The sequence below is a fragment of the Cetorhinus maximus genome, unplaced genomic scaffold (genome assembly GCF_964194155.1).
Source record: "Cetorhinus maximus unplaced genomic scaffold, sCetMax3.hap1.1 HAP1_SCAFFOLD_1780, whole genome shotgun sequence".
Lineage (NCBI taxonomy): Eukaryota > Metazoa > Chordata > Chondrichthyes > Lamniformes > Cetorhinidae > Cetorhinus > Cetorhinus maximus.
Window position 1 is genome coordinate 1 of NW_027597720.1, and position 68546 is coordinate 68546.

The 68546-nt window shown below is 55.0% G+C and overlaps 1 protein-coding gene and 1 non-coding gene across 2 annotated transcripts; one reads left to right on the forward strand and one right to left on the reverse strand.

Annotated features, from left to right (window-relative positions):
* Nucleotides 1-5312: 5312 nt before the first annotated feature.
* On the forward strand, nt 5313-25435 carry LOC144676646 (CREB-regulated transcription coactivator 2-like; the record flags this gene model as incomplete). Its single annotated transcript, XM_078537018.1, has 13 exons — nt 5313-5384; nt 6271-6374; nt 8148-8150; nt 8366-8401; nt 9029-9111; nt 9240-9289; nt 10881-11006; nt 15791-16038; nt 16907-17343; nt 17791-18312; nt 23059-23145; nt 24192-24402; nt 24668-25435. Coding segments are annotated over 13 exons (2176 nt in total), but the record flags the coding sequence as incomplete, so codon positions are not given.
* Nucleotides 25436-39945: 14510 nt separating this feature from the next.
* LOC144676647 (U1 spliceosomal RNA) lies at nt 39946-40109 on the reverse strand. Its single transcript, XR_013575388.1, has one exon. It is a non-coding gene; the product is annotated as a U1 spliceosomal RNA (small nuclear RNA).
* Between the last annotated feature and the right edge of the window lie 28437 nt (nt 40110-68546).

The window sequence follows — 68546 nt, forward strand, 5'->3', positions numbered from 1 at the left end:
GTGGGCGTGTGTGTCTCTCTCTCTGTCTCTCTCTCTCTCTCTCTCTGTGGGCGTGTGTGTCTCTCTCTCTCTCCGTGGGCGTGTGTCTCTCTCTCTCTCTCTGTGGGCATGTGTGTCTCTCTCTCTCTCTCTCTGTGGGCGTGTGTGTGTGTCTCTCTCTCTCTCTCTCTGTGGGCGTGTGTGTGTCTCTCTCTCTCTCTGTGGGCATGTGTGTCTCTCTCTCTCTCTGTGGGTGTGTGTGTGTGTCTCTCTCTCTCTCTTTCTCTGTGGGTGTGTGTGTGTGTCTCTCTCTCTCTCTTTCTCTGTGGGTGTGTGTGTGTCTCTCTCTCTCTCTCTGTGGGCGTGTGTCTCTCTCTCTCTGTGGGCGTGTGTCTCTCTCTCTCTGTGGGCGTGTGTGTCTCTCTCTCTCTCTCTCCGTGGGCATGTGTGTCTCTCTCTCTCTCTCTCTGTGGGTGTGTGTGTGTCTCTCTCTCTCTCTCTCTCTCTCTCTCTCTCTCTGTGGGCATGTGTGTCTCTCTCTCTCTCTCTCTCTGTGGGCGTGTGTGTCTCTCTCTCTCTCTCTCTCTGTGGGCGTGTGTGTCTCTCTCTCTCTCTCTCTCTCTCTGTGGGCGTGTGTGTCTCTCTCTCTCTCTCTCTCTCTGTGGGCGTGTGTCTCTCTCTCTCTCTCTGTGGGCGTGTGTGTCTCTCTCTCTCTCTCTCTCTCTGTGGGCGTGTGTGTCTCTCTCTCTCTCTCTCTCTGTGGGCGTGTGTGTCTCTCTCTCCCTCTCGCTCTCTCTCTGTGGGCGTGTGTGTCTCTCTCTCTGTCTCTCTCTCTCTCTCTCTCTGTGGGCGTGTGTGTCTCTCTCTCTCTCTCTCTGTGGGTGTGTGTGTGTCTCTCTCTCTCTCTCTCTCTCTCTGTGGGCGTGTGTGTCTCTCTCTCTCTCTGTGGGCGTGTGTGTCTCTCTCTCTCTCTCTCTCTGTGGGCGTGTGTGTCTCTCTCTCTCTCTCTCTCTCTCTCTGTGGGCGTGTGTGTCTATCTCTCTCTCTCTGTGGGCGTGTGTGTCTCTCTCTCTCTCTGTGGGCGTGTGTCTCTCTCTCTCCCTCCTCTGTGCCCCCCTTCACCATCCCCCGGCTCACCATCCCCCCCCTCACCATCCCCCCCCTCACCATCCCCCCCCCTCACCATCCCCCCCCTCACCATCCCCCCCCCTCACCATCCCCCCCCTCACCATCCCCCCTCTCACCGTCCCCCACTTCACCGTCTCCCCCCCTTACCGTCCCCCCCCTCACCATCCACCCCTCTTCACCGTCCCCCCCGTCACCGTCTCCCCCCCTCACCGTCCCCCCCCCTCACTGTTCCCCCCTCACCGTCCACCCCCCTTCACCGTCCCCCCCTCACCGTCTCCCCCCTCCTCACCGTCCCCCCTTCTCTCCCCCACCCCTCACCGTCCCCCCCCTCACCGTCCCACCCCTCACCGTCCCCCCCTCACCGTCCCCCACCCACCGTTCCCCCCTCAACGTCTCCCCTCCCCCTACCTCATCGTCCCCCCCTCACCCTACCTCACCGTCCCACCCCTCACCGTCCCCCCCCTCTCCCCCTCCCTCACCGTCTCCCCGTCACCCCTCACCGTCCACCCCTCTCACTGCCCCCCCATCACCGTCTCCCCCTCTCCCCCCCCCCCTCACCGTCTCCCCACCCCTCACCGTCCATCCCTCTTACCGTCCCCCCCTCACCGTCCCGTCCCCCCCACCTTCTACACCCCACTTACCGTCCCCCACAAACCCCCCGCCCCCCTTCCCCCAGCGCCCTCTCATGTGCTCTAACTCACGGTCCATCTTTCAAGCGTATTGGAGCCGGAGCGCAGGGGGAGACTGTGAGATGGAGCACGGGGAGAGACTGTGAGATGGAGCGCGGGGAGAGACTGTGAGATGGAGCGCGGGGGGAGAGACTGTGAGATGGAGCGCGGGGAGAGACTGTGAGATGGAGCGCAGGGAGAGACTGTGAGATGCAGCGCGGGGAGAGACTGTGAGATGGAGCGCGGGGAGAGACTGTGAGATGGAGCGCGGGGGGAGACTGAGCCGCAGGGCGGGGGGAGAGACTGTGAGATGCAGCGCGGGGAGAAACTGTGAGATGGAGCGCGGGGAGAGACTGTGAGATGGAGCGCGGGGGGAGAGACTGTGAGATGGAGCGCGGGGAGAGACTGTAAGATGGAGCGCGGGGAGAAACTGAGATGGAGCGCGGGGAGAGACTGAGATGGAGCGTGGGGGGAGAATGTGAGATGGAGCGCGGGTGAGGGAGAGACTGTGAGATGGAGCGCCTGGGGGAGACTGTGAGATGGAGCGTGGGGGGGAGACTGAGAGATGGAGCGCGGCGGGGAGAGACTGTGAGATGGAGCGCGGGGAGAGACTGTGAGATGGAGCACGGGGAGAGACTGAGATGGAGCACGGGGGGAGACTGTGAGATGGAGCGCGGGGGGAGACTGTGAGATGGAGCGCGGGGGGAGACTGTGAGATGGAGCGCGGGGGGAGACTGTGAGTTGGAGCGCGGGGGGAGACTGTGAGATGGAGCGTGGGGAGAGACTGTGAGATGGAGCCCGGGGGAGAGACTGTGAGATGGAGCGCGGGGAGAGACTGTGAGATGGAGCGTGGGGGGGAGAGACTGTGAGATGGAGCGCGGGGGGAGACTGTGAGATGGAGCGCGGGGGGGGGGTGAGAGACTGTGAGATGGAGCGCGGTGAGGGGAGAGTCTGTGAGATGGAGCGCGAGGAGAGAGACTGTGAGATGGAGCGTGGGGAGAGACTGTGAGATGGAGCGCGGGGGGGGAGAGACTGTGAGATGGAGCGCGAGAGACTGTAAGATGGAGCACGGGGTAGAGACTGTGAGATGGAGCGCGGGGAGAGACTGTGAGATGGAGTGCGGGGAGAGATTGTGAGATGCAGCTGGGGGAGAGACTGTGAGATGGAGCGCGGGGAGAGACTGTGAGATGGAGCGCGGGGAGAGACTGTGAGATGGAGCGCGGGGAGAGACTGTGAGATGGAGCGCGGGGAGAGACTGTGAGATGGAGCGCGGGGAGAGACTGTGAGATGGAGCGCGGGGGTGGAGAGACTGTGAGATGGAGCGCGGGGAGAGACTGTGAGATGGAGCGCGGGGAGAGACTGTGAGATGGAGCGCGGGGGGAGAGACTGTGAGATGGAGCGGGGGGAGAGACTGTGAGATGGAGCGGGGGGAGAGACTGTGAGATGGAGCGCAGGGAGAGACTGTGAGATGGAGCGCAGGGAGAGACTGTGAGATGGAGCGCGGGGGGGAGAATGTGAGATGGAGCAGGGGGAGAGACTGTGAGATGGAGCGGGGGGAGAGACTGTGAGATGGTGCGCGGGGGGGAGAATGTGAGATGGAGCGGGGGGAGAGACTGTGAGATGGAGCGGGGGGAGAGACTGTGAGATGGAGCGTGGGGGGAGAGACTGTGAGATGGAGCGCGGGGGGAGAGACTGTGAGATGGTGCGCGGGGGGGAGAATGTGAGATGGTGCGCGGGGGGGAGAATGTGAGATGGAGCGGGGGGAGAGACTGTGAGATGGAGCGGGGGGAGAGACTGTGAGATGGAGCGGGGGGAGAGACTGTGAGATGGAGCGGGGGGAGAGACTGTGAGATGGAGCGCGGGGAGAGACTGTGAGATGGAGCGCGGGGAGAGACTGTGAGATGGAGCGCGGGGAGAGACTGTGAGATGGAGCGCGGGGAGAGACTGTGAGATGGAGCGGGGGGAGAGATTGTGAGATGGAGCGGGGGGAGAGACTGTGAGATGGAGCGCGGGGAGAGACTGTGAGATGGAGCGCGGGGAGAGATTGTGAGATGCAGCTGGGGGAGAGACTGTGAGATGGAGCGCGGGGAGAGACTGTGAGATGGAGCGCGGGGAGAGACTGTGAGATGGAGCGCGGGGAGAGACTGTGAGATGGAGCGCGGGGAGAGACTGTGAGATGGAGCGCGGGGGGGAGAATGTGAGATGGAGCGGGGGGAGAGACTGTGAGATGGAGCGGGGGGAGAGACTGTGAGATGGAGCGTGGGGGGAGAGACTGTGAGATGGAGCGCGGGGGGAGAGACTGTGAGATGGTGCGCGGGGGGGAGAATGTGAGATGGTGCGCGGGGGGGAGAATGTGAGATGGAGCGGGGGGAGAGACTGTGAGATGGAGCGGGGGGAGAGACTGTGAGATGGAGCGGGGGGAGAGACTCTGAGATGGAGCGGGGGGAGAGACTGTGAGATGGAGCGCGGGGAGAGACTGTGAGATGGAGCGCGGGGAGAGACTGTGAGATGGAGCGGGGGGAGAGATTGTGAGATGGAGCGGGGGGAGACTGTGAGATGGAGCGGGGGGGAGAATGTGAGATGGAGCGGGGGGAGAGACTGTGAGATGGAGCGGGGGGAGAGACTGTGAGATGGAGCGCGGGGAGAGACTGTGAGATGGAGCGCGGGGGGAGAATGTGAGATGGAGCGGGGGGAGAGACTGTGAGATGGAGCGGGGGGAGAGACTGTGAGATGGAGCGCGGGGGGAGAGACTGTGAGATGGAGCGCGGGGAGAGACTGTGAGATGGAGCGGGGGGAGAGACTGTGAGATGGAGCGCGGGGAGAGACTGTGAGATGGAGCGGGGGGAGAGACTGTGAGATGGAGCGCGGGGAGAGACTGTGAGATGGAGCGCGGGGGGAGAGACTGTGAGATGGAGCGGGGGGAGAGACTGTGAGATGGAGCGCGGGGAGAGACTGTGAGATGGAGCGGGGGGAGAGACTGTGAGATGGTGCGCGGGGGGGAGAATGTGAGATGGAGCGGGGGGAGAGACTGTGAGATGGAGCGCGGGGGGAGACTGTGAGATGGAGCGCGGGGGGAGAGACTGTGAGATGGAGCGCGGGGAGAGACTGTGAGATGGAGCGCAGGGAGAGACTGTGAGATGGAGCGCAGGGAGAGACTGTGAGATGGAGCGCGGGGGGAGAATGTGAGATGGAGCGGGGGGAGAATGTGAGATGGAGCGTGGGGAGAGACTGTGAGATGGAGCGGGGGGAGAGACTGTGAGATGGAGCGCGGGGAGAGACTGTGAGATGGAGCGCGGGGAGAGACTGTGAGATGGAGCGTCCACGTGCGCTGTGTCTGCCCCACACTGTCGCGCTCTCGCTCTCTGTTTCTCCTGGTTTGCCCTGATCTGTGCCCAGAACACCTGACTGTCCTGTGCTGTCACTTCTCTTTCCTTTCTTAGGAACATTCAGAGGCTCGCTCCTCTTCATAGGCCTCTTGCTCCCTCCTGTTTCAGTGATGTCTTTAATGTGGTTTATTTCTTTTCCCTCCACGTAAAGGAACGCCCCACCTTGGTGCAACTTCCCAATGGAGAAAGGACATCGATTTGGATTAAGCTCGACCCTGAACAGGTGAACTGTTTGTCCTCACACCTTGTCCTGCTCTGCAGCCCCTCAGCACAGAGGTTACATTCCCAGGCAAGACTCTGAATGTACTGTTCCAGGGCTGTTTGTCCTCCAGCCTGGATTATGGCTGGGGTGGGTGATGGAGTGAGACCTATCCACGACCAAGTGCCTGAGAGGAGGATGACTCCCCAGAGCCAAGCTGACTTGAGCCCTTATTTCATGGTGACTGCATTGTGAGCTGCACTGGGTTTAGTGTGAGCACAGCCTCTGTCCTTCTTGGTTATTGCTAGCTATTGGATCTTATATCCTCGCAAGTGAGCACAGCCTCTGTCCTTCTTGGTTATTGCTAGCTATTGGATCTTATATCCTCGCAAGTTACAGTTGAAAATTCTGGCTATCAACAGCAGATCGGTCAGCTTATTGTTTTAGGTGGAGCCCAGTTCTCAGTCAGGGTCTCACCGCAATACTCGGGACGTGAGGGGTATTTGTACGAATATACTTATCTCTCTCTCTCTCTCCTTTTCTCTCCTTCTAGATTCGTCTGTGCCACTTATTCTCTTTCACCTTCTTTCTCTCTGTCTCGCTCTTCCCACCCCATCCCCAGCCCCCGCTTCTTACCTCCCCTGTCCTTCTGGGCACACACCTCCCACAACCTTGCTCATTCTACTCCACCCACGTCACCCCCCCACTTTCTGACCGACACTCTCCCCCTCCGTCGCCCAGCCTGCGCCTCTCTGTTGCCCGGCCCCCCACCCTGCCCTTCCCCAGTCTCCCACGTCACTCTCTTTCGTACATACTGATAGGCCCGGTACCAGCATTTTCAATGCTTCTTTTCCCTTCTGACATTGCGTGAGGGATGCATTTGGCTTTCTGACTTTTATTCGTTTTGCAGAACCAACTCTGACTCTGCCCTGCACACGAGCGTCAATAATCCGAATGCAGCCAGTTCGTTTGCCAGCCCAGGCAAGGCTGTGCTGAGCCAGACCAAGAGAAGCGGTGAGTGTTAGCAGCCAGCAGCAAGGGCTGGCCTTAAACTGAAGCTCTCCAACTACAAGTGGATGTCTATTAAAACCAAACTGCGGAATGGCGTAAAGATTAGAAAGAACTGCTCTTTGCCTGACTCCCTGTTCGGACTTTCACGGAGACTGAACTGCCTGAGAGAGAGAGAGAGAGTCGATCGCACAGTGACACAGGATCACTGGATGGTGCAGTGGGTTGAACACAGTCACTCCTGAGTTCTCAAAGCTCATTTCTCAAAACTGCTGCTCTGAAGTAAAGTCACATGAGAGACAGGAACTTTTCTGCAGCCAAGCTCAGAACTTCGATCCAATTATAAAGGCCTGTTCATTCAGTGAGGTGTTCCAATCTCCCTACATCGCATTAACCGTCTGTCAGTGTTCCAGGCTGTTTGCCTCTGCTCCAACTGGAGCCTGTTCTTTATCTGAAGACATCAAACACTCCCAGGACAGGTACAGCACGGGGTTAGATACAGAGTAAAGCTCCCTCTACACTGTCCGCATCAAACACTCCAGGACAGGTACAGCACGGGGTTAGATAGAGAGTAAAGCTCCCTCTACACTGTCCCCATCAAACACTCCCAGGGCAGGTACAGCACGGGGTTAGATACAGAGTAAAGCTCCCTTTACACTGTCCCCATCAAACACTCCCAGGACAGGTACAGCACGGGGTTAGATACAGAGTAAAGCTCCCTCTACACTGTCCCCATCAAACACTCCCAGGGCAGGTACAGCACGGGGGTTAGATACAGAGTAAAGCTCCCTCTACACTGTCCCCATCAAACACTCCCAGGACAGGTACAGCACGGAGTTAGATACAGAGTAAAGCTCCCTCTACACTGTCCCCATCAAACACTCCCAGGACAGGTACAGCACGGGGTTAGATACAGAGTAAAGCTCCCTCTACCCTGTCCACATCAAACACTCCCAGGACAGGTACAGCACGGGGTTAGATACAGAGTAAAGCTCCCTCTACACTGTCCGCATCAAACACTCCCAGGACAGGTACAGCACGGGGTTAGATACAGAGTAAAGCTCCCTCTACACTGTCCCCATCAAACACTCCCAGGGCAGGTACAGCACGGGGTTAGATACAGAGTAAAGCTCCCTTTACACTGTCCCCATCAAACACTCCCAGGACAGGTACAGCACGGGGTTAGATACAGAGTAAAGCTCCCTCTACACTGTCCCCATCAAACACTCCCAGGGCAGGTACAGCACAGGGTTAGATACAGAGTAAAGCTCCCTCTACACTGTCCCCATCAAACACTCCCAGGACAGGTACAGCACGGGGTTAGATACAGAGTAAAGCTCCCTCTACACTGTCCCCATCAAACACTCCCAGGACAGGTACAGCACGGGGTTAGATACAGAGTAAAGCTCCCTCTACCCTGTCCACATCAAACACTCCCAGGGCAGGTACAGCACGGGGTTAGATACAGAGTAAAGCTCCCTCTACACTGTCCCCATCAAACACTCCCAGGACAGGTACAGCACGGGGAGGTTGTATTGGTATATTCTGCTTATTACACAGGCATTACTCCTCTGCACTGTAAGGTAGGAAGGTTCCTGGTGAATAAATGTTGAGTAAGGTGCTTGTGTCATTATTACTCAGTGTGAGGCTTGGTTACCATCGTTACACCAGAATCACTGTGGTGTGAAAGGCTAGTCTACTTGATCCCTTTTGTAAAGTAACTGGAGGGGAGGTGAGAATTCCTTTTACCATAGGATCTGGAATGCGCTACCTGAACAGCTGGTGACAGTAGATCAATAGTAATTTTCAAAAGAAAATGAAAATAAAGCTGAAACTGAGAAATTCACAGGGCTATCGGCAAAGAGCAGAGGATTGGGGCTAATTGAATAGATGTTTCAAAGTGACAGCACAGACATGAAGTGCCGACTGTCCTCTTCCTATGCGAAAAGACGCGATGATTCCGGATCATTCTAACTTTCTCTTTCTTTTGTCGGCAGCTTTAGTGGATGGTGAGCTGGCCGGCCTGGGAAAAGGTGAGTGTGTCTATAAGTCTTGACCCAGTGTAGACCTGAAATCCTTAACTTGTCCCCTCTCCTGACTGGGGACGTATTGGGAGGTGTCAACTGACGTATGTGAGTCAGAAGCTCTGAGTGTGACTTGCTCCGTTACAGGGTGAGGGTCCGAGTTTGACTCGGTCTGTGTAGAGTCTGTGGGGAGTGAGGTTCTGTAGACGGTTGCTGTAAAGGTAGTGGTGAATGCCTTCAGAATAAAGAGGGAGGTAGATTGTACTCCTTTGTCTCTCAGCTTTTCTGTGTGCCTATAACCCGATCTCCCTGATATCGCAGAGCAGTGGGTATGACTTGTGCTCGTGTAGGTTAGGGGCAGGTAAGTGCAGACTGTGTGATATGAGTAGAAGACAGCCCCTACATACTGGGACCTGTGGTACAGTAGCTTCCCATTCTAGATCTATAAGGCTGTTTGTACAAGGACACAAATGTCAGGAGCAGGAATAGACCAGGGTGGTTAGTGCCCAGGCTAGCGCAGAGGCGGTGGTGCACCCGCGCCCTCGTGCAGGGCAAGTGGACGCACTCTAGAGGATGGATTCACTCATGTTCTCTGTCTCCTGAACTTCCGTGACTCTTTTCTGCTTTGTTTCCCAGGTTTCCTATTCTCTGTCCCGCCACAGGATAATCTCCAAGATGATGACAAACCACTGCCCAAAGCCCTGTGGGATACAAGGAAGGTGAGGCACCACTGATGTCTATGTTGACTGTACCAACGCACTGCCTGTAATGTAGGGCTGAACTTCAACCCTTTCAGACTGAGACTGGATTAAACGCATGCAAACTGATCTAAATCTGTTATCCACAGGTACAGAGTGTGACATCACGGCCCAAATCCTGTGAGGTGCCTGGCATCAAGTAAGTCTCCATTTCAGAGAACCCTGCACTTCAAAATGTCGAACATTGCAGAGTTTTGGGTCAGACCTGATTGACTCAGGTGTAACCACAGTGAGCCATAGCCTGTGCCCAATCCATTCATTCTTTGCCCTGGGAGTGTTTGATGGGGACAGTGTAGAGGGAGCTTTACTCTGTATCTAACCCCGTGCTGTACCTGTCCTGGGAGTGTTTGATGGGGACAGTGTAGAGCGAGCTTTACTCTGTATCTAACCCCGTGCTGTACCTGTCCTGGGAGTGTTTGATGGGGACAGTGTAGAGGGAGCTTTACTCCATGTCTAACCCCGTGCTGTACCTGTCCTGGGAGTGTTTGATGGGGACAGTGTAGAGGGAGCTTTACTCTGTATCTAACCCCGTGCTGTACCTGCCCTGGGAGTGTTTGAAGGGAACAGTGTAGAGGGAGCTTTACTCTGTATCTAACCCCGTGCTGTACCTGTCCTGGGAGTGTTTGACAGGGAGAGTGTAGAGGGAGCTTTACTCTTTATCTACCCCGTGCTGTACCTGTCCTGGGAGTGAATGATGGGAACAGTGTAGAGGGAGATTTACTCTGTATCTAACCCCGTGCTGTACCTGTCCTGGGAGTGTTTGATGGGGACAGTGTAGAGGGAGCTTTACTCTGTATCTAAGCCCATGCTGTACCTGTCCTGGGCGTGTTTGATGGGGACAGTGTAGAGGGAGCTTTACTCTCTATCTAACCCCATGCTGTACCTGTCCTGGGAGTGTTTGATGGGGACAGTGTAGAGGGAGCTTTACTCTGTATCTAACCCCGTGCTGTACCTGTCTTGGGAGTGTTTGTTTGGGAATGTGAATGCGGCGATGTAGAATTTGCTGGAGAAAATGCAGGAACATTGCGCTTTGAGCGTTATCTATCCAGTGTCTTGGTGCTGACTGTCTCTGACCCCATTGCAAGGTGTCCGACTGATAACCAAATAGTTCAGTCTCGTGACAGTCTTGCTGGACTTATCCCACAACCCAGCCAGTTACCCTTTCCTTTTTGCTGTGATTGCCTGTGACTGGGATTCAGGTCCTGGGCCAGTTAGTGGGAGTCAGGATGTTGTTAGTGGTGCTTCCTGCTGAGCTGGCCTGTTTCAGTGAGTTTATTTCCCTCACCTCACCGTCCACCGCCCTCTCCTGTAGGTGCTGACCCTAGTCCAGCTTACTCTCCTCCCAGTACTGAGCCCAGCCGGGCAGGGAGAAGGTGCTCGATCTCAGCCAGAGCCAATACCTTCCCAGCACAGCCTCCCTGGAGAATCCTGACCCACTTTCCCTTCATCACTCAGCTCCGCAGCGGGACATCTGTCTTTCCTGTTCCGCCTGGGTGATGCATTTACCCCCCCCCGCTTAACAACCAACCTCCATGGCCCCCAACCCCGCCCTGCTCGAGTTTGCACCCTGGCCAGTTCACAGCCTCTTGGAGGGTTTTCGGAGGGTTGGGGAGGGGGCGGGGGGAATAAGGGATGGGAGCATGTCACCTCTCCCTAGCCCATGAGGGGTTTTGGATAGAGGGAATGCAGTGTCCAGGAGAAGCTGACACTCTGTATGTCTCCCCCTGCAGCAAAGCCCACCCGCTGTTCTCTGAGTATGGAGCAGCACTGCCTTCGGAAGGCATGGAGGAGTCCATGACCTGGTCACCACCCGCCCAGCAAAAGGAGGACCTGTGGAGGCGAGCGACCAGGAAGGGGCAAGTCGACTGAGCTAACTGAGACACACGAGAAACTGCTGGTCCCATCCCTTCCTTTGCAGCTCCCCCATCCCCGCCCCCTCGCTTGGGGGGTAATGGCGCATCTGATTCAGGACAGACCCCCACCCACAACACCCCCATCCCCGCCCCCTCGCTTGTGGGGTAATGGCGCATCTGATTCAGGACAGACCCCCACCCACAACACCCCCATCCCCGCCCCCTCGCTTGTGGGGTAATGGCGCATCTGATACAGGACAGACCCCCACCCACAACGCCCCCATCCCCGCCCCCTCGCTTGGGGGGTAATGGTGCATCTGATACAGGACAGACCCCCACCCACAACGCCCCCATCCCCACCCCCTCGCTTGTGGGATAATGGCGCATCTGATACAGGACAGACCCCCACCCACAACGCCCCCCTACCCACAACGCTCCATTCCTGCTCCTGGCTCGGGGGGTAATGGTGCACCTGATATAGGACAGACCCCCACCCACAACCTCCCCACACAGCCCCACCTGCTGATTCGGGGGTAACTGTACGGCCGGTGTAGGACAGGTTCCTCCCACCCCCTATTATTATTATTATTAACGTGTCCACGGACAGTCTATACATGGCCCAGCCAGAACCGGACACATTTTTGCGCCTTGTTGTTGAATTCGGCAAGATCTGCGACAGTGCAGGGTTCCTCTAGCGATAGGCATTGCAGGAGATGTTGCATAGCCTGTGGCTCAGTTCCACATTGACAAGCTGTCGGGCTGGTTGTATATCCCCATTTGCTTAGTGACACCTTTGAACGACCTACACCAGTCCTCAGTCTGTTAAGGCACTTCCAGGTTGCCCAGTTGCAGTTAGCTCCTGGGGGAAGGCTCTCATCCGGTAGAATTTCCATCGCTGGGGGTTGTTCGAACCTGGCGAGCCGGTCTTTCCACAAGGCGATGCGGGCTTCAGCTGGGGTTCCTGATTCACCCTGATTCAGGGGTATCTGTACGGCCGGTGTAGGACAGGTTACCCCTCACCCCCTGATTCAGGGGTATCTGTACGGCCGGTGTAGGACAGGTTACCCCTCACCCCCTGATTCAGGGGTAACTGTATGGCCGGTGTAGGACAGGTTCCCTCAGCCCCTGATTCAGGGGTATCTGTACGGCCGGTGTAGGACAGGTTCCCTCACCCCCTGATTCAGGGGTATCTGTACGGCCGGTGTAGGACAGGTTACTCCTCACCCCCTGATTCAGGGGTATCTGTACGGCCGGTGTAGGACAGGTTACCCCTCACCCCCTGATTCAGGGGTATCTGTACGGCCGGTGTAGGACAGGTTGCCCCCTCACCCCCTGATTCAGGGGTAACTGTACGGCCGGTGTAGGACAGGTTACCCCCTCACCCCCTGATTCAGGGGTAACTGTACGGCCGGTGTAGGACAGGTTACCCCTCAGCCCCCTGATTCAGGGGTATCTGTACGGCCGGTGTAGGACAGGTTGCCCCCCCACCCCCGATTATTCAGAGGGTGCTTTTCATCACTTCCCCAACCCAGGGACCCAGAGGCCAGTTGTCCCTCCCGACACCCAGGGGCCCCGAGGTCAGTTGTCCCTCCCGGACACCCAGGGGCCCCGAGGTCAGTTGTCCCTCCCTCGCTGCTGCCATTAGAGATTAGTGAACTCAGAGGGCTGGCACTTTAGCTGATTCCATCGAACTGGATGGATAATGCATCGACTCACTGAGCCACAACTCTCTGTAGTGCTCTCAAATGCTGGCTTTTCAATGTTTTTGTGTGTTCTCTTCAAATGGAGGACTGTGATGATGTGAGGGAGGGTCCTGTGGGGCAGGACAGTGACTGGGAAAGGAGAAAATGCGGAACATAAGAAATATAGGCAAGAGGAGACTATCCAGCCCCTCAATCCTTCTCCACTTTTAATACAGTCATGGCCAATCTTCAACCTCAAATCCACTTTCCCATCATATCCCCACATTCCTTGAATCCCGGAGTATCCAAACATCTGTCAATCACATACTCGCTGACTGAGCACCCACAGCCTGCGGGGTAGAGAGCTCCAACACTCTGAGTAAAGAAACTTCTCCTCATCTCAGTCTGAAATGGCTGCCCCCTCATCCTGAGACTGCCCCCCACCCCAGATCTAGACTCCAGTCACGGATGACTCAGCCTCTCCAAATCAACCCTGTCAAGCCCTTCTTAGAATTTTATACATTTCAATGAGATCATCTCTCATTCTTCTAAACTCCAGAGAACATTGGCCCAATTTACTCAATCTCTCTGGTCGGATAATCCTCTCACCTCAGGGAACCCTGGAACCAGTAGCAAGGAGAGCTGACATTCTGTGCCAGTGAGGGTAGCAATGTATGCCACAGTCCAGGGAAAGGGCCTGAATTTCAACACGACAGGGGAGGGCAGTGTGTTGGGCTGGGGATGTGTGTTAAACGTCTAGTGGCCAAATGGTGTGGGAGGAAACCAGACACCATTGACTTACAGAACACACAACATTACAGATGTCTACCTCCCCCCCCCCTCCCCGAACCACCACCCAGTGCCCCAGAGTTCACTCTATCTAATCAGTCAATGACCTCCACCGCCAAACCCTTAACCTTAATCATAAAATAAAGGTCCAATCCATGTGCTGAAGCTGAAGCCAAAAGGAGAGACTGGTACAGAGAGGCCCTGACCCCCTGGTGACCTAGACACAGGCAGGGTTGCGGAAGGGATGAGTATATTAACGGTCAGACTGTGGGCTCTGTGCCCTGACAAGGAGCTCGGCATGTTAACCACTTCCGGAGAAGGGAGGGAGGAGATAGCAGGAATCTCCAAACTCAAGCCCACGGTCGGAGTCGAGCGATGGATGGACGTGGGCTTTATAGAGTGCAGTTGTTGACAGAGGATTCATTTAGGTTGCAGTGGGGGCACAAGGCAGAAAGATACAGAGTCTCTGAAAGATTATAAAAAAAAATTCATCCTTCTGCCCAGGGTAAATGAGCACCTTGAGATTGATGCACCACAGCACTCTCACCTCTTGTACTGGGTTCAAGTTTCCCTCCAGAGACTCGAACCTGACAATCCAGGCTGACAATACCAGTGCAGTAACAAAAGGGTGCGGCACTGTCAGAGGGTCAGTACTGAGGGGGCGCCGAACTGTCGGAGGGTCAGTACTGAGGGAGCGCCGCACTGTTGTAGAGTCAGTAATGAGGGAGTGTTGCACTGTTGGAGGGTCAGTACTGAGGGAGGGCCGCACAGTTGGAGGGTCAGTACTAAGGGAGCGCCGCACTGTTGTAGAGTCAGTACTGAGGGAGTGCCGCACTTTCGGAGGGTCAGTACTGAGGGAGGGCCGCACTGTTGGAGAGTCAGTAATGAGGGAGTGTTGCACTATTGGAGAGTCAATACTTAGGGAGTGTCGCACTGTCGGAGGGTCAGTGCTGAGGGAGTGCCGCACTTTCGGAGGGTCAGTACTGAGGGAGGGCCGCACTGTTGGAGGGTCAGTACTGAGGGAGGGCCGCACAGTTGGAGGGTCAGTACTAAGGGAGCGCCGCACTGTCGGAGGGTCAGTACTGAGGGAGGGCCGCACTATTGGAGGGTCAGTACTAAGGGAGCGCCGCACTGTCGGAGAGTCAGTACTGAGAGAGGGCCGCACTGTCGGAGAGTCAGTACTGAGGGAGTGCCGCACTGTCGGAGGGTCAGTACTGAGGGAGCGCCGCACTGTCGGAGGGTCAGTGCTGAGGGAGCGCCGCACTGTCGGAGGGTCAGTACTGAGGGAACGCCGCACAGTTGGAGGGTCAGTACTAAAGGAGGGCTGCACTGTCGGAGGGTCAGTGCTGAGGGAGCGCCGCACTGTTGGAGGGTCAGTACTGAGGGAGGGCCGCACTGTTGGAGGGCCAGTGCTGTGGGAGCGCCGCACTGTCGGAGGGTCAGTACCGAGGGAGCGCCGCACTGTCGGAGGGTCAGTACTGAGGGAGCGCCGCACTGTCGGAGGGTCAGTACCGAGGGAGCGCCGCACTGTCGGAGGGTCAGTACTGAGGGAGTGCCACACTGTCGGACGGTCAGTGCTGAGGGAGCGCCGCACTGTCGGAGGGTCAGTACTGAGGGAGGGCCACACTGTCGGAGGGTCAGTGCTGAGGGAGCGCCGCACTGTCGGAGGGTCAGTGCTGATGGAGGGCTGCATGGTCGGAAGTGCTTTCTTTCGAATGAGTTGTTAAGCCGAGGCCACATCTGTCCCCTCAGGTGGATGGAAATAATCCTAAGGTGATTATTGGAAGAATTGCAGTGGAGAGGGCTCCCGATATCCTGGGGCCAAAGTTTCTCACAGAATCACAGCGCAGAAGAGGCCCTTCGGCCCATCGAGTCTGCACCGACACATGAGAAACAGCTGACCTACCTACCTAATCCCATTTACCAGCACTTGGCCCATAGCCTTGAATGTGATCCCTGAATGAACATTGTGAAACGATTAATGGTCATTACTTCATTGCTGTTTGTTGGAGCTTTCTGTGCACAAATTAGCTGCTGCGTTTCCTACATTACAACAGTGACTGCACTTCAAAGCCACTTCACTGCCTGTAAGCTGCTTCGGGACGTCCTGACAAGCCTTTCTTTCCTCTAAACAAAGGGATTAGACTCCTCCCTACCCCTTCCAAAACACGGCAAGGATAGCAGACTGGGAGATTGTATGGTCTGCTGCTGTAATAACCTGAATTGTTAAGTGAGAATCTGATTGTGGCAGAATGCAGTAGAATCTGCCATGGGCATGGTGACTGGCTGACATTAACCGAGATCATTCCTTTGCAGCATCTTCCCGTCACCTGACCAAACGAGCAGCATGTCTCACGTTCCCAGTGCACTGAACACGGGTGGATCTCTCCCGGACCTCACGAATCTCCACTTCCCATCTCCGCTCCCCACGCCACTCGATCCCGAGGAGTCTGTCTTCTCCAGCATCAGCGGAGGCAACAGTACAGGCAACCTCACCACAACCATGACCCACCTGGGAATTGGAGGCTCCCTGGGGATGACATCCGGCTATGAATCAGCGGTGGGTAAGTTGCTGCTTGTTCTCTAGCCTCTGTTTGCCAGGCGAGTTGGGGTCGGAATTATAAAACCCTAATGGCACGGCCGGGGGGCCATTCAGGCCTTCATGTCTGTGCTGTCTCTGGAAGAGCTGTCCAGCTCGTGCCACTCCCACTGCTCTTTCCCCTTAGCCCTGGAAATGCTTTTGCTTTTTAAATGTTTGTCCAGATCCCTTTTGAAAGTTACTCTTGAATCTGCTTCCACTGCCCTTTCAGACAGCGCCTTCCAGATCAGCACAGCTGCCCCCCTCCCCCCCCCCACCCCGGTTTGATTTGTTTGCCAGTATCTTCAATCCGTATCCCTCTGGTTACCGACCCTCCTGCCAGTAGAAGCTGTTCCTTCTTAGTTACTCTGTCTGAATCCTCTATTAAATCCCCTCTTCACCTCGGCTCCAAGGAGAACAATCTCCAGGCTCTCCATATTAACTGATGTCCTTCGTCCCCGGAACCATTCTAGTAAATCTGCCCTGCACTCTGTCTGAGTCCTTGACATCCTTCCTAAAGTGCAGTGCCCGGAATCAAACACAACATGCACCTGGGGAGCAGGAGCTGCAATCGACCTCAGTACCTTTGGTCTGGTGGGGTGGGAGGGGTGAGCGTGGATATAGGTGAAGATTTCCGCTCCTGGTTACCATCTGCAGTGTTTGTGTGGATATTGAAGGCTAGTCTGTGATTTTCTCCCCTTGGTCAAATGGCCTGCAGTTATAACACACTTGGAGCTGGCACTGGTGCCCAGCAAGAGACGGGCTGGCACAAAATCGTTTTGTCTGATGACCAAGGGAAAGTGTTACATAGCTTCGCTTTGTTAATACAAGCATGTCTTCTCTCTTCTTCAAAGGGCTGTCCTCTTCATTGCAAGGATCCCTGAGTAACATGTCCCTGCAGTCCTCGCTCAGCAACCCTTCGCTGCAGTCATCATTGAGCACCCAGTCCCTCAGCAACTCCTCTCTGCAGTCCTCACTCAGCAACCCCTCCCTCCAATCCTCACTCAGCAGTTCCTCCCTTCGCACGTCGCTTAGCAACCCGTCGTTACAGTCATCGCCTAGCAACCCTTCACTGCAGCCTTCCGTGAACAGCGCCTCGAAACAGTCTCCGCTGAGCGCCTCGTCGCTGCACTCCTCGCTGAGCAGCTCACTGCCGCCTGGCTCCATCTGCACGTCCCCTCGGAGGAGGGTCCCGCTCAATCCACTCATCCTGTCCAGCAGCGACTCCAGGAGGCCTCACAGCAAGCAGTTCTCTCCCACAATGTCTCCCACCCTCTCCTCGATCACACAGGTAAGAGGCAGGGGCATAGGGGTAGCCCCACGGGCAAGGGAAAGGGAGCCCCAGGGAGAGGGGCTGGGAATTGGACAGGCTTACCTGGCGCCTTGTGAAGCATCGGGCTGTTAATTGTAGCTCCTGTGATGCTGTGAAATGTCAGGCGGATATCGGACTTCAGGCAAAACGAGGCCTTGTCAAAGCTTTGAGACGTTTAGGGTTTCTGCAGGTTAGGGGTAGAGATGGTGGCAGAGGGAGCAGGATCCAGAATGTGGGGAGGGTTGCCTGAAACCTATGTAACTGGTGAGTGATGAAGCATGTCACAGGAGGGTCAGAGAGCTAGACAGGCTCTTGGGGGCAGGAAATAAGGATGTGAATTCTGAGGCAGCTTCGGTGTGGCTCACCTGACCTGTAACTGAATGAGAATGTGCTCAAGGAATCTAACTGCCTATTCTATATCCGCAGGGTATTCCTTTAGACACCAGTAATCTTTCAATGGACCAGCGATTGCCCCCATACCCCTTCTGTCAGCAGCAATCCCAACCACAGCAAGCTTACCCACAGTCCCAGCAACAAGGTTACCAACAATCCCAACAGCAAGCTTACCAGCAATCCCAGCAGCAGGCCTTCCAGCAGTCTCAACAATCCCAGCAGCAAGGCTACCAGCAGTCCCAGCAGCAAGGCTACCAGCAGTCCCAGCAGCAAGGCTACCAGCAATCCCAGCAGCAAGGTTACCAGCAGTCTCAACAATCCCAGCAGCAAGGCTACCAGCAGTCTCAACAATCCCAGCAGCAAGGCTACCAGCAGTCCCAGCAGCAAGGCTACCGACAGTCCCAGCAGCAAGGTTACCAGCAGTCCCAGCCCTCCCAGCAGCAAGGCTACCATCACCAGCAGCAAGGCTACCAGCAGCCTCAGAAAAATACCCACCCCCAGCAGCAGCAGCAGCCATCATCACCCTGTGTGCAATCAGACACCAACCCTCTCAGTGTGAGTATTACTGTTGGTGCATTGATGATGGGACTGGGGTAACATATTCACATGGATAGACAATTGGTTAGTGAATAAGGAACAAAGAGTAAGGATAAAGAGGGAAGTTTCAAGCTGGGAGGCTGTGACTAGTGGAGTGCCGCTAGGGCCTCAGCTATTTACAAATTATATAATCATTAGACCAGGCTTGACCAACCTTTTCATGTGGGTGGGGGTCACATTTCACATTTTTTCTCAAACAAGGGGCTGATAAGCAAATTTCAGAAAGATCAAGTTTGGAACAACGTTAAAGGTGAATTTTTTTAAAACGCAGGTATGAAAAGAAACAACTTGCTGAACAAACAGAACGATGAGTAATAAATCAAGATGAGTATTAGAGTGTGATAGGGTGAGTGTGTGTGTGACTGGCTTACTCCCAGTCTCAGGGTGTTCCCTCACCCCCACCCACTGTGAGAGTGGGTGAGAGTACATGTTGCTGTGTCAGGGTGAGGGTGAATGAGAACCCTGATACTGGGAGTGACCCAGACTTAGGTACACATTTTAACCCCTCACACACAATCTGCCCTCACACCCCCTTTCCCTCGCCCCTTCAACCTGTCTCTCTGTCCTCCCTCACCCCCACTCTCTCCCCACCTCATCCCCACTCCCTCCCCACCTCATCCTCTCTCTCTGCCCCCCACCCTCTCTCTCTGCCCCCCGCCCTCTCTCTCTGCCCCCCGCCCTCTCTCTCTGCCCCCCGCCCTCTCTCTCTGCCCCCCACCCTCTCTCTCTGCCCCCCACCCTCTCTCTCTGCCCCTCACCCTCTCTCTCTGCCCCCCACCTTCTCTCTCTGCCCCTCACCCTCTCTCTCTGCCCCTCACCCTCTCTCTCTGCCTCCCAGCCTCTCTCTCTGCCCCCCACCCTCTCTCTCTGCCCCTCACCCTCTCTCTCTGCCCCCCGCCCTCTCTCTCTGCCCCCCGCCCTCTCTCTCTGCCCCCCGCCCTCTCTCTCTGCCCCCCGCCCTCTCTCTCTGCCCCCCGCCCTCTCTCTCTGCCCCCCGCCCTCTCTCTCTGCCCCCCGCCCTCTCTCTCTGCCCCCCGCCCTCTCTCTCTGCCCCCCGCCCTCTCTCTCTGCCCCCCGCCCTCTCTGCCCCCCGCCCTCTCTGCCCCCCGCCCTCTCTCTCTGCCCCCCGCCCTCTCTCTCTGCCCCCCGCCCTCTCTCTCTGCCCCCCGCCCTCTCTGCCCCCCGCCCTCTCTCTCTGCCCCCCGCCCTCTCTCTCTGCCCCCCGCCCTCTCTCTCTGCCCCCCACCCTCTCTCTCTGCCCCCCGCCCTCTCTCTCTGCCCCCCGCCCTCTCTCTCTGCCCCCCGCCCTCTCTCTCTGCCCCCCGCCCTCTCTCTCTGCCCCCCGCCCTCTCTCTCTGCCCCCCGCCCTCTCTGCCCCCCGCCCTCTCTCTCTGCCCCCCGCCCTCTCTCTCTGCCCCCCGCCCTCTCTCTCTGCCCCCCGCCCTCTCTCTCTGCCCCCCGCCCTCTCTCTCTGCCCCCCGCCCTCTCTCTCTGCCCCCCGCCCTCTCTCTCTGCCCCCCGCCCTCTCTCTCTGCCCCCCGCCCTCTCTCTCTGCCCCCCGCCCTCTCTCTCTGCCCCCCGCCCTCTCTCTCTGCCCCCCGCCCTCTCTCTCTGCCCCCCGCCCTCTCTCTCTGCCCCCCGCCCTCTCTCTCTGCCCCCCGCCCTCTCTCTCTGCCCCCCGCCCTCTCTCTCTGCCCCCCGCCCTCTCTCTCTGCCCCCCGCCCTCTCTCTCTGCCCCCCGCCCTCTCTCTCTGCCCCCCGCCCTCTCTCTCTGCCCCCCGCCCTCTCTCTATCCCATTCACCTTCTCTGTCTACTCCCCTCACCCTCTCTCCCTGCTCCCGTTCGCCCTCTCCCCCTGCCCCCGTTCGCCCTCTCCCCCTGCCCCCGTTCGCCCTCTCCCCCTGCCCCCGTTCGCCCTCTCCCCCTGCCCCCGTTTGCCCTCTCCCCCTGCCCCCGTTCGCCCTCTCCCCCGCCCCCGTTCGCCCTCTCCCCCTGCCCCCGTTCGCCCTCTCCCCCGCCCCCGTTCGCCCTCTCCCCCTGCCCCCATTCTCCCTCTCTCTCTCTCTCTCTTTCCCCCCATCCCCGCCTCGCCCTCTCTCTCTCTCTCTCTCTTAGACTTAATGACATAGTTCTAAAGAGAGTGCAGGAACAGAGGGACCTGGGGGTTCCTGTGTATAGATCTTTGAAGGTGGCAGGACATAGTGAGAGGTTAATTAGCAAGTATATGGGATCTTGAGCTTCATAAATAGCGGCATTGAATACCAAAGCAGGGAAGTTATGTTGAACCTGTATAAAGCTCTGGTTAGGCCCCAGTTAGAGTTCTGCATCCAGTTCTGGTCACTTCGCTTTGGGAAGGATGTGAGGCTCCTGGAGAGGGTGCAGAGGAGATTTACCAGAATGATCCCAGAGATGGGACATGTTAGCTGGAAGGTTAGGTTGGACAAATTGGATCAAAGGAGGTTGAGGGGAGATTTGATAGAGGTGAACAAGATTATGACAGGTTTAGATAAGGTAGACAAAGAGAAACTGTTCCCATTAGCTGATTAGGGAGCATAGATTGAAGGCTTTGGGTAAGAGATGCGGGGGATGTAAGAATATTTTTACGTGGTGATGATCATGGCTTTGGGGGTAGCATAGTAACATGGATAGTGGATTGGTTAGCTAACAGGAAACAGACATAAGAGGCATAAGTGGGCCGTTTTTGGGTTGGCAAGAAGTGACGATTGGAATGCCACAGGGATTAATGCTGCAACCTCAACTATTTACAATTTATGACTTGGGTGAAGGGGCTGAATGTGTGGGAGCTAAATTTGCTGATGATGCTAAATTAGGTAGGAGAGTAAGTTGTGAAGAGGACCTAAGGAGTCTACAAAGGGAAACAGGTTAAGTGAATGGGCAGAAATTTGGCAGATGGAGTGTATAATGTGGGAAAGGGTGAACTTGTCCATTTTGACAGGAAGAATAGAAAAACAGTATACTATTTAACTGGAGAGAGATTGCAGAACTCAGTGGTGCAGAGGGACCTGGGTGTCATGGTGCATGAATCGCAAAAAGTTGGTATGCAGATTAGGAAGGCAAATGGAATGTTGTTATTTATTGAAAAGAGAATTGAATAAGAGAGTAGGAATGTTTTGCTACGGTTGTACAGGGTATTGGTGAGACCACATCTGGGGTACCGTGTACAGTTTTGGTCGTCTCATTTAAGAAAGGATATAAATTCGTTAGAGGCAGTTCACAGAAGGTTCGCTTGACTGATATCAGGGATTGTTGGGGGCAGGGAGGGGGACTTATCTTATGAGGAAAGGTTGGACAGGCTGGGCCTGTGTCCACTGGAGTTTAGAAGAATGAGAGGTGATCTTATTGAAGCATATAAGATCCTGAGGGGACTTGACAGGGTGAATACTGAGAGGATGTTTCTCCTTGTGGGAGAGACCAGAACTAGGGGATACAGTTTAAAAATAAGGGGTCTCCCATTTAAGACAGAGATGAGGAGAAATTTTTTTCCCGAGGTTTGTGAGTCTTTGGAGGCAGGGTCGTTGGATATCTTTACGGCAGAGGTAGCTAAATTCTTGACTAACAAGGGAGTCAAAGGGCATCAGGATAGGTGGGGAAGTGGAGTTGAGGCCACATTCAGATCAGCCATGATCTTATGAAATGAGAGCTTGAGGGGCCGAATGGCCTTCTCCTGCTGATCCATATGTTCATATCTAGAACTCCCCGCCTGCGAGGGCGATGGGAGCGGAGACGATCAATGATTTGAAAAAGGAAATTAAATGGACACTGGAGGGAAATAAACTTGCAGAGCTGTGGGGGTCAAGTGGGAGAATGGGACTGGACGGATTGCTCTCCAGAGAGCTGGCATGGACTAGATGGGCTGATTGGCTCTCTTCTGTGGCGTAATGACTGGCTTTTGGTGAGACCACACCTGGCATAGTGTGCACAGTTTTGGTCTTCACATCTAAGGAAGGATATACTTGCACTGGAGGCGGTATAGCCAAGATTCACTAAACTGGCCCCTGGAATGAGGGGACTGTCCAATGATGAGAGGCTGAGTAAATGGAGTCTATATTCTTTTAGAGTTTAGAAGAATGAGAGGTGATCTTATTGAAACCTACAAGATTCTGAAGGGGTTTGTCAGGGTAGATACCGAATGTGTGTTTCCACTAGTCGGGGAATCTAGAACACAGAGGCACAGTCTCAGGCCAAGGGGCCTATTATTTTGGACTGAGGTGAGGAGATATTTCTTCAGGGAGTTGGATTCTTTGGAATTCCCTTGCCCAGGAGGTTGTGGACGTGCTGTTGATGAGCATATTCAAGACCCAGGTTGATAAAGTTTTGGCCTCTGAGGAAATCAAGGTGCCTGGAGAAGGGGCAGGGAAATGGAGTCAGTGGTGATCAGCCACAATCATATTGACTGGTGGAGCAGGCTTGAGAGGCGCTAAGGTGTAGACCTCACTGCTCAGACTTGCTTGGAGATTGGACTCTGGAGAGAGCAATTCAGGAAGATCCAGAACTTCAGGGCATGGTGCGGGGGCTGTGAGGTGTAAGAGTTACACGGGAGAGAGAAATATCCTGGTCTAAATGTGAGAAGCATGCAGACCAGACCCTGAACGAGAGGTTGGGATGGTTCTGAGCATTGAGCTTTGTGTCCTAGCTGTGAGCTTCCACAGTGCTAACACTCGACACACATTATTACCCCACAGCAAACCTCACTACTCAAAAACCTGTTTGGAGATTCCTTTTTTGAGCAGCAGTTGTCAAGCCGGCAGATGAGTGACCTGTCTCACCAGGTAAGTCACAGCTTCTTCCCTATGCCTGCTCCACCACCCCTGGATCTGAAACAGCAATCTCTCCCTCACCCCTCCCCATCCCCTCCCCTCCCCCCACCCCCGTCCACCCGCTCTCCCCCTCCCCCGCTCCCCTCCACACCCCCGCCTTCCACCTCCCCTCCCTTTTCCCTCCCGGCCCTCCCCCTCCGCCTTTCGCCCTCCAGCCTTCACTGCCCACCCTCTCTCCTGCCCTCCCCCTCACCTCGCCTGCCCTCCCTCGCTCTCCTCTGTGGGTGTGTGTTGGGGCCAGGTGTACCCGTACCTGGGTGTGTGTTGGGGCCAGGTGTACCCGTACCTGGGTGTGTTGGTGCCAGGTGTACCCGTACCTGGGTGTGTGTTGGTGCCAGGTGTACCCGTACCTGGGTGTGTGTTGGTGCCAGGTGTACCCGTACCTGGGTGTGTGTTGGTGCCAGGTGTACCCGTACCTGGGTGTGTGTTGGTGCCAGGTGTACCCGTACCTGGGTGTATGTTGGTGCCAGGTGTACCCGTACCTGGGTGTGTGTTGGTGCCAGGTGTATCCGTACCTGGGTGTGTGTTGGTGCCAGGTGTACCCGTACCTGGGTGTGTGTTGGGGCCAGGTGTACCCGTACCTGGGTGTGCGTTGGTGCCAGGTGTACCCGTACCTGTGTGCGTTGGTGCCAGGTGTACCCGTACCTGGGTGTGCGTTGGTGCCAGGTGTACCCGTACCTGGGTGTGCATTGGTGCCAGGTGTACCCGTACCTGGGTGTGCATTGGTGCCAGGTGTACCCGTACCTGGGTGTGCGTTGGGGCTAGGTGTACCCAAAGCTGGGTGTGCATTGCTGCCAGGTGTACCCGTACCTGGGTGTGCGTTGGTGCCAGGTGTACCCATACCTAGGTGTGTGTTGGGACCTCTCGCGGTGGGGTGTCTGGGGAATTCAAAAGTGAACTGCTCTCCGTATAGACTGTGAACGCTGTCACCCGAACTGAACAGCCTTGCTGACTCAGATGAGACTGTTAATTGTTTAGAGCCTTTCTTTCTTCCTTAGCTCGAGCAGTGCAATGCGCAGACTTTAGCTGGTAACCTACCACTCAACAGCAACATATTCTGTGGAGACAGCGGGAACAGCGGTTTCTCACAGGCCGGAACCATGGGTCCGATGGACAGCAGCGATAGTCTTCAGGATCCTCAGCTTCTCAACAAGCAGAACATGTATTATTCCAATCGAATGGGAACAATTCCCAATATCATCCTCACAGGTACGTGATCCACATGATCCCTCCTGAACTCCATGCTAGGCTGAGCCCTTGCACTCTGCCATTGTCCTTGAGTTCTGTTCCTTGGTTGAGCCTTTTGCCATTGTCCTGCAGCTTGGCCTGTGGCTGAGCTGATCATCTGGTCATGAACCCCCTTTCTCAATGGCCACGGCCTTTTTCTAATTGGTTATTAGCTTGCTCGGGGAGCTTCATCTCCTTGCCAACGGCACACACTCATTTCACTCCTGTCTCTTTGTCCTTTCCCCAGGCGACTCTCCTCCTGGCTTTTCGAAGGAAATCACCAGCGCTCTGGCTGGTGTCCCGGGCTTCGAGGTGGATTCTCAATACCCGTTGGACGATGAGCTCAAGATCGAGCCCCTGACTCTGGATGGACTGAGCATGCTCAGCGACCCTAACCTGACCCTCTTGTCTGACCCCGCGGTGGAGGATTCATTCCGTCTCTAATGGCTAGTGTTGGGAGAGAGAGAGAGCGATGGGGGAAGGGGGGGTGTGTGGGGAGGAGCCCTCCTTGCCCTTCCCACACCCCCCACTAACCCCACCACCCCCCCTACCCACCCCAACCTACCAACCCTAATGCCCACAGTGATCAAAACAATGAATGAATGGAATGGTTGTGGGCAAAGACACTGAGCCGAGTGGACTGAAGTATCAGGACTGTTGAGAGCGAGAGGCTGTGGCGCTAGGTGTTTGATGATTGTTACGTCACTGTGTGCAGACTGCTCCCAGTCTCTCACTGTGCAGTGAGCTGGCTGACCCCCAGGGTGCCTGTCGCTGATCTCTGTTACTAATGAGGAGGGCTCTAGGGGGAAGAGATAGACACACAAGAAGTGTAAATACTGTGTATTATTAAGCTTATGGTCTGTAGAATTGAACTGACCGCCTAACCTTGAAACAGTAGAGAGAGTCCCTAGGGCGTTTTAGTTCCTTTTTAAAAAGAAGATATTTGTGAATAATTACCTATTTTACGAAGAAGAAGAAATATATTCAATGTTTTAAACAAAACAAAAAGCGCTTGTTGGGGGTTGGTTTGGTGGGAGAGGGAGGGAAGTGCAGTTACTGCAGGGAGCAGATTCTGTGATAGTTCTTTGAGAATTAACAATGTGGGATGTTTATAGAGAGGCGGGGAGAGAGGAAGGTGGTGGGGAGAAAGAGAGGAAAAGACGAGGAGTGAGAAAGTGGGGTGGGGAGAGAAGAGGGACAGGTAGAGGCCATATAGTCAGTGACAGGTTGACGCACCCTGGTCTCTGTCCCTCCTTGGCATAGCACTGGCTCATTGACCTGTCCTCCAATGCAGTTTAATTAATGGCTAAGGAATGGCAGCAGAGTAGGTATATGCTGCAGGGAGCAGCGGTTAGGTTTCAGACTGAGTTTAATCCTCCATTTCCCCTTCAGCCACTTTGGCCCTGCTGGCTGAAGTCCTTCCACAGAGTTTCTACAAATCAAGCAGAGGCAGCACAGTCAGGCAATTGGATCTTGACACTTTCACAGAAGACCCCCTTCCATCTCTCCCTCCCTTGCCCGAGGATACTGACTCTGAAGGGACCATGAGCACCACACCGAATGGGTCAGCCCATGCATGTGATCCCAAATTAATGAGTGTCAACAGGTTGTTTGACCCTGGAGGCCTTCACAGCCAAGCTTCAACCTGCTTCTTCAGCAGCCGACAGCAGCACCCAGCCCTCCCGGACCCCGTAGACATCCACACAACCTGGTTTGTTCCTCTCTGGGCACTCAGCTTGGCTGTAACCTCCATTGCAGCCCTGACTGAGAGCTGGATTTTCCTCTGGTACATTCTCATTCCATACCACTGGTCTCAGACAAACACGGCACTGGGAATTAAAACCGCTTGTTCAGTCCAGGACTGAATATCATACCTTCCACTTTCTGCACACATTATGTGATCTGACTGTCCACTCTCAGGATTACAGCATCCCACCCATTCCACGGAAACTGCAACAAAGCCCCAATATAATAGTGAGAAGGCCTGTCCAGCTTAATGCGTGGGGTGCTGGTAAAGAACTGCACTGTATAACACTGGGTACTGGTGGGGACAGGTCTATCACTGTACAACACTGGGGTACAGTATTGGTGGAAACAGATCTATCACCATATAACATTGGGGTACAGAATGATGGGGACAGGTCACGCGCCATCTCTCGGTCTCGCGCCTGCTCTCTCCCTCTCTCGCCTCCTCTCTCCATCGCCTCCTCTCTCTCTCTCTTGCCTCCTCTCTCTCGCCTCCTCCCTCTCTCTCTCTCTCGCCGTCCTCTCGTTCTCGCCTCCTCTCTCTGTCTTGCTTCCTCCCTCTCTCTCTCCCTCTCTAGCCATCTCTCTCTCGCCTCCTCACTCTCTCTCACACCCTCTCTCTCTTGCCTCCTCTCTCTCTTTCTCTCTCTCTCGCCTCCTCTCTCACACCCTCTCTCTCTTGCCTCCTCTCTCTCTTTCTCTCTCTCGCCTCCTCTCTCTCTTTCTCTCTCTCTCTGGCTGCCTTCTCTCTTTCTCTCTCTCTCGCCTCCTCTCTCTCTCTCTGGCTGCCTTCTCTCTTTCTCTCTCTCTCGCCTCCTCTCTCTCTCTCTCTCTCTCTGTCTCTCTCTCTTTCTCTCTTTCTCTCTCGCCTCCTCTCTCTCTCTCTCTCTCTCTGTCTCTCTCTCTCTCTCTCTCTCGCCTCCTCTATCTCTCTCGCCTCCTCTCTCTCTCTCTCTCTCTCTCTCTCTCTCTGTCTCTCTCTCTTTCTCTCTCTCTCGCCTCCTCTATCTCTCTCGCCTCCTCTCTCTCTCTCTCTCGCTGCCTTCTCTCTCTATCTCTGTTGCCTCCTCTCTATCTCTGTTGCCTCCTCTCTATCTCTCTCGCCTTCTCTCTCTCTCTCTCGCCTCCTGTCTCTCTCTCTCTCGCCTCCTCTCTCTCTCTCGCCTCCTCTCTCTCGCCTCCTCTCTCGCCTCCTCTCTCTCTCGCCTCCTCTCTCGCCTCTCTCTCTCTCTCGCCTCCTCTCTCTCTCTCTCGCCTCCTCTCTCTCACCTCTCTCTCTCACCTCCTCTCTCTCGCCTCCTCTCTCTCGCCTCCTCTCTCTCGCCTCCTCTCTCTCGCCTCATCTCTTTCTCACCTCCTCTCTCTCTCGCCCCCTCTCTCTCTCTCTCTCTCACGCCTCCTCTCTCTCTCGTCTCCTCTCTCTCTCTCTCTCTCTCTCTCTCTCTCTCTTGCCTCCTCTCTGTCCCTTGCCACCTCTGTCTTTTTCTCTGTCATGGTCTGTCTCCTGATCTTATGCTGTGGACTCTACAGTGACCACTGTTATGGAATGTGTGCTATTGCAGCCTTGTCCTGGTAGAGCTGAGTACCAGAGGCTGCAGTCTGTGCTGACACGGGGAGGGGACAGTCTTGAGTTTGTACATACTGTAGATAGTGTAACATAGGAAAGAAAGCAGATTAACATGTTCTATGAGCTATGCAATGTGTCTTTGCATTGTTTCTGAGGGCTAAGGATGAGGGGCTGGTTACTTACTGTGATGTGTTTAGTGATCCTTTCAAGATGTGCCTCATTGGCAATTTTCTCCCTGCTTCATTCAATCAGTAGAAAGCAGTCAGCTTACACTGAAGAACTCAGCTCCCAGCTCCTCCTGTCTGTGAGTTAACAGTGAATATCCCAGCTCCTCCTGTCTGTGAGTTAACAGTGAATATCCCAGCTCCTCCTGTCTGTGAGTTAACAGTGAATATCCCAGCTCCTCCTGTCTGTGAGTTAACAGTGAATATCCCAGCTCCTCCTGTCTGTGAGTTAACAGTGAATATCCCAGCTCCTCCTGTCTGTGAGTTAACAGTGAATATCCCAGCTCCTCCTGTCTGTGAGTTAACAGTGAATATCCCAGCTCCTCCTGTCTGTGAGTTAACAGTGAATATCCCAGCTCCTCCTGTCTGTGAGTTAACAGTGAGGATCCCAGCTCCTCCTGTCTGTGAGTTAACAGTGAATATCCCAGCTCCTCCTGTCTGTGAGTTAACAGTGAATATCCCAGCTCCTCCTGTCTGTGAGTTAACAGTGAATATCCCAGCTCCTCCTGTCTGTGAGTTAACAGTGAATATCCCAGCTCCTCCTGTCTGTGAGTTAACAGTGAATATCCCAGCTCCCCCTGTCTGTGAGTTAACAGTGAATATCCCAGCTCCCCCTGTCTGTGAGTTAACAGTGAATACCCCAGCTCCTCCTGTCTGTGAGTTAACAGTGAATATCCCAGCTCCTCCTGTCTGTGAGTTAGCAGTGAATATTCCAGCTCCTCCTGTCTGTGAGTTAACGGTGAATTTCCCAGCTCCTCCTGTCTGTGAGTTAACAGTGAATATCCCAGCTCCTGCTGTCTGTGAGTTAACAGTGAATATCCCAGCTCCTGCTGTCTGTGAGTTAACAGTGAATATCCCAGCTCCTCCTGTCTGTGAGTTAACAGTGAATATCCCAGCTCCTCCTGTCTGTGAGTTAACAGTGAATATCCCAGCTCCTCCTGTCTGTGAGTTAACAGTGAGGATCCCAGCTCCCCCTGTCTGTGAGTTAACAGTGAATATCCCAGCTCCTCCTGTCTGTGAGTTAACAGTGAATATCCCAGCTCCTCCTGTCTGTGAGTTAACAGTGAATATTCCAGCTCCTCCTGTCTGTGAGTTAACAGTGAATATCCCAGCTCCTCCTGTCTGTGAGTTAACAGTGAATATCCCAGCTCCTCCTGTCTGTGAGTTAACTGTGAATATCCCAGCTCCTCCTGTCTGTGAGTTAACAGTGAGGATCACAGCTCCTCCTGTCTGTGAGTTAACAGTGAGGATCACAGCTCCTGCTGTCTGTGAGTTAACAGTGAATATCCCAGCTCCTCCTGTCTGTGAGTTAACAGTGAATATCCCAGCTCCTCCTGTCTGTGAGTTAACAGTGAATATCCCAGCTCCTCCTGTCTGTGAGTTAACAGTGAATATCCCAGCTCCTCCTGTCTGTGAGTTAGCAGTGAATATCCCAGCTCCTCCTGTCTGTGAGTTAACGCTGAATTTCCCAGCTCCTCCTGTCTGTGAGTTAACAGTGAATATCCCAGCTCCTGCTGTCTGTGAGTTAACAGTGAATATCCCAGCTCCTGCTGTCTGTGAGTTAACAGTGAATATCCCAGCTCCTCCTGTCTGTGAGTTAACAGTGAATATCCCAGCTCCTCCTGTCTGTGAGTTAACAGTGAATATCCCAGCTCCTCCTGTCTGTGAGTTAACAGTGAATATCCCAGCTCCTCCTGTCTGTGAGTTAACAGTGAATATCCCAGCTCCTCCTGTCTGTGAGTTAACAGTGAGGATCACAGCTCCTCCTGTCTGTGAGTTAACAGTGAGGATCACAGCTCCACCTGTCTGTGAATTAACAGTGAATATCCCAGCTCCTGCTGTCTGTGAGTTAACAGTGAATATCCCAGCTCCTGCTGTCTGTGAGTTAACAGTGAATATCCCAGCTCCTCCTGTCTGTGAGTTAACAGTGAATATCCCAGCTCCTGCTGTCTGTGAGTTAACAGTGAATATCCCAGCTCCTCCTGTCTGTGAGTTAACAGTGAATATCCCAGCTCCTCCTGTCTGTGAGTTAACAGTGAATATCCCAGCTCCTCCTGTCTGTGAGTTAACAGTGAATATCCCAGCTCCTCCTGTCTGTGAGTTAACAGTGAGGATCACAGCTCCTCCTGTCTGTGAGTTAACAGTGAGGATCACAGCTCCACCTGTCTGTGAATTAACAGTGAATATCCCAGCTCCTGCTGTCTGTGAGTTAACAGTGAATATCCCAGCTCCTCCTGTCTGTGAGTTAACAGTGAATATCCCAGCTCCTCCTGTCTGTGAGTTAACAGTGAATATCCCAGCTCCTCCTGTCTGTGAGTTAACAGTGAATATCCCAGCTCCTCCTGTCTGTGAGTTAACAGTGAGGATCCCAGCTCCTCCTGTCTGTGAGTTAACAGTGAATATCCCAGCTCCTCCTGTCTGTGAGTTAACAGTGAATATCCCAGCTCCCCCTGTCTGTGAGTTAACAGTGAATATCCCAGCTCCCCCTGTCTGTGAGTTAACAGTGAATATCCCAGCTCCTCCTGTCTGTGAGTTAACAGTGAATATCCCAGCTCCTCCTGTCTGTGAGTTAACAGTGAATATCCCAGCTCCCCCTGTCTGTGAGTTAACAGTGAATATCCCAGCTCCCCCTGTCTGTGAGTTAACAGTGAATATCCCAGCTCCTCCTGTCTGTGAGTTAACAGTGAATATCCCAGCTCCTCCTGTCTGTGAGTTAACAGTGAATATCCCAGCTCCCCCTGTCTGTGAGTTAACAGTGAATATCCCAGCTCCTCCTGTCTGTCAGTTAACAATGAATATCCCAGCTCCTCCTGTCTGTGAGTTAACAGTGAATATCCCAGCTCCTCCTGTCTGTGAGTTAACAGTGAGGATCCCAGCTCCCCCTGTCTGTGAGTTAACTGTGAATATCCCAGCTCCCCCTGTCTGTCAGTTAACAGTGAATATCCCAGCTCCTCCTGTCTGTGAGTGAATAGTGAATATCCCAGCTCCTCCTGTCTGTGAGTTAACAGTGAGGATCCCAGCTCCTCCTGTCTGTGAGTGAATAGTGAATATCCCAGCTCCTGCTGTCTGTGAGTTAACAGTGAGGATCCCAGCTCCTGTGTGTAACTACTGCCTGACTGTGGCTCACCAGGCCAGCAGTACTTCAGCTGAGGGATTGTTTTCTGTGTGGTATCGCAGACAATGAATGTACCTGAGAAGGCTGCTGTCAGTGCCTTATACACCGTTTCACACAGACGCCAACACAGGCAGGCAGACTGACACACACGGACATACACACTCTCCGTCCCTCTCTCTCACCTTAGTGAGGCTCATTGGATAGTGACAAGAGTAGGAGCCCTGACTGATCTGTTTCTACCTACTCCATCCTTGGATGCTCAGCACATTGCTTGCTTCTTATTCCCACTGTGGCCAGTTGTGTTCTACCATGGACTTTGCTGTGAACCCCAGGCTGTTCCACCATGTTCAGGGCAGAACCAAACCCCACTTCCACCCCCAGCTACCTGGCAGTGTGTCAAACTCGGAGCTTGTTGGATTCTCTCATCACAAACCCTCTCTCCCTCTTCCTCTCCCTCTTTCTCTCCCTCTCTCTTCTACTCTCTCTCCCCACCCTCTCTCCCTCTTCCTCTCCCTCTTTCTCTCCCTCTCTCTCTTCTACTCTCTCTCCCCACCCTCTTTCCCCCTCTCTCTCTCTCTTTCCTCCCCCTCTCTCTCTTCCCTCTCCCTCTCTCTCTTCCCTCCCCCTCTCTCTCTTCCCTCCTCCTCTCTCTCTTCCCTCCCCCTCTCTCTCTTCCCTCCCCCTCTCTCTCTTCCCTCCCCCTCTCTCTCTTCCCTCCCCCTCTCTCTCTTCCCTCCCCCTCTCTCTCTTCCCTCCCCCTCTCTCTCTTCCCTCCCCCTCTCTCTCTTTCCTCCCCCTCTCTCTCTTCCCTCCCCCTCTCTCTCTTCCCTCCCCCCCTCTCTCTTCCCTCCCCCTCTCTCTCTTCCCTCCCCCTCTCTCTCTTCCCTCCCCCTCTCTCTCTTCCCTCCCCCTCTCTCTCTTCCCTCCCCCTCTCTCTCTTCCCTCCCCCTCTCTCTCTTCCCTCCCCCCTCTCTCTTCCCTCCCCCTCTCTCTCTTCCCTCCCCCTCTCTCTCTTCCCTCCCCCTCTCTCTCTTCCCTCCCCCTCTCTCTCTTCCCTCCCCCTCTCTCTCTTCCCTCCCCCTCTCTCTCTTCCCTCCCCCTCTCTCTCTTCCCTCCCCCTCTCTCTCTTCCCTCCCCCTCTCTCTCTTCCCTCCCCCTCTCTTCCCTCCCCCTCTCTCTCTTTCCTCCCCCTCTCTCTCTTTCCTCCCCCCCTCTCTCTTTCCTCCCCCCCTCTCTCTTCCCTCCCCCCTCTCTCTTCCCTCCCCCTCTCTCTCTTCCCTCCCCCTCTCTCTCTTCCCTCCCCCTCTCTCTCTTCCCTCCCCCTCTCTCTCTTCCCTCCCCCTCTCTCTCTTCCCTCCCCCTCTCTCTCCCTCCCCCTCTCTTCCCTCCCCCTCTCTCTCTTCCCTCCCCCTCTCTTTCTGGCCCCCCCTTTCTCTCTCTGGCCCCCTTTCTCTGTCTTTGCCCCCCCCTCTCTCTCTCTCTCTGCCCCCCTCTCTCTGCGCCCTTCTCTATTTATTGGTGCCCCCTCCCCACTCTTGCTGCTCTCCCTGCTCTTCCTCCCCCCTCTCTGTGTATCTGGCGTTCTCTCCCGCTGCGGCGACTGCCCCTGAGTCGCCCCAGTAAATATCCAATTGGAGGGCTCCTTGATTATCGAGGTATACAAAGATGTTACTAAATGTTTCACAGCTTTATCTGACATTTTGAGGAATTTGCTGTGCTCCGCAGTGCCTTTGTGCTATGTAGCCTGTGTTCCTTATGTGCATATGAGTGAGAGACACTGTGGGATTGGGCTTCGACTCAGTGCAGTTGTCTAACCTTTCAGCTATCTTGACCTACCCAGTCCTGGCTGCCTGGGTGAGGTGGCTGGACGATGGCTGTGAAGACTGGCACCTCCAGGAGAGGAGGACATGGGATTGAATGCCTGTGCATCCTGCACAGGAAGCCATTGGAGTTGGGTAGGACGAAGGGTGAGGCGTTTTTTTTAAAAAACAAGTGGACAGCTGACTAACCAAACCTTTTCATAACCCTGTGATCTGACTTCCTTCATTGTTACCTTGCACCCTGAACCTTGAAAGTTGCAATTCTGTCGATGTGTGATGTATTTGGTTTATGAGCTGGATTTTAGTGTGTAGAGATCACTGTTCCTGATAAGCAGGGGACCGGCTGGAGGTGGGGTGGAGGGAGCGATGTAACCAGGAGCTGATTACCACCACCAAAAGGCTTAGCTGAGGGGAGGCAAGTTCAACCCAACCTCAAAACTTTTACCTGTTAGTAAAAAGCTGCCAAGGGCACATGCTGATTCTGCCACTAGATGTCCCTAGTGATCTCTGTAAATACTTTTCCTTTTGAGAACTCTGACAGTGTCTAATGCTGGCACAGGTGGACTGCAGGATGGGTAGCCCTTTTGGGGGAAGCTTGATTCCAGTATTTTCTCACTGATGCTCCAACTCGCTAAATCGGCCATCATATCTTGACTGATCTTCTGGTGAATGGTGGACACTGGCAGATTGACAGTCCATCGGCTGACACCCTTTGGCTCCAGGGAGACCATGACCTTGGGGCAGGGTTGTAGCTCGGGGTCGGGGGGGGTCCTGGGTTTTAGCCTCTTCCACCAGCCTCACCCCAGCCCGCAGAGTGAAGCGAGGCTCGAGAAACACACCCTTTGTTCCAAACCCTAACCATTCCACTCCTGGCTGCAAAGCATTGAGGTTTCATTGTGACCCGGAGGTTGGGAATGACCTATCCTCAGGGGCCGGGTTCACAGTCTCATTCCCATCATAATTCCCTCAGCTCTGGTCAGTGTATAGCGACTTAACGAGGAGTAAGAATATACTGAGGTCACTACACCGTGGATGAACGAGATTGTATGTGTGCGGTTTAAGAATGTGCTGTCACGAGATTTGTAGCTATACTCATCTGTCTGATGGTTCTCTTTTTTTGTATAACTTTTTTAAAAGATTATTTTTTTGTTAACATTACTGTTACATGTTTTAAAAAATTACAGCAAATTTACATTTTACTACTCTCTCATTCCTTCAACTGTATTTGGAAAGACGGGAGTTCATTCATGTCTTACAGCCCAAATATTTCAACACCTTCCATCTGCAACACAGCCTGGCTGCTGTTAGTGTGCGTGGCAGTCATGTTGCAGACAGCAAGATCCCCACAAGCAACATGGAGACGAATGACCATTTCAAAGTATTGGGTTGACCAGCAAATCATTCCTTAGATCGTGCTGTGAGAGAGCAGTTCAGCTGGCAAAACGGATGCAGCCTCGATGGAACATTTCGCTCCAAACGTCAAATAATAGCTCTGGAGCCCGGAGAACGCTTTGGATTTTTAAGGTTCCTGCTTCAAGAAATGTTTGGAGGGGGAGGTAGAAGAATCTACATTGGGTCCCTTGTTCGTGTGGACTCGTAACTCAAAAGCTGGCCAGTAGGGCTGTTTGTTCCAGCCTTTTTGATCTGTGCTGTAGTACTCGCTGCTGTCGGTGTCATTTGGCCTGGTGTTCTCACGAGTCTCCCCCCGTCATCGCCTGACAAGGAAAACCTCCTCTGGTTCTGTGAGGAGTTGATCTCGTAGCTGCGAGGAACATGTTAGCCCATTGAGTGAGGTGATCTGTACATAACTTGTCCAACATTGTTTTTAAATTTCTGTTCCCTCTTTCCACTACTCCAGAAGAACGTGGCTGCTGACTGTTGTGAAAGTTGTGTGTAACCTCCAATATTTTTGGCATTTGAGTGAAAATTTCTCTGGTGAACTGTGACCCTTGTTCACTATCTACCTGCAATGGTAGTCTCCACCTACAGATTACCTCACTCAATAAAACTCTCTTGCAAAAGTGTTGCTAATTCGAAGTTATTTACATATAAGTATTAATGTCTTAACTATCAAATCAAATGGACTTGAAAACATCCTCCGGCTCTCTTTTTTCAAACTGTATCCAACTTGTGGATATTCCTTCCTAAGTATTATAACTCCCAGGCCCTTAACAGTTCCAATCCAAATCTTATCTCTACTTTCATTGTACTCATTTGACAAGTATCATAGTGTTTAATTCTATCCTGATCATTTTAAAGTCAGTTTCTGTCAGTCCCTTGGCGATGATGACCTTGAAGGATGTGGTGTCACTCTACTGGCCACATTAACCATTTCATACCGTTTGTGAGGTAGTTGAACATGACTGAGACCTGTTCAGTGCATTTCACTAAGTATCTCCCAGCCACTAAAACAGCCCACTTTTGAACTGATTTCCTGCCTCTTCTGTTAGTTACTTCGCAAGCAACACACCACACACATGTGGTGTCCCAGTATCATGCCACACACAGTCGTCTTATTAAAAGATCTTGAAGTCTTTGTTTATCACTCCAAGAACAACAGCAACTTGTATTTATATAGCACCTTTAACACAGTAAAACATTCCAAGGCATTTAACAGGAGCATTATTAAACAAGATTCGACACCAAGACACACAAGAAAATAATAGGACTGGTGACCAAAGGCCTGGTCAAAGAGGTAAGTTTTAAAGCAAGTAGTTCTTAAAGGAGGAGGAAGAGGTGGAGAGGTTCAGATTGGGAATTCCAGAGCTTAGGGCCCCAGGCAGCTGAAGGCACGGGCGCCAATGGTGGAATGATTAAAATCAGGGATTCTCAAAAGGCCAGAATTGGAGGAGCACAGTGATCTCAGAGGGTTATAAGGCTGGAAGAGGTAACAGAAATAGGGGCATAGAGGGGCTTGAAAGCAAGGGTGAGAATTTCATACTCAAGATGTTGTTAACCAGGAGCCGCTGTGGGTCAGCAAGCACATAGGGCCAAGGATGAATGGGATTTGGTGTGAGTTAGGACAAAGGGCAACAGAGTTTTGGGTGAGCTGAGGTTTAGGGAGGGTGGACAATGGTATGCCAGCCAGGACAGAATTAGAATAGTTAAGTCTAGAGGCTACAAAGACATGGAAGAGGGTTTCAGCAGCACATGAACTGAGGCAGAAGATGGAAAATGAATTATAATAAAAACAGAAATTGCTGGAAATACTCAGCAGGTTTGATAGCATCTGTGGAGAGAGAGAGAGAGAGTCAAACTTTCAGGTTGATGACCCATCATCTCAATTGGGAAGAGTTGGGAATTGGGAACCAGGAGATAAGATCAGAGAGGAATACTAAGGTGCACAGAATACGGAGGGAGATACACTAGAATAAGGAATAGTAAGTTAATAGGTGGGGGTCAGGGTAAGACAGATAGTAATAAACTCTAAATCTGTGTTACTGTGTATGGACGTGAATGCACGGAGTGTGGTAAATAACATTGTAGAGCTCCAGGTGCAGGTTGTCACCTGGAAATACAATGTTGTGGCTATAACAGAGACCTGGCTCAAAGAAGGGAAGGACTGGATGTTAAATATTCCTGGATACAAGGTGTTCAGGAAAGGAATGAAAGGGGTAGGGGGTGAAGGTATTGTTCAAAGAGAGCATTGTGGTGCTGGAGAAAGAGGATGTCCTAGAGGAGTCCAGGACAGAATCAATTTGGCTAGAGCTAAGGAACAAAAGAGACAAAATTACATTGCTTGGTGTAGCCTATAGGCCACCAGCAAGTGGGAGGGATGTAGAGGAACAAATTTGCAAGGAAATTGAGAGGTGCGAAAAAATAGGTAGTTATAATGGGGGGCCTTAAATAACCAAATATTAAATATCTGATTGTAGTAATGTAAAGGGCAGAGAGGGAGTTTCTAGAGTGTGTGTTCAGGAAAATTTTCTACAGCTGTTTTATTTCCAGCCCAGTGAGAAAGGAGGCACTGTTAGACATGGTTCTTGGGAATGAGGTGGGCCAAGTAGATCAAGTGACAGTGGGAGAACATTTAGGGGACAGTGATCATTGTATCATGAAGTTTAGGCTGACTATGGAAAAGGACGGTCCAGAGTAAGAATAATTAACTGGGGGAAAGCCAACTTCAATGGGATAAGAATGGATCTGGGCTGAATAAATTGGGGTCAAAGGTTGGCAGGAAAAACGATAGCCGAACAATGGGCTACCTTCAAAGAAGAGATGATTCGGGCACGGGCAAGGCATATTCCCTCGAAAGGGAAAGTTAGGGCAAACAAATCCAGAGCTCCCTGGATGGCAGAAGAGATGGAAATTACGATAAAAGAAGAAAAAGAGTGTTTATGACAGATACCAGGTAGAAAATACAATTGAGAACCAGGCTGAATATAGAAGGTTCAGAGGGAAGGTGAAAAAGCAAACGTGAGAAGCTAAGAGGGACTAAAAGAGACTGGCAGCCAACATAAAAGGTAATCCCAAGATCTATAGGAATGTAAATTTAAAAGGGTGGTATTTAGGGTGTCGATTAGGGACTAAAAAGGGGACTTACACATTGAGGCAGAGGGCATAGCTAAAATATTAAATGAATACTTTGCATCTGTCCTTACGAAGGTAGAGGATGCTTCACAGGCCATGGTAAAAGAGGAGGCAATTCAGATACTAGGAGGGTTAAAATTGATGAGGAATTGGATAGGCTGTCTATACTTAAAGATGATCAGGCACCTGATGAGATGAGATGCATCCAAGGCTACTGAGGGAAGTTAGAGTTGAAATTGTGGAGGCACTAACCATAATTTTTCAGTCTTCCTTAGACTCAGAGATAGTCCCAGAGGACTGGAGAAATGCAAACATTATACGCTTGTTCAAAAAAATAAACCCAGCAATGACAAGCCTGTCAGTTTAAGTCCAGCGGTGGAGAAACTTCTAGAAACAGTAACCTAGGACAAAATTAATAGTCCCATGGACAAATGCAGATTAATTAAGGAAAGGCAGCATGGATTTCTTAAGGGAAAATCATGTTTACCTAACTTGCTGGAGTTTTTTGATAAAATAACAGGAAGGATAGATGAGGGTAAAGCTGTTGATGTGGTGTACATGGACATGGACATGAAAGGTGTTTGATACAGTGCCGCATGACAGACTTGTGAGCAAAGTTATAGCTAATAGAATAAAAGGAACAGTAGCAACATGGATACGAAAATGGAAGTGTGACAGGAAACAGAGTAGTGGTTAATGGATATTTTTTGGGCTGGAGGAAGGTTTGTAGTGGAGTTCCCCAGGGGTCAATGTTGGACCCTTGCTTTTCTTGATATATATTAATGATCTAGACCTTGGTGTACAGGGCACAATTTCAAAGTTTGCGGACGCTACGAAACTCGGAAGCATTGGTCCAGCCTACATGTGACTCCAAATCCACAGTTATGTGATTGACTTTTAAATGCCCTCTGAAATGGCCTAGCAAGAAACATAGAAAATAGGAGCAGGAGTAGGTCATTCGGCCCTTCGAGCCTGCTCCACCATTCAATATGATCATGGCTGATCCTCTATCTTAACCCCACACTCCTCTCTTCGCATAACCCCCTGATGACTTTGGAGTCTAGAAATCTGTCTATTTTCCTCTTAAATATATTCAGTGACTTGGCCTCCACAGCCTCTGTGGTGGAGAATTCCACAGGTTCTCCACACTCTGAGTGAAGAAGTTTCTCCTCATCTACGTCCTAAATGGCCTCCCTCATATTCCGAGATTGTGACCATGTTCTAGACGCCACCCAGCCAGAGGAAACATCATCCCTGCATCCAGTCTGTCCAGCCCTGTCAGAATTTTATATGTTTCAATGAGATCCCCTCTCATTCTTCTAAACTCCAGTGAATACAGGCCTAGTCGGCCCAATCTCTCCTCATAAGACAGTCCTGCCATCCCAGGAATCAGTCTGGTGAACCTTCGCTGCACTCCCTCTATGGCAAATATATCCTTTCTTAGGTAAGGAGACCAAACCTGCACACAATACTCCAGGTGTGGTCTCACCAAGACCCTGTACAGCTGAGGTAAAACCTCCTTGCCCTTGTATTCAAGTTCTCTTGCAATGATGGCCGACAATCTAAAACATACACGTTAGCCTCTGGTGTGTGAGGAACGGGAGCCCCACAAGAGAAAGTGAGAAGTCCTAATGTGAAGCTGTCTAAAGTCGTATTATAATTCAGGGATAACGTGTGTGTTTTAGGCTGTGCGATCATCCTGACCATGAAACGCGATTCCCGTTGGTCGCTTTCTATTCATTTTACGGAGGTTCTGGGTTTAGATTTCTTTCTGTCTCTCTCCAGGTTTCTTTCTCTGTTTATTTCTTCGCTCTGCGCTATTGAAATCTTGAAGAAGTAATGGCAAGTGAATGGAAAGCCTGTTTATGAGATAAACCCACAGCAGGGGAAGTGAGCTGCAAGAAGGGGCAGGGAAAGACTTTACACATGGGGAGAGGGGGTGGGGGGGCAGGAGTTGTGAGAAGGTAGGAATCTCAGAGGGGGTTGTTGAAGGGGGAAATTATACAGAGGGGGTGGGAGGCTGCTGTTGATTTCGGAGGGGGGGTAATTAGAATGAACATGGGGACAGGGTACTTGTACATGTTTGAAATAGTGAGGGGTTCACCGCTGCATGTTTTAAATGCTGAATGTAAGTGAATGAATAGCTGACTGATGATATTATACAGAAGCCCAGAGAGATACGGGGTGGGGAGATGTGGAGGGTGGAAGGAGTGCAGGGACTGTTTTGATGGTGGGTTGGGTATTATATGAGGCGGGGGCGGGGTTTGAGAGAGAATATTGGGAGTGGGCAAACGCGGGGTTAAAAAAGGCACGTGGAATTTGTCAGCCACAAAAGAAATGGCAGCGACAAAATGACGCGGAGACGGAATAACCGCCTGTTGATAATGGCAGGGAGGAAAAGAATGGGGGCTGGATAGTGGTGGGAGGATTTGGAAAGAGTATTTTGTTGCCCATATTGGATAAGGATCAATATAGAACCTTTGTTGAGGAAGTAAGTTACAGTCTGTTTTTTGGATTGTAAATCAGGGGAGAGCGCGAACGCAGTCCCCCACTACCACAAATTTTGCAGTCGAGTATCCCGCATTTGGGGACATCGCAGGCGTCAGCACACCCGGAGTGCAATGGGATAGCCTCGTCCTGGGAGAACCTCCTTCATGATCAAGGTTTCTCCCCTGCCAGGTAAGTATGCCTGAAAACTCTCAGACGCTGCCAGCCGACACCAAGCACTACCCCTCATAGTCACAGGCACTCATTCTTCAAAATCATAACCTCACTCTTTTCATCATATTTTTCTATCCAACAGGTCAGTTTTTCCTGGTGTATTGTAGAACATGCTTAAACTACCCCTCTCGATGGAAAGAAAGGCAGTTGATATCGTGCCCCCTATGTTAATATTTGCATATTGCCTTAAAAGGAAAGAAACCGCCTCCCTCGAAGGCTGGCTGCAGTTTGGGCATTCTCCATTTGGCGGCGCTGTTCCCTCACTATAAGGCACTGGTTCAGCCTCAGCTGGAATATTGTGCCCAGTTGTGGGCACCACCATTACAGGAGGGATGTGGTGGCATTGGAGAAGGTGCGGGGGAGGTCTGCCAGAGTGGTTCCAGGGATGAGACACTTGAGTTATGAGGATGGTTGGGACTGTTCTTCTGGAGAGGAGAGGGTGAAGAGGAGATTTGATTGAGGTGTTCAAAATCATGAGGGGGCTCGATAGAGTAAATAGGCAGAAACTCATCGAGGGGACGAGAGGGCACAGATTTACAGTGATTGGCAAAAGAAGTAAATGTGATGCGAGAAGAAACCTTTTCACACAGCGAGTGGTTCGAGTCGGGAATGCACTGCCCGGAAGTGTGGTGGAGGCAGGTTCAACTGAGGCACACAAGAGGGCAATAGATGATTATTTATATAGAAACAATGTGCAGGGTTACGGGGAAAAGGCAGGAGAGTGGCACCAAGTTACAATGCTCAGAGAGCCCGTAGCAGACACGATGGGCCAAATGGCCTCCTTCTGCACCATAACAATTCTGTGAATTCTGTCAGTACTGAGGGAGTGCTGCACTGTCGGAGGAACAGCACTGAGGGAGTGCTGCACTGTCGGAGGGTCAGTACAGAGGGAGTGCTGCACTGTCGGAGGGTCAGTACTGAGGGAGTGCCGCACTGTCGGAGGGTCAGTACTGAGGGAGTGCTGCACTGTCGGAGGAACAGCACTGAGGGAGTGCTGCACTGTTGGAGGAACAGCACTGAGGGAGCGCCGCACTGTCGGAGGGTCAGTACTGAGGGAGTGCCGCACTGTCGGAGGGTCAGTACTGAGGGAGTGCTGCACTGTCGGAGGAACAGCACTGAGGGAGTGCTGCACTGTCGGAGGAACAGCACTGAGGGAGTGCTGCAGTGTTGGAAGGTCATGCTGAGGGAGTGCTGCACTGTCGGAGGAACAGCACTGAGGGAGTGCTGCACTGTCGGAGGAACAGCACTGAGGGAGTGCTGCAGTGTTGGAAGGTCATGCTGAGGGAGTGCTGCACTGTCGGAGGAACAGCACTGAGGGAGTGCCGCACTGTCAGAGGAACAGCACTGAGGGAGTGCTGCAGTGTTGGAGGGTCGTGCTGGGGGAGTGCCGCACTGTCAGAGGAACAGCACTGAGGGAGTGCGGCACTGTCAGAGGGTCGGTATGGAGGGAGTGCAGCATTGTCAGAGGGTCAGTACTGAGGGAGCGCCGCACTGTCAGAGGGTCAGTACTGAGGGAGTGCCGCACCGTCAGAGGAACAGCACTGAGGGAGTGCTGCAGTGTTGGAGAGTCATGCTGGGGGAGTGCCACACTGTCAGAGGGCCAGTGCTGAGGGAGTGCGGCACTGTCAGAGGGTCGGTACGGAGGGAGTGCAGCATTGTCAGAGGGTCAGTACTGAGGGAGCGCCGCACTGTCAGAGGGTCAGTACTGAGGGAGCGCCGCACTGTCGGAGGGTCAGTACTGAGGGAGTGCCGCACTGTCGGAGGGTCAGTGCTGAGGGAGTGTGGCACTGTCAGAAGGTCAGTACGGAGGGAGTGCAGCATTGTCAGAGTGTCAGTCCTGTGCGAGTGTGACACAGTTGTAGGTACCATCTTTCAGATGTGATCTTAAATTGAGGTCCCCATCGATCCTGTCATTGTGGATTTAAAAGATCCTGTAGAGAGGAGCAGGGAAGATTTCCCCGCTGCCCTTAACCCCACATCACTAACAAAACAATGATTTGGGTCATTGTGGGATCTTTCTGTGTGCAAATCGCCCGGCTTGCTTCCTACATTATTAACATCGAGTGCCCTTCAGAAAAATCCTTCACTGGCTGTGAAGTGACCTGAGACACCCTGAGACGGGTGATTGGGATCAGAAGCTGATTTGTTTGTAAAATTTCCACTGACCACCTTGTTTCCAATTCTGAGTTGACAGTTCTTAAAATAAACATTTTGTTGCGGCCTCCCACAGCACATTCAGTAACCGGGAACCCGAGAGACGATGGAATGGGATGGAAAGGCTCTGATGGCACTGGACAGGTGAGAGCAGAGTGCAAAGGTGCTGCGTGAGTGAGACAGTGTAAAAACACATGAACAGTGATGAGAGAGCTGTCAAGAAGGAGCATTTGGGTGATAGTAACAGTGACGTGTGACCAGGAGATGGCTTGACGCACTCCTGTTGACAGACACTGGGCTGGACTGTAATGTTCCCAATGATGAGGAGCCTGAATTGTAATGGTCACAGGGATGAGGCACTGGATTGTAACAGTCTCAGTGACAAGGGGACTGGACTAAACAGTGACTCAACTCTGGGGAAGCAGCCTGGCCTTAGGCTGAACAAGCATCCATTGCATGATAAAAACAGAATTACCTGGAAAAACTCAGCAGGTCTGGCAGCATCGGTGGAGAAGAAAACAGTTGACGTTTCGAGTCTTCATGACCCTTCGGCAGAACTGAAGTATAGTTAGGAGAGGTGAAATATAAGCTGGTCTAAGGTGGGGGGCGGGGGGAGAGAGAAGTTGAGGGTGTGGTGATTGTGGGGATAAGCAAGCAGTGATAGGAGCAGATAATCAAAAGATGTCACAGACAAAAGGATCAAAGAGGTGTTGAAGGTGGTGATATTATCTAAGAAAAGTGCTAATTAAGAATGGAAGACAGGATACTCAAGGTACAGCTCTAGTGGGGGTGGGGTGGAAAGACTAACAAAGTTTTAGTTTTAGATTTAAAAATAATGGAAATAGGTGGGAAAAGAAGAATCTATATAAATTATTGAAAAAAAAGGGGAGGGGGAATAAACGGGGTGGGGATGGGGGGAGGGGGAGTTTAAGATCTAAAGTTGTTGAATTCAATATTCAGCCCGGAAGGCTGTAAAGTGCCTAGTCGGAAGATGAGGTGCTGTTCCTCCAGTTTGCGTTGGGCTTCACTGGAACAATGCAGCAAGCCAAGGACAGACATGTGGGCAAGAGAGCAGGGTGGAGTGTTAAAATGGCAAGCGACAGGGAGGTTTGGGTCTTTCTTGCGGACAGACCGCAGGTGTTCTGCAAAGCGGTCGCCCAGTTTGCGTTTGGTCTCTCCAATGTAGAGGAGACCGCATTGGGAGCAACGAATACAGTAGACTAAGTTAGGGGAAATGCAAGTGAAATGCTGCTTCACTTGAAAGGGGTGTTTGGGCCCTTGGACGGTGAGGAGAGAGGAAGTGAAGGGGCAGGTGTTGCATCTTCTGCGTGGGCATGGGGAGGTGCCATAGGTGGGGGTTGAGGAGTAGGGGGTGATGGAGGAGTGGACCAGGGTGTCCCGGAGGGAACGATCCCTACGGAATGCCACCAGGGGGGGTGAAGGGAAGATGTGTTTGGTGGTGGCATCATGCTGGAGTTGGCGGAAATGGCGGAGGATGATCCTTTGAATGCGGAGGCTGGTGGGGTGATAAGTGAGGACAAGGGGGACCCTATCATGTTTCTGGGAGGGAGGAGAAGGCGTGAGGGCGGATGCGCGGGATATGGGCTGGACACGGTTGAGGGCCCTGTCAACGACCGTGGGTGGAAAACCTCGGTTATTGAAGAAGGAGGACATGTCAGAGGAACTGTTTTTGAAGGTAGCGTCATCAGAACAGATGCGATGGAGACGAAGGAAATGAGAGAATGGGATGGAGTCCTTACAGGAAGCGGGGTGTGAGGAGCTGTAGTCGAGGTAGCTGTGGGAGTTGGTAGGCTTGTAATGGATATTGGTGGACAGTCTATCATCAGAAATTGAGACAGAGAGGTCAAGGAAGGGAAGAGAAGTGTCAGAGATGGACCATGTGAAGATGATGGAGGGGTGGAGATTGGAAGCAAAATTAATAAATTTTTCCAGGTCCCGACGAGAGCATGAAGCAGCACCGAAGTAATCATCGATGTACCGGAGAAAGAGTTGTGGGAGGGGGCCGGAGTAGGACTGGAACAAGGAATGTTCCACATACCCCATAAAGAGACAGGCATAGCTGGGGCCCGTGCGGGTACCCATAGCCACACCTTTTATTTGGAGGAAGTGAGAGGAGTTAAAGGAGAAATTGTTCAGCGTGAGAACAAGTTCAGCCAGACGGAGGAGAGTGGTGATGGATGGGGATTGTTCTGGCCTCTGTTCAAGGAAGAAGCTAAGGGCCCCCACTAGAGCTGTACCTTGAGTGTCCTGCCATCCATTCTTAATTAGCACTTTTCTTAGATAATATCACCACCTTCAACACCTCTTTGATCCTTTTGTCTGTGACATCTTTTGATTATCTGCTCCTATCACTGCTTGCTTATCCCTACAACAAACCCACCCTCAACTTCTCTCTCCCCCCGCCCCCCACCTTAGACCAGCTTATATTTCACCTCTCTCCTAACTATACTCAGTTCTGCCGAAGGGTCATGAAGACTCGAAACGTCAACTGTTTTCTTCTCCACCGATGCTGCCAGACCTGCTGAGTTTTTCCAGGTAATTCTGTTTTTGTTTTGGATTTCCAGCATCCGCAGTAGCTTTTAGCTTTTTGTTTTTATTCATTGCATGATGTCTGGTTTTGAAGTTTCTTTGATGTCTCCTGCTCTGTACAGCCTATGCCGACTCCGAGCTGGATGTACAAGACTGTCAGACAGATGAACATCATCTCCTTCCTGATGTTAATGAAGCAACTGGCGATGGTGAGAAACAGCAATAACAGTACGAGAGACAACCGTCTCAATTTACTATTACCTTCTCTCTCTCTCTCTCTTCCTCCCTTCCCCATTCCCTCCCCGAGGGGGACTGGACACACGCTCTAAACCCCCTCTCCCCGGGATGAAGAACTGTAGCTATGAGGATAGGTTGGAGAGGTTGGGACTGTTTTCCTTGGGGAAAAGAAGGCTGAGAGGAGACTCGATAGAGGTATTCAAAATCCTGAGGGGTGTGGACAGGGTAAATAGTGAGAAACCGTACCCACTCAACAGAACATCAAGAACTAGAGGGCACAGATTCAAAATGATTGGCAAAAGGAGTTAATGTGATGTGGGGAAAATTTGTTTCACCCAGAGGGTGGTCGGAGCCTGGAACACACTTCCTGAGAGGGTGGTGGAGGCAGGTTCGATCGAGGTATTCAAAAAGGGAATTGGATTGCTACCCGAAAGGAGAGAATGTGCAAAGTTACGGGGATAAGGCAGGGGGGGTGGGACTAGGGGGAATGCTCTTTCAGGGAGCCAGTGCAGACTGGATGGGCCGAATGGCCTCCTTCAGCACTGTAAAGAAACTATGACATTATGACATACCATTTACCTTCTTAACTGCTGGCTGTACCTGCATGCTTGCTTTCAGTGATTGGTGTACAAGGACACCCAGGTCCCTTTGTACATCAACATTTCCCAATCTATCACCGTTTAAGTAATACTCTGCCATTCTGTTTTCCCTACCAAAGTGGATAACTTCACACTTATTCACGTTATACTGCACTTTCCCACTGACTGAACTTGTCTAAATCGCCTTGAAGCCTCTTAACATCCTCCTCACCACTCTCATTCCCACCTTGTTTTTCTGAAGACTCCAATCATGAGATAATTTCTCTGTGCACTCCAATAAACCCCGTAATTTTGAAATATTTTGTTTAGATCGCCCTCATCCTTTGAAACTCAAAATACAAGTGCATGCAACATGTCATAATTAAACTCCTAAGACGATGATCTGATCGAGGTGGACAAGATTATGAGGGGCATGGACGGGGTGGATAGGGAGCAGCTGTTCCCCTTTGTTGAAGGGTCAGTCATGAGGGGACATAAGTTCAAGGTGAGGGGCAGGAGGTTTAGGGGGGGATGTGAGGAAAAGTTTTTTTACCCAGAGGGTGGTGAGGGTCTGGAATGCACTGCCTGGGAGGGTGGTGGAGGCAGGTTGCCTCACATCCTTTAAAAAGTACCTGGATGAGCACTTGGCACATCATAACATTCAAGGCTATGGGGCCAAGTGCTGGTAAATGGGATTAGGTAGGTCAGGTGTTTCTCACGTGTCGGTGCAGACTCGATGGGCCGAAGGGCCTCTTCTGCGCTGTGTGATTCTGTGATGTATCATTCTGGGATGTATCATTGTGAACTGCTAGGAAAACAAGCGTCAAACTTCAAAAGGACTGGGAGAAGTTGTTGGAATGGACAGATGGGTGGCAGGTGAAGTTCAATGCAAAAAAATGTGAAGTGATTCATTTTGGTAGGAAGAACATGGAGAGAATATAAACTAAAGGGTGCAATTCTAAAGTGGTTGCAGGAGCGCTGGGAACTGGGTGTATATATGCATTCATTGAAGGTGGGAGGAAAGGTTGAGAGTGTGTGGCTAATAAAGCATACAGTATCCTGAGGTTTATTAACAGGGGCATTGAGTACAAGAGCAAGGGATGTTAAACTTGTATAAGTCACTAGTTGGGCCTCAGCTGGAGTTTTGCATCCAGTTCTGGAGGCTGAACTTTAGGAAAGATGTGAAGGCACTAGAGAGGGTGTAGAAAAGATTCACGAGAATGGTTCCAGGGATGAGGAACTTCAGTTGTGAAGATAGATTGGAGAAGTTCGGACATTTTCCTTAGAGAAGAGAAGGCTGAGGGGAGAGTTGAGAGAGGTGTTCAAAACCATGAAGCATTTGGACAGAATAGATGGGGAGAAACTGATTCCACTGGTAAAAGGATCAATAACGAGAGGGCACAGATTCAAAGTGATTTGCAAAAGAAGCAATAGTGATAGGAGAAACTCTGACACAGCGAGTGGTTGGGGTTTGGAAGGTAGTGTCTGAGAGTGTGGTGGAGGCAGGTTCGATTGGAGTATTCGAAAGGGAATTAGAGTGTTGTTTGAAAAGGAAGAATGTGCAGGGTTATGTGGAGAAGGTGGCAGAATGGTACTAGGGGAGTTGCTCATAAGGAGAGCTAGTACAGACATGGTGGGCTGAATGCACTCCTGCATCATACCAATTCTGAGGGTAGCAATCAGACAAGTAAAGATTTGTTCAGAAGAGATGTGAATGACAGAATCAGGACCGGTAGTTGTCTGAATGCAAAACAAGACAAGGCTAAGACCAAAACATGAACAAATGGGAAACAAAAGGTGGGAGGGCAGGGATTAGGGTCTGAAATTGTTGAACTCAATGTTGAATTCAGAGGCTGTGCAATGTTGAAATGAGAGATGAGGTGCGATTCCTCCAGCTTACATTGAGTTTCAATATAGGAAATTAATGCTGTGATCAAAGCAAAATACTGCGGATGCTGGAAATCCAAACCAGAAACAAAAATACCTGGAAAAACTCAGCAGGCCTGGCAGCATCTGCCGAGAGGAGCACAGTTAACGTTTCGAGTCCGTATGACCCTTCTGTGGCTTGGCAGCGCCTGGCTGCTGGGCAGCACTGAGGGTGAGGGTGAGGATGGTGACTCCTCCCGGCCACTGGGGGTGAGGATAGTGACTCCTCCAGGCCACTGGGGGTGAGGGTAGTGACTCCTCCAGGCCACTGGGGGTGAGGATAGTGACTCCTCCAGGCCACTGGGGGTGAGGATAGTGACTCCTCCCGGCCACTGTGGGTGAGGATAGTGACTCCTACAGGCCACTGAGGGTGAGGATAATGACTCCTCCCGGCCGCTGAGGGTGAGGGTGGTGACTCCTCCAGTCCACTGGGGGTGAGGAGAGTGACTCCTCCCGGCCACTGGGGGTGAGGATAGTGACTCCTCCCGGCCACTGGGGGTGAGGATAGTGACTCCTCCCGGCCACTGGGGGTGAGGATAGTGACTCCTCCCGGCCATTGGGGGTGAGGGTGGTGACTCCTCCCAGAAGCTGGGGGGTGAGGATAGTGACTCCTCCCGGCCACTGGGGGTGAGGATAGTGACTCCTCCCGACCACTGGGGGTGAGGATAGTGACTCCTTCCGGTCGCTGGGGGTGAGGATAGTGACTCCTCCCGGCCACTGGGGGTGAGGATAGTGACTCCTCCCAGTCGCTGGGGATGAGGATAGTGACTCCTCCCGGCCACTAGGGGTGAGGATAGTGACTCCTCCCGGCCACTAGGGGTGAGGATAGTGACTCCTCCCGGCCACTGGGGGTGAGGATAGTGACTCCTCCCGGCCACTGGGGGTGAGGATAGTGACTCCTCCCAGTCGCTGGGGGTGAGGATAGTGACTCCTCCCAGTCGCTGGAGGTGAGATAGTGACTCCTCCCGGCCATTGGTTGGCACTGGGGTGAGGATAGTGACTCCTCCTGTTCGCTGGGGGGTGAGGATAGTGACTCCTCCCGGCCACTGGGGGTGAGGATAGTGACTCCTCCCGGCCGCTATGGGTGAGTATAGTGACTCCTCCCGGCCATTGGGTGGTGCTGGGATGAGGATAGTGACTCCTCCCGGCCACTGGGGGTGAGGATAGTGACTCCTCCCAGTCGCTGGGGGTGAGGATAGTGACTCCTCCCGACCGCTGGGTGGCGCTGGGGGTGAGGATAGTGAGTACTCCTGGCCAGTGGATGGCGCTGGGGGTGAGGATAGTGAGTACTCCCGGCCAGTGGGTGGTGCTGGGGGTGAGGATAGTGAGTACTCCTGGCCAGTGGGTGGCGCTGGGGGTGAGGATAGTGACTCCTCCTGGCCGCTGGGGCTGAGGATAGTGACCCCTCCCGGCCACTGGGCGGCAGGGGAGTGAAGATAGTGACTCCTCCCGGGTGCTGTGGGTGAGGGTAGTGAGTCCTCCTGGCTGGTGGGTGGCGCTGGGGGTGAGGATAGTGACTCCTGGCCGGTGGGTGGCGCTGGTGATGAGGGTAATGAGTCCTCCCGGCCGCTGGGGGTGAGGTTAGTGACTCCTCCCGGCCGGTGGGGGTGAGTATAGTGACTCCTCCCGACCGCTGGGTGGCTCTGGGGGTGAGGATAGTGACTCCTCCCCACCACTAGGGGTGAGGATTGAGACTCCTCCCCGCAGCAGGGGGTGAGGATAGTGACTGCTATATGCCGCTGGGTGGCGCTGGGGTGAGGATAGTGACTCCTCCTGGCCGCTGGGGCTGAGGATAAAAACACCTCCCGGCAACTGGGTGGCATTGGAGCGAGGATAGTGACTCCTCGCGGGCGCCGTGGGTGAGGGTAGTGAGTCCTCCTGGCCGGTGGGTGGCAATGGGGGTGAGGATAGTGAGCACTCCTGGCCGGTGGGTGGTGCTGGGTGTGAGGGTAGTGACTTCTCCCGGCCGGTGGGTGGCGCTGGGGGTGAGGATAATGAGTACTCCTGGCCAGTGGGTGGCGGTGGGGGTGAGGATAGTGACTCCTCCCGGCCGGTGGGTGGCGCTAGGGGTGAAGGTAGTGACTCCTCCTGGCCGGTGGGTGGCGCTGGTGATGAGGATAGTGACTCCTCCCGGCCACTGGGGGTGAGGATAGTGACTCCTCCCGGCCGCTGGGGGTGAGTACAGTGACTCCTCCCGGTCATTGGGTGGTGCTGGGATGAGGATAGTGACTCCTCCCGGTCGCTGGTGGGTGAGGATAGTGACTCCTCCCGGCCACTGGGGGTGAGGATAGTGACTCCTCCCGGCCATTGGGTGGCGCTGGGGTGAGGATAGTGACTCCTCCCGGCCACTGGGGGTGAGGATAGTGACTCCTCCCGGCCACTGGGGGTGAGGATAGTGACTCCTCCCGGCCACTGGGGGTGAGGATAGTGACTCCTCCCAGTCGCTGGGGGTGAGGATAGTGACTCCTCCTGGCCATTGGTTGGCGCTGGGGTGAGGATAGTGACTCCTCCCGGTCGCTGGGGGGTGAGGTTAGTGACTCCTCCCGGCCACTGTGGGTGAGGATAGTGACTCCTCCCGGCCGCTGGGGGTGAGAATAGTGACTCCTCCCGGCCATTGGGTGGTGCTGGGATGAGGATAGTGACTCCTCCCGGTCGCTGGGGGGTGAGGATAGTGACTCCTCCCGGCCACTGTGGGTGAGGATAGTGACTCCTCCCAGTCGCTGGGGGTGAGGATAGTGACTCCTCCCGACCGCTGGGTGGCGCTGGGGGTGAGGATAGTGACTCCTCCCGGCCAGTGGGTGGTGCTGGGGCTGAGGATAGTGAGTACTCCTGGCCAGTGGGTGGCGCTGGGGGTGAGGATAGTGACTCCTCCTGGCCGCTGGGGCTGACAATAGTGACCCCTCCCGGCCACTGGGTGGCAGGGGAGTGAAAATAGTGATTCCTCCCGGGCGCTGTGGGTGAGGGTAGTGAGTCCTCCTGGCCGGTGGGTGGCGCTGGGAGTGAGGGTAGTGAGTCCTCCCGGCCGGTGGGTGGTGCTGGGGGTGAGGATAGTGAGTCCTCCTGGCCGGTGGGTGGCGCTGGGGGTGAGGATAGTGAGTACTCCTGGCCAGTGGGTGGCACTTGGAGTGAGGATATTGACTCCTCCCGGCCGGTGGGTGGCGCTGGTGATGAGGGTAGTGAGTCCTCCCGGCCGCTGGGGGTGAGGATAGTGACTCCTCCCGGCCGGTGGGTGGCTCTGGGGGTGAGGATAGTGACTCCTCCCCACCGCTAGGGGTGAGGATTGAGACTCCTCCCCGCAGCAGGGGGTGAGGATAGTGACTACTAAATACCGCTGGGTGGCACTGGGGTGAGGATAGTGACTCCTCCTGGCCGCTGGGGCTGAGGATAAAAACACCTCCCGGCCACTGGGTGGCATTGGAGCGAGGATAGTGACTCCTCGCGGGCGCTGTGGGTGAGGGTAGTGAGTCCTCCTGGTCGGTGGGTGGCAATGGGGGGTGAGGATAGTGAGTACTCCTGGCCAGTGGGTGGCGCTGGGGGTGAGGATAGTGACTCCTCCCGGCCGGTGGGTGGCGCTAGGGATGAAGGTAATGATTCCTCCTGGCTGGTGGGTGACGCTGGTGATGAGGGTAGTGAGTCCTCCCGGCCGCTGGGGGTGAGAATAGTGACTCCTCGCGGCAGCTGGGGGTGAGGATAGTGACTCCTCCCAGCCGGTGGGTGGCGCTGAGGGTGAGGGTATTGAGTCCTCCCGGCCGATGGGTGGCGCGGGGGTGAGGGTATTGAGTCCTCCCGGCCGGTGGGTGGCGCGGGGGTGAAGGTATTGAGTCCTCCCGGACAGTGGGTGGCGCTGGGGGTGAGGATAGTGAGTCCTCCTGGCCGGTGGGTGGCGCTGGGGGTAAGGATAGAAAGTCCTCCCGGCTGGTGGGTGGCGCTGGGGGTGAGGATAGTGAGTCCTCCCGGCCGGTGGGTGGCGCTGGGGGTGAGGGTAGTGAGTCCTCCTGGCCCTGTGGGTGAGGGTAGTGACTCCTCCCGGTCGGTGGGTGGCGCTTGGAGTGAGGGTAGTGAGTCCTCCTCAACAAAAACAGAAACAGAAATACCTGGAAAAACTCAGCAGGTCTGGCAGCATCTGCGGAGAGGAGCACAGTTGACGTTTCGAGTCCTCATGACCCTTCAACAGAACTAAGTAAAAATAGGAAAGGCGTGAAATATAAGCTGGTTTAAGGGGGAGGGGGGTGGCGGAAGGGGGGGTTGTTGGGACAAGCAGCCAGTGATAGGTGGAGATAACCAAAAGATGTCACAGACAAAAGGTCAAAGAGGTGTTGAAGGTGGTGATATTATCTAAGGAATGTGGTAATTAAGAGTAGAAAGCAGGACAAGCAAGGTACAGATAGCTCTGGTGGGGGTGGGGTGAAATAATACTAAAAGGGCATAAAAGGTAGAGATAAACAATGGGTGGAAATACATTTAAAAATAATGGAAATAGGTGGGAAAAGAAAAATCTATATAAATTATTGGAAAAAACAAAAAGGAGGGGGAAGAAACGGAAAGGGGGTGGGGATGGAGGAGAGAGTTCAAGATCTAAAATTGTTGAACTCAATATTCATTCCGAAAGGCTGTAAAGTGCCTAGTCGGAAGATGAGGTGCTGTTACTCCAGTTTGCATTGAGCTTCACTGGAACAATGCAGCAAGCCAAGGACAGAAATGTGGGCATGAGAGCAGGGTGGAGTGTTGAAATGACAAGGGACAGGGAGGTCTGGGTAGTGCTTGCGGACAGACCGAAGGTGTTCTGCAAAGCGGTCACCCAGTCTGCGTTTGGTCTCTCCAATGTAGAGGAAACCGCATTGGGAGCAATGAATGCAGTAGACTAAGTTGAGGGAAGTGCAAGTGAAGTGCTGCTTCACTTGAAAGGAGTGTTTGGGCCCTTGGACGGTGAGGAGAGAGGAAGTGAAGGGGCAGGTGCTAGCATCTTCTGCGTTAGCATGGGGAGGTGCCGTGGGAGGGGGTTGAGGAGTAGGGAGTGATGGAGGAGTGGACCAGGGTGTCCCGGAGGGAACGATCCCTACGGAATGCCGCCAGAAGGGATGAAGGGAAGATGTGTTTGGTGGTGGCATCATGCTGGAGTTGGCGGAAATGGCGGAGGATGATCCTTTGAATGCGGAGGCTGGTGGGGTGATAAGTGAGGACAAGGGGGACCCTATCATGTTTCTGGGAGGGAGAAGAAGGTGTGAGGGTGGATGCGCGGGAGATGGGCTGGACACGGTTGAGGGCCCTGTCAACCACCGTGGGTGGAAAACCTCGGTTAAGGAGTAAGGAGGACATGTCAGAGGAACTGTTTTTGAAAGAAGCATCATCGGAACAGATGCGATGGAGGCAAAGGAACTGAGAGAATGGGATGGAGTCCTTACAGGAAGCGGGGTGTGAGGAGCTGTAGTCGAGGTAGCTGTGGGAGTTGGTAGGCTTGTAATGGATATTGGTGGACAGTCTATCACCAGAAATTGAGACAGAGAGGTCAAGAAAGGGAAGGGAAGTGTCAGAGATGGACCATGTGAAAATGATGGAGGGGTGGAAATTGGAAGCAAAATTAATAAATTGTTCCAGGTCCACATACCCCATAAAGAGACAGGCATAGCTGGGGCCCATGCGGATACCCATAGCCACACCTTTTATTTGGAGGAAGTGAGAGGAGTTAAAGGAGAAATTGTTCAGTGTGAGAACAAGTTCAGCCAGATGGAGGAGAATAGTGGTGGATGGGGATTGTTCGAGCCTCTGTTCGAGGAAGAAACGGAGAGCCATCAGACTATCCTGGTGGGGGATGGAGGTGTAGAGGGATTGGACGTCCATGGTGAAGAGGAAGCGGTTGGGGCCAGGGAACTGGAAATTGTTGATGTGACGTAAGGTGTCAGAGGAATCACGGATGTAGGTGGGAAGGGACTGGACAAAGGGAGAGAGAAGGGAGTCAAGATAACGAGAAATGAGTTCCGTGGGGCAGGAACAGGCCGACACGATTGGTCTGCCGGGACAGTCCTGTTTGTGGATTTTGGGTAGGAGGTATTAGCGGGCCGTCCGAGGTTGGGAGGCTATCAGGTTGGAAGCTGTGGGAGGAAGATCTCCAGAGGAGTTGAGGTCAGTGACAGTCCTGGGAACGATGGCTTGATGTTCAGTGGTGGGGTCATGGTCCAGGGGGAGGTAGGAGGAAGTGTCTGCGAGTTGACGCTCAGCCTCCGCGAGGTAGAGGTCAGTGCGCCAGACAACAACAGTACCACCCTTGTAGGCAGGTTTGATGACAATGTTGGGGTTGGACCTGAGAGAACGGAGTGCAGTAAGTTCAGAGAGAGACAGGTTAGAGTGGGTGAGAGGAGCAGAGAAATTCAGACGACTAATGTCACACCGAATAATGTCCTAATAAACTAATGTCCTCCTGTCCGGTTGGTGGTACTGGGGGTGAGGGTAGTGCCTTCTCCCAGCCAGTAGATGGCGCTTGGGGTGAGGGTAGTGACTCCTCCCGGCCGGTGGGTGGCGCTTGGGGTGAGGGTAGTGACTCCTCCCGGCCGGTGGGTGGCGCTTGGGGTGAGGGTAGTGAGACCTCCCGGCCGGTGGGTGGTGCTGGGGGTGAGGATATTGAGTCCTACCGCCAGTGGGTGGCGGTGGAGTGAGGGTAGTGAGTCCTCATAGCCTGTGGGATGCGCTGGAAGGGGTGTGAGTATGAGTCCTCCCGGCCGGTGGGGGGCGCTGGGGATGAGGGTATTGAGACTTCTCGCCCAGTAGGGGGCGGTGGGTGAGGGTAGTGAGTCCTCCCGGCCGGTGGGTGACGCTGGGGGTGAGGATAGTGACACCTCCAGGCCGCTGTGTAGCGCTGTGGGGAGGGTAGTGAAACTTCCAAGCCGGTGGGAGACGCTGGGGATGATGGTATTGAGTCCTCCCGGCCGGTGGGTGGCGAAAGGGGTGAGAGTATTGACTCCTCCCGGCCGGTGGGTGACGCTGGGGGGGTGAGGATAGTGACCCCTCCCGGCCGCTGTGTGTCGCTGAGGGTGAGGGTAGTGACACCTCCCCGCCGCTGGGTGGCACCCTGCCGGGCTCCCCCATCCCCCATGAGCCGGTCAGCAGCCGCTATTCCTCGGGAAGCGGCCGCTCAGAGTCGTCGGGGCCGCGGGAAACAGGCGGAGGAAGGAGCAGTGGGATGGAGTTTGTGGTAAGGAGCGGGTCCGGGCGGCGGGGAGTAGGAAACATCGCGGCGGGAAGAGGGGGAAATAACAGGCCCGGCTCTGGGCAGGTCCCCCTCCTCTCCTGAAGGTGCTGACTCTCACTGGGGTACAGGTCCCCCTCCTCTCCTGAAGGTGCTGACTCTCACTGGGGTAAGGATCCCCCCTCCTCTCCTGAAGGTGCTGACTCTCACTGGGGTACAGGTCCCCTCCTCTCCTGAAGGTGCTGACTCTCACTGGGGGACAGGTCCCCCTCCTCTCCTGAAGGCGCTGACTCTCACTGGGGTACAGGTCCCCCTCCTCTCCTGAAGGTGCTGACTCTCACTGGGGTACAGGTCCCCCTCCTCTCCTGAAGGTGCTGACTCTCACTGGGGTACAGGGTCCCCCTCCTCTCCTGAAGGTGCTGACTCTCACTGGGGTACAGGTCCCCCTCCTCTCCTGAAGATGCTGACTCTCACTGGGGTACAGGTCCCCCTCCTCTCCTGAAGATGACTCTCACTGGGGTACAGGTTTCCCTCCTCTCCTGAAGGTGCTGACTCTCACTGGGGTACAGGACCCCTCCTCTCCTGAAGGTGCTGACTCTCACTGGGGTACAGGTCCCCCTCCTCTCCTGAAGGTGCTGACTCTCACTGGGGTACAGGGTCTCCCTCCTCTCCCGAAGGTGCTGACTCTCACTGGGGTACAGGTCCCCCTCCTCTCCTGAAGGTGCTGACTCTCACTGGGGTACCGGTCCCCCTCCTCTCCTGAAGGTGCTGACTCTCACTGGGGTACAGGGTCCCCCTCCTCTCCTGAAGGTGCTGACTCTCACTGGGGTACAGGTCCCCCTCCTCTCTTGAAGATGCTGACTCTCACTGGGGTACAGGTCCCCCTCCTCTCCTGAAGGTGACTCTCACTGGGGTACAGGTTTCCCTCCTCTCCTGAAGGTGCTGACTCTCACTTGGGTACAGGTCCCCCTCCTCTCCTGAAGGTGCTGACTCTTACTGGGGTACAGGTCCCCCTCCTCTCCTGAAGGTGCTGACTCTCACTGGGGTACAGGACCCCTCCTCTCCTGAAGGTGCTGACTCTCACTGGGGTACAGGTCCCCTCCTCTCCTGAAGTTGCTGATTCTCACTGGGGTACAGGTCCCCCTCCTCTCCTGAAGGTGCAGACTCTCACTGGGGTACAGGGTCCCCCTCCTCTCCTGAAGGTGCTGACTCTCACTGGGGTACAGGTCCCCCTCCTCTCCCGAAGGTGCTGACTCTCACTGGGGTACAGGTCCCCTCCTCTCCTGAAGTTGCTGACTCTCACTGGGGTACAGGTCCCCCTCCTCTCCTGAAGGTGCTGACTCTCACTGGGGTACAGGGTCCCCCTCCTCTCCTGAAGGTGCTGACTCTCACTGGGGTACAGGTCCCCCTCCTCTCCTGAAGGTGCTGACTCTCACTGGGAGACAGGTCCCCCTCCTCTCCTGAAGGTGCTGACTCTCACTGGGGTAAGGGTCCCCTCCTTTCCTGAAGGTGCTGATTCTCACTGGGGTATAGGGTCCTCCTCCTCTCCTGAAGGTGCTGACTCGCACTGGGGTACAGGTCCCCCTCCTCTCCTGAAGGTGCTGACTTTCACTGGGGTACAGGGTCCACCTCCTCTCCTGAAGGTGCTGACTTTCACTGGGGTACAGGGTCCTCCTCCTCTCCTGAAGGTGCTGACTCTCACTGGGGTACAGGTCCCCCTCCTCTCTTGAAGATGCTGACTCTCACTGGGGTACAGGTCCCCCTCCTCTCCTGAAGGTGCTGATTCTCACTGGGGTACAGGTCCCCCTCCTCTCCTGAAGTTGCTGACTCTCACTGGGGTACAGGTCCCCCTCCTCTCCTGAAGGTGCTGACTCGCACTGGGGTACAGGTCCCCTCCTCTCCTGAAGTTGCTGATTCTCACTGGGGTACGGGGTCCCCCTCCTCTCCTGAAGGTGCTGATTCGCACTGGGGTACAGGTCCCCCTCCTCTCCTGAAGGTGCTGACTCTCACTGGGGTACAGGTCCCCCTCCTCTCCTGAAGGTGCTGACTTTCACTGGGGTACAGGTCCCCCTCCTCTCCTGAAGGTGCTGACTCTCACTGGGGTACAGGTCCCCTCCTCTCCTGAAGTTGCTGATTCTCACTGGGGTACGGGGTCCCCCTCCTCTCCTGAAGGTGCTGATTCGCACTGGGGTACAGGTCCCCCTCCTCTCCTGAAGGTGCTGACTCTCACTGGGGTACAGGTCCCCCTCCTCTCCTGAAGGAGCTGCCTCTCACTGGGATATAGATCCCCCTCCTTTCCTGAAGGAGCTGACTCTCACTGGGGTACAGGTCCCCCTCCTCTCCTGATGGTGCTGACTCTCACTGGGGTACAGGTCCCCCTCCTCTCCTGAATGTGCTGACTCTCACTGGGGTACAGGTCCCCCTCCTCTCCTGAAGGTGCTGACTCTTACTGGGTTACAGGTCCCCCTCCTCTCCTGAAGGTGCTGACTCTCACTGGGTTACAGGGTCCCCCTCCTCTCCTGAATATGCTGACCCTCACTGGGGTACGGGGTCGCCGTCCTCTCCTGAAGGTGCTGACTCTCACTGGGGTACAGGTCCCCCTCCTCTCCTGAAGGTGCTGACTCTCACTGGGGTACAGGTCCCCCTCCTCTCCTGAAGGTGCTGACTCTCACTGGAGTATGGGGTCCCCCTCCTCTCCTGAAGGTGCTGACTCTCACAGGGGTACAGGGTCCCCCTCCTCTCCTGAAGGTGCTGACTCTCACTGGGGTACAGGTCCCCCTCCTCTCCTGAAGGTGCTGACTCTCACTGGGGTACAGGTCCCCCTCCTCTCCTGAAGGTGCTGACTTTCACTGGTTTCAGGTCCCCCTCCTCTCCTGAAGGTGCTGACTCTCACTGGGCTACAGGGTCCCCATCCTCTCCTGAAGGTGCTGACTCTCAATGGGGTACAGGGTCCCCCTCCTCTCCTGAAGGTGCTGACTCTCACTGAGGTACGGGGTCCCCCTCCTCTCCTGAAGGTGCTGACTCTCACTGGGGTACAGGTCCCCATCCTCTCCTGAAGGTGCTGACTCTCACTGGGGTACAGGTCCCCCTCCTTTCCTGAAGGTGCTGACTCTCACAGGGGTACAGGGTCCCCCTCCTCTCCTGAAGGTGCTGACTCTCACTGGGGTACAGGTCCCCCTCCTCTCCTGAAGGTGCTGACTCTCACTGGGGTACGGGGTCCCCCTCCTCTCCGGAAGGTGCTGACTCTCACTGGGGTACAGGGTCCCCCTCCTCTCCTGAAGGTGCTGACTCTCACTGGGGTACGGGGTCCCCCTCCTCTCCTGAAGGTGCTGACTCTCACTGGGGTTTTGGTCCCCCTCCTCTCCGGAAGGTGCTGACTCTCACTGGGGTACAGGGTCCCCCTCCTCTCCTGAATGTTCTGACCCTCACTGGGATACGGGGTCCCCCTCCGCTCCTGATGGTGCTGACTCTCACTGGGGTACAGGTCCCCTCCTGTCATGAAGATGCTGACTCTCACTGGGGTACAGGTCCCCTCCTGTCATGAAGGTGCTGACTCTCACTGGAGTACAGGGTCCCCCATCTCTCCTGATGGTGCTGACTCTCACTGGGGAACAGGTCCCCCTCCTCTCCTGAAGGTGCTGACTCTCACTGGGGTACAGGGCCCCCTCCTCTCCTGAAGGCGCTGACTCTCACTGGGGTACAGGGTCCCCCTCCTCTCCTGAAGGTGCTGACTCTCACTAGGGTACATGTCCCCCTCCTCTCCTGCAGGTGCTGACTCTCACTGGGGTACAGGTCCCCCTCATCTCCTGAAGGTGCTGACTCTCACTGGGGTACAGGTCCCCCTCCTCTCCTGAAGGTGCTGACTCTCACTGGGGTACAGGTCCCCTCCTGTCCTGAAGTTGCTGATTCTCACTTGGGTACAGGTCCCCCTCCTCTCCTGAAGGTGCTGACTCTCACTGGGGTACAGGTCTCCCTCCTCTCCCGAAGGTGCTGACTCTCACTGGGTTACAGGTCTCCCTCCTCTCCTGAAGGTGCTGACTCTCACTGGGTTACAGGTCTCCCTCCTCTCCTGAAGGTGCTGACTCTCACTGGGGTACAGGTCCCCCTCCTCTCCTAAAGGTGCTGACTCTCACTGGGGTATGGGGTCCCCCTCCTCTCCTGAAGTTGCTGCCTCTCACTGGGGTACCGGGTCCCCCTCCTCTCCTGAAGGCGCTGACTCTCACTTGGGTACAGGTCTCCATCCTCTCCTGAAGGTGCTGACTCTCACTGGGGTACAGGTCCCCCTCCTCTCCTGAAGGTGCTGACTCTCACTGGGGTACCAAGTCCCCCTCCTCTCCTGAATGTGCTGACTCTCACTGCGGTACGGGTTCCGCCTCCTCTCCTGAAGGTGCTGACTCTCACTGGGGGACAGGTCCCCCTCCTCTCCTGAAGGTGCTGACTCTCACTGGGGTACAGGTCTACCTCCTCTCCTGAAGGTGCTGACTCTCACTGGGGTACAGGTCTCCCTCCTCTCCTGAAGGTGCTGACTCTCACTGGGGTACGGGGTCCCCCTCCTCTCCTGAAGGTGCTGACTCTCACTGGGGTACAGGTCCCCTCCTGTCATGAAGATGCTGACTCTCACTGGGGTACAGGTCCCCTCCTCTCCTGAAGGTGCTGACTCTCACTGGAGTACAGGGCCCCCTCCTCTCCGGAAGGTGCTGACTCTCACTGGGGTACAGGGTCCCCCTCCTCTCCTGAAGGTGCTGACTCTCACTGGGGTACAGGTCCCCCTCCTCTCCTGAAGGTGCTGACTCTCACTGGGGTACAGGGTCCCCTCCTCTCCTGCAGGTGCTGACTCTCACTGGGGTACAGGTCCCCCTCATCTCCTGAAGGTGCTGACTCTCACTGGGGTACAGGTCCCCCTCCTCTCCTGAAGGTGCTGACTCTCACTGGGGTACGGTGTCCCCCTCTCCTGAAGGTGCTGACTCTCACTGGGGTGCAGGTCCCCTCCTGTCCTGAAGTTGCTGATTCTCACTGGGGTACAGGTCCCCCTCCTCTCCTGAAGGTGCTGACTCTCACTGGGGTACAGGGTCCCCCTCCTTTCCTGAAGGTGCTGACTCTCACTGGGGTTCAGGTCCCCCTCCTCCTGAAGGTGCTGACTCTCACTGAGGTACAGGTCCCCCTCCTCTCCTGAAGTTGCTGACTCTCACTGGGTTACAGGTCTCCCTCCTCTCCTGAAGTTGCTGACTCTCACTGGGGTACAGGTCTCCCTCCTCTCCTGAAGGTGCTGACTCTCACTGGGTTACAGGTCTCCCTCCTCTCCTGAAGGTGCTGACTCTCACTGGGGTACAGGTCCCCCTCCTCTCCTGAAGGTGCTGACTCTCACTGGGGTATGGGGTCCCCCTCCTTTCCTGAAGTTGCTGCCTCTCACTGCGGTACCGGGTCCCCGTCCTCTCCTGAAGGCGCTGACTCTCACTTGGGTACAGGTCTCCCTCCTCTCCTGAAGGTGCTGACTCTCACTGGGGTACAGGTCCCCCTCCTCTCCTGAAGGTGCTGACTCTCACTGGGGTACCAAGTCCCCCTCCTCTCCTGAAGGTGCTGACTCTCACTGCGGTACGGGTTCCCCCTCCTCTCCTGAAGGTGCTGACTCTCACTGGGGTACAGGTCCCCCTCCTCTCCTGAAGGTGCTGACTCTCACTGGGGTACAGGTCTCCCTCCTCTCCTGAAGGTGCTGACTCTCACTGGGGTACAGGTCCCCCTCCTCTCCTGAAGGTGCTGACTCTCACTGCGGTACCGGGTCCCCCTCCTCTCCTGAAGGTGCTGACTCTCACTGGGGTACAGGTCCCCCTCCTCTCCTGAAGGTGCTGACTTTCACTGGGTTTCAGGTCCCCCTCCTCTCCTGAAGGTGCTGACTCTCACTGGGCTACAGGGTCCCCATCCTCTCCTGAAGGTGCTGACTCGCAATGGGGTACAGGGTCCTCCTCCTCTCCTGAAGGTGCTGACTCTCACTGGGGAACGGGGTTCCCCTCCTCTCCTGAAGGTGCTGACTCTCACTGGGGTACAGGGTCACCCTCCTCTCCTGAAGGTGCTGACTCTCACTGGGGTACAGGTCCCCCTCCTCTTCTGAAGGTGCTGACTCTCACTGGGGTACAGGTCCCCCTCCTCTCCTGAAGGTGCTGACTCTCACTGGGGTACAGGGTCCCCCTCCTCTCCTGAAGGTGCTGACTCTCACTGGAGTACAGGTCCCCCTCCTCTCCTGAAGGTGCTGACTCTCACTGGGGTACAGGTCCCCCTCCTCTCCTGAAGGTGCTGACTCTCATTGGGTTACAGGTCCCCCTCCTCTCCTGAAGGTGCTGACTCTCACTGGGTTACAGGTCCCACTCCTCTCCTGAAGGTGCTGACTCTCACTGGGGTCCAGGTCCCCCTCCTCTCCTGAAGGTGCTGACTCTCACTTGGGTACAGGTCCCCCTTCTCTCCTGAAGGTGCTGACTCTCACTGGGGTACGGGATCCACCTCTTCTCCTGAAGGTGCTGACTCTCACTGGGATACAGGGTCCCCCGCCTCTCCTGAAGGTGCTGACTCTCACTGGGGTACAGGGTCCCCCTCCTCTCCTGAAGGTGCTGACTTTCACTGGGGTATGGGGTCCCCCTCCTCTCCTGAAGGTGCTGACTCTCACTGGGGTACAGGGTCCCCCTCCTCTTCGGAAGGTGCTGACTCTCACTGGGTTACCGGGTCCCCCTCCTCTCCTGAAGGTGCTGACTCTCACTGGGGTACAGGTCCCCTCCTGTCATTAAGATGCTGACTCTCACTGGGGTACAGGTCCCCTCCTGTCATGAAGGTGCTGACTCTCACTGGAGTACAGGGTCCCCCATCTCTCCTGATGGTGCTGACTCTCACTGGGGAACAGGTCCTCCTCCTCTCCTGAAGGTGCTGACTCTCACTGGGGTACAGGGCCCCCTCCTCTCCTGAAGGTGCTGACTCTCACTGGGGTACAGGGTCCCCCTCCTCTCCTGAAGGTGCTGACTCTCACTAGGGTACATGTCCCCCTCCTCTCCTGAAGGTGCTGACTCTCACTGGGGTGCAGGTCCCCCTCCTCTCCTGAAGGTGCTGACTCTCACTGGGGTACAGGGTCCCCTCCTCTCCTGCAGGTGCTGACTCTCACTGGGGTACAGGTCCCCCTCATCTCCTGAAGGTGCTGACTCTCACTGGGTTACAGGTCCCCCTCCTCTCCTGAAGGTGCTGACTCTCACTGGGGTACGGGGTCCCCCTCTCCTGAAGGTGCTGACTCTCACTGGGATACAGGTCCCCTCCTGTCCTGAAGTTGCTGATTCTCATTGGGGTTTTGGTCCCCCTCCTCTCCGGAAGGTGCTGACTCTCACTGGGGTACAGGGTCCCCCTCCTCTCCTGAAGGTGCTGACTCTCACTGGGGTACAGGTCCCCCTCCTCCTGAAGGTGCTGACTCTCACTGAGGTACAGGTCCCCCTCCTCTCCTGAAGTTGCTGACTCTCACTGGGTTACAGGTCTCCCTCCTCTCCTGAAGGTGCTGACTCTCACTGGGGTACAGGTCTCCCTCCTCTCCTGAAGGTGCTGACTCTCACTGGGTTACAGGTCTCCCTCCTCTCCTGAAGGTGCTGACTCTCACTGGGGTACAGGGTCCCCCTCCTCTCCTGAAGGTGCTGACTCTCACTGGGTTACAGGTCTCCCTCCTCTCCTGAAGGTGATGACTCTCACTGGGTACAGGTCCCCCTCCTCTCCTGAAGGTGCTGTCTCTCACTGGGGTACAGGGTCCCCCTCCTCTCCTGAAGGTGCTGACTCTCACTGGGTTACAGGTCTCCCTCCTCTCCTGAAGGTGCTGACTCTCACTGGGGTACAGGTCCCCCTCCTCTCCTGAAGGTGCTGACTCTCACTGGGGTATGGGGTCCCCCTCCTCTCCTGAAGTTGCTGCCTCTCACTGGGGTACCGGGTCCCCCTCCTCTCCTGAAGGCGCTGACTCTCACTTGGGTACAGGTCTCCCTCCTCTCCTGAAGGTGCTGACTCTCACTGGGGTACAGGTCCCCCTCCTCTCCTGAAGGTGCTGACTCTCACTGGGGTACCAAGTCCCCCTCCTCTCCTGAAGGTGCTGACTCTCAGTGCGGTACGGGTTCCCCCTCCTCTCCTGAAGGTGCTGACTCTCACTGGGGTACAGGTCCCCCTCCTCTCCTGAAGGTGCTGACTCTCACTGGGGTACATGTCTCTCTCCACTCCTAAAGGTGCTGACTCTCACTGGGGTACAGGTCCCCCTCCTCTCCTGAAGGTGCTGACTCTCACTGGGGTACCGGGTCCCCCTCCTCACCTGATGGTGCTGACTCTCACTGGGGTACAGGTGCCCTCCTGTCATGAAGATGCTGACTCTCACTGGGTAACAGGTCTTCCTCCTCTCCTGAAGGTGCTGACTCTCACTGGGGTACAGGGTCCCCCTCCTCTCCTGAAGGTGCTGACTCTCACTAGGGTACATGTCCCCCTCCTCTCCTGAAGGTGCTGACTCTCACTGGGGTACAGGTCCCCCTCCTCTCCTGAAGGTGCTGACTCTCACTGGGGTACAGGGTCCCCTCCTCTCCTGCAGGTGCTGACTCTCACTGGGGTACAGGTCCCCCTCATCTCCTGAAGGTGCTGACTCTCACTGGGGTACAGGTCCCCCTCCTCTCCTGAAGGTGCTGACACTCACTGGGGTACGGGGTCCCCCTCTCCTGAAGGTGCTGACTCTCACTGGGGTACCGGTCCCCTCCTGTCCTGAAGTTGCTGATTCTCACTGGGGTTTTGGTCCCCCTCCTCTCCTGAAGGTGCTGACTCTCACTGGGGTACAGGTCTCCTTCCTCTCCTGAAGGTGCTGACTCTGACAGGGTTACAGGTCTCCCTCCTCTCCTGAAGGTGCTGACTCTCACTGGGGTACAGGGTCCCCCTCCTCTCCTGAAGGTGCTCACTCTCACTGGGTTACAGGTCTCCCTCCTCTCCTGAAGGTGATGACTCTCACTGGGTACAGGTCCCCCTCCTCTCCTGAAGGTGCTGACTCTCACTGGGGTACAGGGTCCCCCTCCTCTCCTGAAGGTGCTGACTCTCACTGGGTTACAGGTCTCCCTCCTCTCCTGAAGGTGCTGACTCTCACTGGGGTACAGGTCCCCCTCCTCTCCTGAATGTGCTGACTCTCACTGGGGTATGGGGTCCCCCTCCTCTCCTGAAGGTGCTGACTCTCACTTGGGTACAGGTCTCCCTCCTCTCCTGAAGGTGCTGACTTTCACTGGGGTACAGGTCCCCCTCCTCTCCTGAAGGTGCTGACTCTCACTGGGGTACCAAGTCCCCCTCCTCTCCTGAAGGTGCTGCCTCTACTGCGGTACGGTTTACCCCTCCTCTCCTGAAGGTGCTGACTCTCACTGGGGTACAGGTCCCCCTCCTCTCCTGAAGGTGCTGACTCTCACTGGGGTACAGGTCTCCCTTCTCTCCTGAAGGTGCTGACTCTCACTGGGGTACAGGTCCCCCTCCTCTCCTGAAGGTGCTGACTCTCACTGCGGTACCTGGTCCCCCTCCTCTCCTGAAGTTGCTGACTCTCACTGGGGTTCAGGTCCCCCTCCTCTCCTGAAGGTGCTGACTCTCACTGGGGTACAGGTCCCCTCCTCTCCTGAAGGTGCTGACTTGCACTGGGGTACAGGGTCCCCCTCCTCTCCTGAAGGTGCTGACTCTCACTTGGGTACAGGTCTCCCTCCTCTCCTGAAGGTGCTGACTCTCACTGGGGTACAGGGTCCCCCTCTTGTCCTGAAGACACTGACTCTCACTGGGTTACAGGTCCCCCTCCTCTCCTGAAGGTGCTGACTCTCACTGGGGTACAGGGTCCCCCTCCTGTCCTGAAGACGCTGTCTCTCACTGGGGTACAGGTCCCCGTCCTCTCCTGAAGGTGCTGACTCTCACTGGGGTACAAGGTCCCTCTCCTCTCCTGAAGGTGCTGACTCTCACTGGGGTACAGGGTCCTCCTCGTCGTCTGAAGGTTCTGCCTCGTCTACATTCCCTGTTCTTTGCTCTCTCCTTCGGGCTCGGCTTCTGCAATATCTGACCTCCTGCCAAGGACGCACTGTTTGAATTTCTCTTTCCATTTGCTGTCTCCGTTTTATATTGTGGATGGAACCCACTCCATCCTCTCTCCACCATCACTCGATCCTCTCGCTCTCCCCAGCTGGGCCACAGTGTCTGGGTCTCTCCTTGAACTGAATATCTGGCTTTGAGATTCTTCATCCTGATGATTATTCAGTTATTCTGGGAGAGAAGCGACATCTCCCCCCCCTCACCCCCCTCACCCCCCTCACCCCCATCCCCACCCCCCTCACCCCCCTCACCCCCCTCACCCCCCTCACCCCCCTCACCCCTACCCCCCTCACCCTCCTCACCCCCCTCACCCTCCTCACCCACCTCACCCCCCTCACCCCCACCCCCCTCACCCTCCTCACCCCCTCACCCCCTCACACTCACCCCCTCACCCCCACCCCCCTCATCCTCCTCACCCTCTTACACTCACCCCCTCACCCCCACCCCCTCACCCCCACCCCCACCCCCTCACCCCCTCCCCCCCTCACCCCCACCCCCCTCACCCCCACCCCCCTCACCCCCACCCCCCTCACCCCCACCCCCCTCACCCCCACCCCCCTCACCCCCACCCCCCTCACCCCCACCCCCCTCAACCCCACCCCCCTCACCCCCACCCCCCTCACACCCTCCCCCCTCAGCCTCTCCCCCTCACCCCCCTCATCCGCACCCCCTCATCCGCACCCCCTCATCCGCACCCCCTCATCCGCACCCCCTCATCCGCACCCCCTCATCCGCACCCCCTCATCCGCACCCCCTCATCCGCACCCCCTCATCCGCACCCCCTCATCCGCACCCCCTCATCCGCACCCCCTCATCCTCACCCCCTCATCCTCACCCCTTCATCCTCACCCCCTCATCCTCACCCCCTCATCCTCACTCTCCCCCTCCCCCCTCACTCTTCCCCTCCCCCCCTCACTGCCCCTCACCCCCCTCAGCCCCTCACCCTCATCCACCCCCCTCATCCTCACCCCCTCATCCTCACCCCCTCATCCTCACCCCCTCATCCTCACCCCCTCATCCTCACCCCCTCATCCTCACCCCCCTCCCCCCTCACTCTCCCTCCTCCCATCCTCACCCCCCTCACCCTCCTCACCCCCTTCACCCCCCCCACCCCCTCACCTCCTCCCCCTCACCTCCTCCCGCTCACCCCCTCCCCCTCACCCCCCTCACCCCCCTCACTCCCCCTCACCCCCCTCACTCCCCCTCACCCCCCTCACCCCTCACCCCTCTCACTCTCTCATCCCACCTCCCCCTCCCCACACTCGCCCCCCCTCACCCCCTCACCTGCTCACCCCTTCACCCCTCACCCCCCTCCCCCTCCCCCTCCACCCCCTCACCCCCTCAACCCCTAACACCCCCCTCACCCTCTCACCCCTACTCCCCTTCACCCCCTCACTCCCCTCACCCCCCTCACTTCCCCTCACCCCCCTTTCGTCCCCCTCGCCCCCCTCACCCCTAACCTCCTCACCCCCTAACCTCCTCACCCCCTAACCTCCTCACCCCCTAACCTCCTCACCCCCTAACCTCCTCACCCCCTAACCTCCTCACCCCCTAACCTCCTCACCCCCTAACCTCCTCACCCCCTAACCTCCTCACCCCCTAACCTCCTCACCCCCTAACCTCCTCACCCCCTAACCTCCTCACCCCCCTAACCTCCTCACCCCCTAACCTCCTCACCCCCTAACCTCCTCACCCCCTAACCTCCTCACCCCCTAACCTCCTCACCCCCTAACCTCCTCACCCCCTAACCTCCTCACCCCCTAACCTCCTCACCCCCTAACCTCCTCACCCCCTAACCTCCTCACCCCCTAACCTCCTCACCCCCTAACCTCCTCACCCCCTAACCTCCTCACCCCCTAACCTCCTCACCCCCTAACCTCCTCACCCCCTAACCTCCTCACCCCCTAACCTCCTCACCCCCTAACCACCTCACCCCCTAACCACCTCACCCCCTAACCACCTCACCCCCTAACCACCTCACCCCTAACCTCCTCACCCCTAACCTCCTCACCCCCCTAACCTCCTCACCCCCTAACCTCCTCACCCCCTAACCTCCTCACCCCCTAACCTCCTCACCCCCTAACCTCCTCACCCCCTAACCTCCTCACCCCCTAACCTCCTCACCCCCTAACCTCCTCACCCCCTAACCTCCTCACCCCCTAACCTCCTCACCCCCTAACCTCCTCACCCCCTAACCTCCTCACCCCCTAACCTCCTCACCCCCTAACCTCCTCACCCCCTAACCTCCTCACCCCCTAACCTCCTCACCCCCTAACCTCCTCACCCCCTAACCTCCTCACCCCCTAACCTCCTCACCCCCTAACCTCCTCACCCCCCTAACCTCCTCACCCCCTAACCTCCTCACCCCCTAACCTCCTCACCCCCTAACCTCCTCACCCCCTAACCTCCTCACCCCCTAACCTCCTCACCCCCTAACCTCCTCACCCCCTAACCTCCTCACCCCCTAACCTCCTCACCCCCTAACCTCCTCACCCCCTAACCTCCTCACCCCCTAACCTCCTCACCCCCTAACCTCCTCACCCCCTAACCTCCTCACCCCCTAACCTCCTCACCCCCTAACCTCCTCACCCCCTAACCTCCTCACCCCCTAACCTCCTCACCCCCTAACCTCCTCACCCCCTAACCTCCTCACCCCCTAACCTCCTCACCCCCTAACCTCCTCACCCCCTAACCTCCTCACCCCCTAACCTCCTCACCCCCTAACCTCCTCACCCCCTAACCTCCTCACCCCCTAACCTCCTCACCCCCTAACCTCCTCACCCCCTAACCTCCTCACCCCCTAACCTCCTCACCCCCTAACCTCCTCACCCCCTAACCTCCTCACCCCCTAACCTCCTCACCCCCTAACCTCCTCACCCCCTAACCTCCTCACCCCCTAACCTCCTCACCCCCTAACCTCCTCACCCCCTAACCTCCTCACCCCCTAACCTCCTCACCCCCTAACCTCCTCACCCCCTAACCTCCTCACCCCCTAACCTCCTCACCCCCTAACCTCCTCACCCCCTAACCTCCTCACCCCCTAACCTCCTCACCCCCTAACCTCCTCACCCCCTAACCTCCTCACCCCCTAACCTCCTCACCCCCTAACCTCCTCACCCCCTAACCTCCTCACCCCCTAACCTCCTCACCCCCTAACCTCCTCACCCCCTAACCTCCTCACCCCCTAACCTCCTCACCCCCTAACCTCCTCACCCCCTAACCTCCTCACCCCCTAACCTCCTCACCCCCTAACCTCCTCACCCCCTAACCTCCTCACCCCTAACCTCCTCACCCCCTAACCTCCTCACCCCCTAACCTCCTCACCCCCTAACCTCCTCACCCCCTAACCTCCTCACCCCCTAACCTCCTCACCCCCTAACCTCCTCACCCCCTAACCTCCTCACCCCCTAACCTCCTCACCCCCTAACCTCCTCACCCCTAACCTCCTCACCCCCTAACCTCCTCACCCCCTAACCTCCTCACCCCCTAACCTCCTCACCCCCTAACCTCCTCACCCCCTAACCTCCTCACCCCCTAACCTCCTCACCCCCTAACCTCCTCACCCCTAACCTCCTCACCCCCTAACCTCCTCACCCCCTAACCTCCTCACCCCCTAACCTCCTCACCCCCTAACCTCCTCACCCCCTAACAACCTCCTCACCCCCTCACCTCCTCACCCCCTCACCTCC